At 45.4% G+C, this 71571-nt stretch overlaps 2 protein-coding genes and 1 non-coding gene across 3 annotated transcripts in view; all 3 read right to left on the bottom strand.

The window, feature by feature from the left end:
* HTR3A (5-hydroxytryptamine receptor 3A) overlaps positions 1-12751 on the bottom strand; it is a 14204-nt gene extending 1453 nt beyond the window's left edge. The window contains exons 1-8 of the mRNA XM_047752685.1: positions 12544-12751; positions 9874-10040; positions 8724-8768; positions 5856-5965; positions 4295-4464; positions 1844-2004; positions 1146-1356; positions 821-1042 (exon numbers count right to left, since the gene is read on the bottom strand). Of these exons, the coding sequence (XP_047608641.1) occupies positions 821-1042; positions 1146-1356; positions 1844-2004; positions 4295-4464; positions 5856-5965; positions 8724-8768; positions 9874-10040; positions 12544-12610 (1153 nt within the window). The 5' untranslated portion in view covers positions 12611-12751. The remainder of the gene's footprint in view (positions 1-820; positions 1043-1145; positions 1357-1843; positions 2005-4294; positions 4465-5855; positions 5966-8723; positions 8769-9873; positions 10041-12543) is intronic.
* A 21180-nt stretch (positions 12752-33931) lies between these two features.
* Positions 33932-69398, bottom strand: HTR3B (5-hydroxytryptamine receptor 3B). Its single transcript, XM_047754356.1, has 9 exons — positions 69387-69398; positions 67356-67529; positions 47350-47394; positions 46948-47057; positions 46352-46521; positions 45476-45633; positions 35475-35685; positions 35159-35341; positions 33932-34199 (listed from the first exon to the last, which is right to left on the bottom strand). Exons 1-9 carry the CDS (start codon positions 69396-69398, stop codon positions 33964-33966), a joined length of 1299 nt encoding a protein of 432 aa, XP_047610312.1. The 3' UTR covers positions 33932-33963.
* LOC125112238 (U6 spliceosomal RNA) lies at positions 34719-34822 on the bottom strand. Its single transcript, XR_007131046.1, has one exon. It is a non-coding gene; the product is annotated as a U6 spliceosomal RNA (small nuclear RNA).
* Positions 69399-71571: the final 2173 nt, after the last annotated feature.

The raw sequence follows: 71571 nt of genomic DNA, 5'->3' as shown, positions 1-71571 counted from the left end.
CATGAGCTCACTGGCTTGTGATGAGATGGTGTTAGATCAAACAAACATCTGTAAAAGGCCTGGCCCTAGCCAGGAGGGAGAAGGTAGAGGGTTTAAAATACCAGCTTAGCATCAGATGGGCCTGGGTTTAAGTTGGTTTCACCAGGTCCTGGCTCTGTGACACGGGGCAAGCTCTTTGGCTTCTCTACACTTCTGTTGGCTCGTTTGAAACTGAGACTGAGAATCCTATTGGGTAGCCATGAGAATCACTTGTGAGAATGCACAGCAAATGCTTTGCACACACCTGGTAAAGCACTCCAGACATAAACCAGCAAACCAACCATCACCAACAACAATGATGACATGTTCCTCAGGGGCAAGAGGACTTTTGTGTCCCTCAGTGCCTCGTAGGGGTTTGAAATTCCAAAGGGCCTGGTCTTTGGCCAATTGTAATGATTCCAGGATGCCGGTGGTGGCGTGAAGCATGTGAAGCTAGTTGTGCCATAAAATGCCTGAGGGGCATCCATTTGACCCACCTTGGGGTCCATCTCTGAAGAGGCCACCTCAGTGCAGAGGTCTCAGCTCCCGACATGCTCAGCTCTGGGATTCCTGCCCCTCTCTGTCCCACCCAGGTGGATGAGTGGATGCAAAGGTGAGAAAAGGGTCTGACTGATGCCTTTGGCTGAAGTGTATGGTGGGCTCTCGGTGCAGGATGGTACCCAGTTCCCCGGCCCCGGCCGGGCTCCCTGGCCCAGCACGCTCTCCATGGACTCTTCACTTCGTCCCCACACCCAGGCCAGACGGGCCCCTCCATGTGGGACTCTCCCGCTCCCTCTCTCACCTGAGCAGTCATCAGTCTTGGTGGCTTGGGAGGTGGCTGGGGGCCTCCGAGAGGTCGACTGCTCCCCTAAGCAGAGGAGCAGGGCGACCCTCTCGAGGACCAGGTGCCGCAGCCAGGCGGGCACGGGCTGCTGCAGGTCCTGCTTGTGCACCAGCCGCACGATGAAGATGGTCTCGGCCAAGCTGATCACCAGAAGGGCCATGCACACGACGAAGTAGACACCTGTGCACCCCGGGCGGGGCGGGAGTGGGGGACACACAGCAGGTAGGAGAGGACCGTTCCCCGGTTCCTTGGCCGCACTGAGCTCTCTGGGAGCGGGCCTTACCGATGAGAGGCGTGCCGATGGCCGTGGCCGGCAGCGTGTCTGACACGATGATCAGGAAGACCGAGTAGCCCAGGAGGAGCGTGATCTTGAAGGAGACCCTCTCCCCACTGTCCGGGGGGAGGTAGAAGCCAACGATGTCCATGACCATGAGGAAGATACTGGGCAGCAGCAGGCTGACCGCGTAAAATAGGGGCCGCCGGCGGATGACCACCTGGGATGGAGAGAGGAGCTCTCGGGGAGCCTGGGACAGCGGGCCCTGCACCCAGGAACCACCTCCCCTTCCCAGACCCCTTGCTTCCTGGAGCCTTCAGCCTGGATTGCTCCGAGAAGGAAATGGACAGACCCCCATCTTCTGCCTCTGGGTCCAGGCTTGTGGCTGTTCAGGAAAAGCAGGGGACTATTCAGTTGCATTTTCCCATCTATTTCCTTGAGGTTCCAGGGAATGAGGGTGATCCTGGAAAAGTACTATGGAGGTTCTCCCCGAATGCCTCCTTTCTTTTGGCCACACCCACAGCATGTGGAAGTTCCCCAGCCAGGGATCGAACGTGCGCCGTAGCAGCCACTCAAGCCAAAGAAGTGACAACACCAGACCCTTAACCTACTAGGCCACCAGGGAACTCCCCCCATATGCCTCCTTAAGTCTACTCGGGGGGGCTTTATTTGCCATTTCACCCACATCCGCTGCCTGTCCCACTCACATAGAACTTCATCTCTGCGTAAGAGCTGCTGCTTTCTATACTGAACTCCTGAAACTGGGTCAGCACCCCCAGGAGCTCCCACTCGCCCTGGTTCATGAAGACGCTCCTGTCGAACTTCACATTTTCCGGCAGGCGCAACAGCGAGATGTTAATGTCCTGGACTGAGAGAGGAGAAACCAAGCAGTTCCGGGGTCGAGGCCAGGAGGGTGCCGGCCCCTGTGATGGCGAGCCAGCACCCACGTGGTGCAGCTCAAGTCCCAGCTCTCAGTCTTCAGCTCAGTGTCCTCAGCTATGGGCTGAGGTATAGCGTACCCTCTACCTGTCTGTGCAGCGGGGCTGCAGCGAGGGAGGAGAAGTCTTGGGAGACACATAGCAAATTGCAAAGAACCAGGCAAACCAGAGGCTCCCTCCTCTCTGTCTGTCTGTCTGGTCTGTCTCTCTCTCTCATACACACACACACACACACACACACACACACACACACATCTTCAAGCACCCTTCTAGGGTTTCCTGTTAGAATTTCTCATTTAGGCAATGAACGAGCATCAGCTTTCTTCACCTTTGCCTGGAGAGAGCTGCCTGTCTTTAAAGGTGATTTAGGAAAATAAGCAAAATCCTCACTTAGAGGGCAGCAGTCATACTGCTGGATGTGTGCTAGAGAAACAGAAATACATGTGCGCAGAAGGACAGGACTAGCCATTGCAGCAAAATGTTGAGAAAGATGTAAATGACCATCTATCACGAAAAAGCTTCATAAAGTATTATGCAATCCAAATCATCAGCTATTCTACAGCAGTCAAAATTCATGAGCAAGAGCACCTGCACTCGCTACGGAAAATGTCCAAGACCTGTTGTTGAGTCAAAGATCTCAGGTGCCTGTATGTAACAGAGCATGAAATCTATTACATTTATGTAAAATAAAGCCCTGCACTCTCCAAAGATGGTTATACATGTGCATATATGAAAAGAATAGAGAAGGATCTGGAGGAATCCAGATCCTGTAAGAATTACATGAGGTTTACACTGATAAAAATTAAATCTTGATGTGCGAATTTGTTGCTAAGAGTTTGGGATTGAGAGTAGAAGTCAAAGGTCAAAGATTATCTCTAATCATGGGTTTTGTTCAAGAGAGTTACATATTACCTTTGTCATTTATAGTTTATTCAATAAAGTCAGGATAGAACTGGAGGATGCCTGGAGTTCCCACTGTGGCACAGTGGGTTAAGAATCTGACCACAGGGGCATGGGTTCAATCCCCAGCTTGGAGCAATAGGTTAAAACATCCTGCGTTGCTGTAGCTGTGGCTTGAATTTAATCACTGGCCTGTGGATTTCCATATGCCGTGGATGTGGCCATTAAAAAAAAAAGAACTGGAGGATGCCTTTTTGCAGGAGAGCAAGGCTCAATTCACTAGATCTTGGGCCTCAGAGGGCACCTAGCATTTGTCCACTCCATAAAAGTTTACCGAGCATCCTCCTTTGTGCCAGGCACTGCCCTGAGGATCTAACAGTAGCCAGAAATTATGTCACTGCTCTTTCTAAGTTTCTATCTGGCGATGGAGAAGTACACATTGAACAAGTCCTTACAAGTGAATGGAAGTGGGGTGGAAACGGGAGGCTATAAAGCTGGGCAATGGGGATGCTCATCTGGGGAAGGAGAGGGAGTTTCCCTGAGGACCTGATAGGGATGCTGTGATCAGCAGTGAGTAGAGGAGTCCGCCAAGCTAGGTGTCAGGGGACGGGAAGAGGAAAGGGGGAGGGAGAGATGGGTGAGGTGCCCTAGGAGAGGAAGTGGCCTATGAGTAGGGAAAGAACAAGCGGCTCTGGGGCCCATAAAGGTGAGCAGCAGGTCTGGGGAACCTGTACCAGGTGAGGCCCGGGTGGGGGCCGTGGGAGGGGCCAGACTTTGCAGGGGCCTGTCAGCCAGGTAAGGTTTGGACTGTGTCTCAGGAGCTCTGGGAAGCCATTGAGGGTTTTAAATATAGAGGGACCTGATCAGATTTGCATTTTAATAAGGTCTCCATGGCTGCTTTGAGGAGTGTGAATTGGTGGAGGGAGGCTTTGAGAATGAATGGGGGGTGGGGACCAGCTAGGAGGCTACTGCAGCAGTCTGGGCAGGACATGAGGGTGCCTGGCATAGGGGGCAGGGGCCTTCGGTGGAGAAGGGGGCAAATCTGCAAGACAATTCGTGCCAGATGCTATTTGGGATATTGGGAAAGAGTCGTCCCTGACTCACTTGACACTGTCTCATTCAACCCTTAGGACAACTGAGGGAGGTGACAAGGGCACCTCCCTCTGGAGGGTGAGGAAACAGAGGCTCAGCAGGACTAACCAATGAGCGGTGAGTGAGCTGGAGGGAGACTGCACATGCCCTAGCGTGGGCCCCTCTCGCAGGCATCCCCAAGGGGGGCCCCCAGCCTGTGCCCCCACTTCCCAAAGCCCACAGACTCACTGGTGTGCAGCCAGCTGGTGAAGGTCAGCGAGCAGTTCTGTACGTCGAAGGGGAAGTTGTAGATGTCGAGGCTGCAGGCGGTCACCACCTGGAGGGGCTTGTAGTTCTGGACCTCCCCGTGGTGCCGGACATACACATACGGGATACTGGGAGACTTCCCCACGTCCACACTGGCCAGGGAAGAGGGGTCGCTTTGGGGCTCAAGAAGCAGGTCAAGGCCTGGGGGTCTGAAGGTTTCTGAGCAACTCAGCAGGGAAAGAAACGCAGGGAGGGTCTAGGCAGCAGGACAACCTGGCAGCTTTTTCTAGCCTCCAGTTTTCCAAGCTTCTTATCTATCTTAAGCATCATTACCTGCCATTGCCAAGGCCACATTCCAAGCAGGAAAGGGCTTTTCTCCTTTATTCCCCTGGCAACCTAGCTGCAAAAGGCAGGCCAGGAGTCCATGGACTTCAAAGCCATGTGCTGTAAGGAGAAGGCCCAGCTGTCCCCACCTGCCACCCATCCGGGCTGGGCAATGCTCAGCTCCCTGGATTGTCAGCCCGGTAGCAACAGGCAGCCTTGGTAGGAGAGCAGAACCCTGGGCTCCATCCCTAGAAGTCCTGTGAAATGAGGACAATCATTTCTGGGAGGAAAAGGAACTAGAGAAATCATCGCGAGAAATCAGGGCAAGGCAGCAAAGTCCTGCAAGATTTCATCCCATTCTCTCGGGCTGACCCCAGGCTGGGCTCTCCCATGGGACCACAGTGGCTGGGAGCTGGGTTCTGAGCCTGCAGCCTTCTGTGGCATCAGGCCGAGAGATGAGAGGTCAAGAGCAAGGCTCCTTCACTGTTTAAACTGGAGATCCAGCTGGGAACTGGGATTCCTCAACCCCCTCCAGCCTGAGCTATGCAGGGCGTGGGGCTCTGGGTCAGCTGTCTCCCCGAATAACAACGTGAGTGCCCCCACCTCCGGAGTTGGGTGATGTGGGGCAACTGACCCCGCCCCCCACCTTCTCCTTCCACCCATCTCCCCAGCCATCTTCCCAGACCTTGGATTCAGAAGCCCAGGCAGTGGAGCTTGAAGGCTGGGGGGAAGGGATGTTGGCTGCTGGGGATAAAGGCTGCGGGCACCCACTTCATATTAGGGGTGCAATTTGTGGCCAGTTAGGCACACGCGTGACTTAAAAGTTTGAGTGTCTCCCGATCCCAAATCTCCTCCGTGACCAGGAGCGAAAACCACCGCTGGCACGTCATTCCTTTCAGTAACATTACTGCCCGTTTTAAAAACGCAGCTGTCCCTCATTAGACTATTATAACTCAGTGTGGATTCATTCGCTGGCCTCCTTTCCCCTGGAAGGGGGCTCTTGGATAGAGAAGTGCAGTTTCAACATAGAAAAAGAGGCGTTTTAAAAAAGAAAAGAAAGGAGAGGGAGACAGGCAAAGGGGAATTGGAGCCCAAGCCGACTTTACCTATAGCTCCGTAGGTCTGAGGGGACATCTCAAATGCAACAGCAGGGATTTGTCACCCGCCCCCTGCCCTCCCCAGTCCCCATGCCCCCTGGCTGCCAGGTCACAGGACTCACAACTCGTTGATGAGGATGTCCGGGACCCAGATGCTGTCTGTGGGGAGGGACAACTTGGTGATGTTGTCAAAGTCCTCAGGGTTCCACTGGAGAAACTCATCGGTCCAGTACTAGGGTAGGAGCAGCAACAGTCACAGGCAACCCTGTCCGTCTCAGAGGCGGTTGTCCTCAACTCAGGCCAACTTCAGCACTCAGAGCCCAGGCAACAGGTGGGCATTTTCTTAGGTGAGTCTGGCTATCAGTGGTACCCAGACCACTGAGTGGTACCTAAGAGTCCCCCACCTCTGTACCCACACACCCCTACACGTGAACGCAACATGGACACAGCCTCTCTGCAGGAAGGCATTCAGTCACTTCTAATGTTGTAGATCTGTCAGCCACCAACTCAGGGCTCTTAGACAAACAGCTTCTCTCCCCCCCACCCCCCTTATTAAGCCTGTACCTGCAGCAAAGGGAAGTTCCCAGGCTAGGGGTTGAATCGGAGCTATAGCTGCTGGCCTACACCACAGCCACAGCAATGTGGGATCAGAGCCATGTCCGCAACCTACACCATAGCTTACAGCAACGTCAGCTCCTTAACCACAGAGATCGAACCTGCATTCTCATGGATACTCTGTCAGGTTCTTAATCCGCTGAGCCACAGTGGGAACTCCACAGATAGCTTCTTGAGTCTTGATCTGCACATATGTAAGTGGGGAGAACAGCTGCCCCTCATAGGGCAGAGATGGTTATTGCTAAATTTTGATCAATGCTTCCTCCATTATCCTGCCAGAATAACTGATCTAAAATGTAAATTTCTTTTTTGTTTTGCTTTTTAGGGTTGAACCTGCAGCATATGGAGGTTCCCGGACTAGGGGCCAAATCAGAGCTGCAGCTGAGGTCTACACCACAGCCACAGCAACGTCTGATCTGAGCTGTATCTGTGACCTATGCTGCAACTTGCGGCAGCACTGGATACTTAAGCCACTGATCTGGGCCAGGGATGGATCAAACCCGCATCCTTGCGGACACAGTGTTGGGTTCTTAACCTGCTGAGCCACAACAGGAACTCCTAAAATGTAAATTTCATCATGTCATGCCTTGGTTACAATTCTTCCGTGGCGCCCCATTGCCATTAGGATAACGTTAAACCTTACGGGCCACAAAGCCTCATAATCCTGCCTCCACCCAGCTGTCTAGCCTCATTTTCTTGCCTTGGCACTCTGCGGAGAGTGCCCGCCAGCCACGTGGAGTTCAACCTTGTCTGAAACCTCTATGCTGCTGCCGACCCTGTCTGTTTCCTTCTCCAGGAAACTCTCATGACCCCCACCTCCCAGGCTGGGTCTTGTGCCTCCTCTGTGCCCTCACAGGGTGCACCTTGTTCACGTGTCTGTGGTCTCCACTGGTCTGTGAGCTCACTGTGGGCAGGGCCTGCATCTACTTGGTGTCTCTAATTCCAGTCCCTTAGGGCAGCTGCTGGTACACAGTTGACTGGCATCCCCTCATTGCTGGGGCAGACAAGTGACCCTAGAGATCCACAGGGGGGACTTAGGTCAGATGCTTGGGAAAGGAGCCCTAGGCTGCCCACTCCTTTTTCTTTGTGTATTGGCGGGGGGGGTATGCCCATAGCATTTGAAAGTTCCTGGGCCAAGGATCAAACTTGCACCACAGCAGTGACAGCAGTGACAGTACTGGATCCTTAACACACTGAGCCACCAGGGAACCCCCGGTCTTGCCTATTCTTGCTGGGTTCCCTCCCTTGAGGCAGACACGCTCTGTATGAAGGGATCTGTCTAAGGCAGAAAGGGAGCAGCGTGTCAGGAATCAGAAGCGATTGGGCTTCTTCCTCCACCCTCGCTGTGCCCCATAAGCTGGTGGTGGCAGTGGGATGTACCCTTGAGGAGCGGGGAGAGATTTAACAGAGACCCCCAGGGCCAGGTGGGTCCCCAGAGCCTCCCTGGAGTTTGACTTCTAGAACCTGTCCCCACCTTCTGTCACCCTCTCTTCAGCCACCTTGGTGACCCCTGCTGCTCTGCCATCTCCCCCAGAGTCTCAGGGGCTGCCAGAGCAGGACCAGCCTGTGGACTGCAGCCTCACCAGCCAGCTCCAAGCCAGAAATGCTGCCAAGACCTTGGAGTCCTCTGCATACCAGTGCCTGGGCGATGCCCATGGGAAGCTGGAAGGGTAGGGACGTGGCTGAGGATGGGAACACTGAGTGGATGGAATTGTCTTGTTTCAATCACGCAATTTGGTTGTTGTCCAATTTGGCCTCATAAAAGGAAGAACTTTATAGCAATTAGAACGCTTTGAAAGTAAAGTGGCTGCCTTCTGAGCTTGCTGGCACCAAGTTTTTGTTTGATCAACAGAGGAAGGACCAGCACTTGTTTAAGATGCTATGAAAAAGCCTCAGAGGAGTTCCCATTGTGGCTCGGGGGTTAAGAACCCAACTAGTATCCATGAGGATACCGGTTAGATCCCTGGCCTCGCTCAGTGGGTTTAGGATCTGGCATTGCCATGAGCTGTGGTGTAGGTCACAGATGCAGCTTGGATCCTGTGTTGCTGTGGCTGTGGTGTAGGCCAGCAGCTACAGCTCCAATTCAACCCCTAGCCTGGGAACTTCCATATGCCATGGGTGCAGTTGTAAAAAGAAGAAGGAAAAAAAGAGTCTCAGAAGCCAGACTGGGGGTTGAAGGATTTCTCCTCCACTAGTCCTTAAGCTGCCTTCATTCTCAGTCCTGAAGCTAGAGGAGGCCAGAGCCAGGAGACCCCAGATCTCGCGAGTTTGCCTCTTATCCCTCCTTTCCCCTCCCCTCCCCAAGGCCTCTGAGATTCCTGACTCCTCCGAGATGAAGTCTTCCCAGGGTGGTGGGTGGGTTCTGATCGGCTCACCTGCCGGTACCAGATGTAGGTGGTCAGGACCTGGTTCTTCTCATCCTGTGGAAGGAACGAGAGCTCGGCACAGGTGGGTCTACGGGCTGGGGGCCCACCTTGCAGATACCAGCCCCAACAGGAGCTACTGCTGTGTCCCTGTTTGCTTGGGAAGTGAGAGGGAGGAAATGGGGCGGAGAAAAGGGGCCAGCCAGGAAAAGCTGATCTTTTACTAGGACACACCTAGAAAGAAGTTCAGTGATTTCCTTGGACATCATACATGTATATGTACATACGCACACAGAGCTGTGTGTGTGTGTGTATACAACTGTAAGTGTGTGTATATATATATCTTCCTTTGTGTTGTATATATTTTACATATACATATATAAAAATAAAATAGAAGATAATACAAGCCATATATAACAAAATCATATCGATGTAATCTGTATGTTTATGTATGTATGGGTAGATGTATATATAGATATACATATAAACACCTCTGTATCTATATACATATGTTTATCTACACATCTATAGCTATCTTCTGCCCTAGTATGAAGTCAAGCTGTACAAAACCACACAGAGTAGAAAATTCATCACTCTCCCTCCCTTCCATCCAATTCCCAGTTTCCCTTCCTGAAAGAGCCACACTGAACTGCAGTAGAGATGTTGACATTGGTTCCGCCTACCCTGCCCCAAGATAGCGCCCCCGTCTCTGCAGTCACCCCCTTGTTTACCTCTGCCCCATGTCGGACTTCCTCTGCTGGGCAGTGCCCCCCACCCTAGTTCAGTAATAGATAATTGACTTATTTCTGATTAACTCTTCAACAATGATTTCGTGACCCCCACCATGTACCAGGGACACAAGGAAGACAGCAGGGGCCCAGATGACAGGACGCTGTGAACCGCCACACACAGGGGGTACAGGGTGTGAGGGACCCCAAGTGGTAAGTGACCCGCTGGCTGTGACCTCCTGGGATGCAGGAGAGGCAGCCACACAAATGACCCTAGTTTTCTGGCTCAGGCAGCTGTCCTAAGCTGTGATGTCAGAGCACAGGTCCTGGGGGCACCTGAACACCCACTGTGCTGCCCGGGGGTGACTTGGTCTCACATGATCTCCCACCCAAAAGGTCCACCTCTGAGCCGGGTGATGGGGCCAGGCGCTTACCACGCTGAGGATGGCGTAGACGATGACATCAATGGACACGGTGGTCGGCGTCCTCCAGTCCCGCACTGGCCGGACGCCCTTCTTGTAATTGGCCAGGAGGTGGTTGGACAGCCTCAGCATCGCAGGCCTGGATGTGTTCCTGGCCTGGGGATCCCTCCTGTGCATGACTGAGAAGGAGAGTGGTTCAAATCGGACAGCAGAGCCTAGTTGCCCCAGTTCTCTGGCCCTGATGTCAAAGCTAGTAAAAGAGATGGGTCCCCACCACTCCCAGATGCCCCCACAGACAGGCACTGCCATCACTAGAGCATTCGGTCTGCAGCGATTCCTGCCAAGATCCAGCAGTACTGTCTCCTAAGGGCAACCTAGGCACCCATTTACATGGGAAGGGAAGCTGGGCTCTAAGAGCAGGTGGAAGACAGGTGAGGTCTTAAGTAGGCCAAGGTCTGAGAGAGGTTCGGCCCTGGATGTGGGGCTCTGGGAGCTAAAGGGACATCGACCCCAGGGTGTGATACGAGAAGGCAGAGGCCACAAGAAAGTATGGCCCCAAGTGCATGGTGTCTAAGGCCAATGGTCTGCTGAGGGTTAGCCCAGCCAAGGCCAGATCGCAGCATCTGTGCTGCTCTTGGCGCCCTTGACCCCAGCCCGCAACTGACAGAGAGAGAGGGTGGGCATCCAGGGCAAATGGACTTTTCCTGTTGGGACACCCGCCCACCCCCAGAAGATCCCTACCCCTCACCCTAACTCCTGGGGGGAGCAAGGGGGAGGGCTGTCAAGCCTCCTTTTTTTTTTTTTTTGTCTTTTGTCTTTTTGTCTGTTGTTGTTGTTGTTGTTGCTATTTCTTGGGCCACTCCCGCGGCATATGGAGATTCCCAGGCTAGGGGTTGAATCGGAGCTGTAGCCACCGGCCTACGCCAGAGCCACAGCAACTCGGGATCCGAGCCGCGTCTGCGACCTACACCACAGCTCACGGCAACGCCGGATCCTTAACCCACTGAGCAAGGGCAGGGACCGAACCCACAACCTCATGGTTCCTAGTTGGATTCATTAACCACTGCGCCATGATGGGAACTCCCAAGGCTCCTTTTTAGGGCAGCAATACGGGGCCACGGGCTGGGGTTCAGAAGAGGGCCAGGGGGAGGAGGCGAGAGAAACCAAACTGTTCCCAGAACAGGAGGCCTGCAAGGATGAAAGAGCGACGGGACACCCCAACCCTAGGTCCTATGGGAGTTCACCGGCGCCTCAGTCATCCCTCTGGGAAACGGCAGAAGCCCTTCTGGAAGGGTGCCAGAAATACCAAGGTGAGAGACAGGGTGGGGAGGAGGGCGGGGGACAGGCTGCCAGGCCATGCAGGGCTGCAGGGTGAGACCAGGTCCTTCACAGGCCAGGGGCCCCGGGTCCAGCTGCCTCTTCTCCCATCCTGTCTACCGTGCATGAACCTGCACAGCAAATGGGTCCTGAAGATCCCCTTCCTGCCTCCCACCCACTGGTCCTTCAGAAACCTGCAGCTTCCCTCAGGAAGACGGAGAAGAGCAGAGAGAGAGAGGAAGATGAGAGGGCGTTTACTGAGTGTCTCTTCTGGAAAAATATCAATGAACATATTGCTTGTTTTGGTCTTAGCAGAGCCCACAGGGGAGGCTGTCACAATAGCCCATTTTACAGAAAAGGATCCCCAAGGCTCCGAAAGCTGAGTAGCCTGCCCGGCAAGGGGAGGAACTGAGATTCAAACCCGGGTCCCTGTGTGTCTTCCCTGCACTGGCAACAGCCCACATGCTATTATCTCAGACTCTGACCAGTTTGGAGAGAACCAGACTGGGTCCCCGAAGCCTCAGAGCAAAGGGCGGTGCTGGAAGGGACAGGGTGCCTCCTTAGCCAAGGACGCCCCTGACCACAGTCAGAACCTGCAGCCCGCCCTGCAAATGACAGCTCAGGGGGAGGAAAACCACCACCATGCCCATAAGCCCCTCAGATCTGTCCCATTCAGCACATCCTAACGAGCTTCAGCTCAGCTCTGGATAGAAAAGCTGCCCAAGTGGGGAAGAAATATTCTCTGCAGCAAAAGGAAAGGCATCCTTTTGTGCTGAAAACACCCGGTGTCCAGGGAGGAGAGAAGGGATGGGTGGGGGGAATGCAGAGAGAAGTTTGGTGTTGGAGTTTGGCCCCGAGTGGGAACTTTCGAAGGCAAAGGCCTGGAGAACCCGTGCAATTAAAGCAGGGAAGCTGGGGAAAGATGATGCTGTTAGTTCGGGTCTCTGCTCTACTGCTAGTGTGCTGTGTGACCTGGAGTGAATTCCTCACCCTCTCTGGACCACAGCATTTCCATTTGTACAAGAAAGGGTGGACCACATGAGCTCAGAGTTTCCATGCACAGCTGCCATTTGATGGGTTTGGGGGCAGGGCAAAGAGGAGAGGAACCCCTGTCCTGGCCAGCCCCGGCTAAGCATTTCTCGAACCCCTTTGCAAGCCCTGCTCACTTGGCGCTCAGCTCAACATCCCTAACTTTCTAGCTGGACCCCTTAAAATTCCCTCATGCTCAGAAGTGCTAAGATCCCTGGCTCTCCTGTAGCCTCACCCACGCCAAAACCCTCCTTCCCTCAACTTTTGGAGGAACTGGGCATCTCCTACCACACAGCTGCCAGCCAGGTCCTGCGTGCTTTCCCACGGTCTCCTTACCTTCTCCCTGTGCCAAGAATATGGGCAGAAGCAAGGCAAGCAGCGCCTGCCTCACCCACAGCAGCATGGCGAGACTCCTGCGGTGCTGGCTGCCTCCGAGTGGACTTCAGGGTGAGCTCGGCAGAGGAGCAGCCTACCCACGCTCTGCCAGCCTGATGTCCCAGCCAGCCTGCTTCTCCCAGCTGGCTCCTCCGGCACCTTCTGTGGCTGCAGCCTCACACTGCCTGGGCCACTAGGGCTGGGAAGCTGCCAAGTTTTCTTGCAATCAATCCTTCTGCAGGATCAGGTTTCAGGGTGGGAGGGCAAAGGAGGGAGCCAGTGAGAGGGGAGCCCTCCAGGCTGATGTCATGGGGCTCAGACCACCCATTCAGCCAGGTGGCCAGGCCAGGTTCCCCAAGGAATAACTGGGGGACAGGGGGCTGCAGGAGCCCCTGGAGCAAGGATGCAGTCTGTGGGCTGGAGGTGCTCCTGGCTGCTGCTTTCATTTATGTCCTTGAGCAGCTGTGGGCTGTGGCAGGATGGGGTGGGGGTGGAGAAGCTGGAGGGCCATCCTCTTATTCCACAGGTGACACAGGTGCCCCTAGCCAAGCGGGTGACAAGTTGTCTCTGCAGTGAGAGGAAGGAGACCTGGGGTCATCATATGTCTGCCTATATTTTCATATTTAAATGTTCAAGTAGTCTTATTAATGTATAAATACTATTTAATTTAATTTTTTTAATTAAAAAAATGTTTTGGGCCACACTGGAGTCATGCAGAAATTCCCAGGCCAGGGATCAAACCCGAACCACAGCAGTGACAACATCGAGTCCTCAACCACTAGGCCACCAGGGAACTCCTGCATATATACATTTATAAAATTATATAATATACATATGCATTTATGTATTTTGATATGATATTAAATATGTGTTCTAAAAATATATAATATGTGCTCAGTGTAGAAAAAAGTGAAGAAAAATTAAAATCATCCATGGGCTTACTGCCCAGAGACAGCTGCTATTAATATTTTTATGTACATTTAAAAATAATTCCTTTCTATAATAGGTATACAATGAAGTAAATATACCATAGATATCATTTTGTGCCCTGACCCATTTTTTTGCCTAGTATCATTTCAGGAGCATTTTCCATACTTTCCTTTAAATGTTGTTTCCTTAAAAGACATGTTTCTTTTTCTTTTCTTTTTTTTTTTTTTTGTCTTTTTGCCATTTCTTGGGCCGCTCCCGTGGCATATGGAGGTTCCCAGGCTAGGGGTCTTTTTCTTTTGTAAGTTACACTGGCAACTATCTATTCCCCAGATACGCAATTGCCTGGCACCGAATGGTCTGACAAAAGAACTGCCCAGATTTCTATTTGAAGGAATCCCACTCCCACTTCACCATTTGAGTCGATCTGGACTTTTTCACCTCCAAGGCATTAAGGCAAGATGCACCTGTATCTGTCACAGCAGCTTCTACAACAAATATTTCATTCCTTTTAATCCTCTTCCAGTTGAATTTAAGTGTGGAATAGGCTGAGGACACTGTAGGAAGGAAATTTCTGTTTGTAGTTAAGTTTAAAAAATCACCTTGGAGTTCCCATTGTGGTGCAGTGGAAATGAATCCAACTAGTATCCATGAGGATGAGGCCTTGCTCAGTGAGTTAAGGATCTGGCATTTCTGTGAGCTGTGGTGTAGGCTGTAGATTCGGCTCGGATCCTGTGTTGCTATGGCTGTGTTGTAGGCCAGCAGCTACAGTTCTGATTTGACCCCTAGCCTGGGAACTTCCATATGCCACAGGTGTGGCCCTAAAAACAAAACAAAACAAAACGAAACAAAAAAAAACAAAAAACAAACAAACAAACAAATAACCTTAATCGGGGTGAATCCTTTCTGTACTGTCTGAAATTTTCCTCTTACTCAAGTGCAGAATGGCTTCAGCCCACAGCATGACACCTTTCATAGAGGGCATGTGATGGAGTCCCGTCATAGGTCCGTTAGCCAGAGGCTGGCCCTAGAATGCTCAGTCAAGCTCAAGGAGGTTGAGGCATGCTTCTCTTAAAGCATGTGCTTCCTCATTGCACAATCCAGGAAATCAAGGAAAATCATTTCCATGAATTCCTTGTGGCAGGGTGGCGGGGGGGGGGGGGGGTGATGGTGGTGGTAATGAGGACAAGTTAGTGGTAAAATCAGAGAAAAGAGGTGACCTTGAACTTTTAGGGAATTTAAAGAGCCACACCCTCTACCCCAGAACAAATTACTGAGACTCCAGAGCAGGACAGAAGAGGCAGAAGAAGCAGGCTGCCCAGGGCTCCAGGCTGAGGTTTTGAAGGGGCCCAAGCTCAGGAGGGGCACTTGCAGATTCTGCCTGTATCCTCAAGGCCAACATGTAGAGTGAGAACAATGGTCAGGCTCCTGCTGCCTCTATTTGTGGCCGTTGCCTCTTAGAAACGTGCTACAGATTCCTAGAAAGATTTCTCCTCTGCTTATGTGCATGATGAAGTCCGCATATAACATTATACCACCTAGTAGAAATTGGCACAACATTGTAAATCAACTATACTTTAATAAAAAGAAAGACCAAAAAACATACATCACACCATCTATTAATGGGGTTCCTTCATATGGCCATTGGCCAGATTTTGGCTGTTAGAAGTAAGGAACCTGTTTGGGGTTTTCATTATGGTTGTTTTCCTCATTAAAGAGCAAATGCACATTTAACTGCTCTCCTCATACCACCCTCACCACTGCCCCCAAATGCCCCCTTCGGTATCCTTGGGGCTCCCCGTGTGTATCCATGAGGGCTCCCGGGCCCCGTCTCCTGCTCCAAACCCAAGCCGGTGTGGCCTGGTGCCCATTCCTTCCACAGAGTGAGCCCCCTGGAGACGAGAGCCAGGCAGACGCATCAGACCCTGAACGTGTACTAGAAGGGACAGAGCCACAGCAGGAAGAGAAAGGAGCAAAGGGAAGATAAAAAGAAACTGAAGCTAAAACTATAAAAAAGGGGATCTGGAGAAGGAGAAGGGGGAGAAGTCAGAGAAGAGAAGAAAAAATTGGTAGGAGCCAGAGGAGGAGGGAAATAGGGAAAAAGGCAAGTAGGGCAGAGGCAAAAAGAGGACAAGGGAGAGGAAAAGAAGTGTGGGAGTTCCAGTCATGCCTCAGCAGTAAGGAACCCGATTAGTATGCATGAGGACTGGGGTTCAATCCCTGGTGCAGGTCACAGATGGGGTTCGGAGCCCGTATTGCTGTGGCCGTGGTGCAGGTTGGCAGCTGCAGCTCTCATTTGACCCCTAGCCTGGGAACTTCCATATGCCAAACCTGTGGCTCTAAAAAGACCAAACAAACAAACAAAAAAAGAGGATAAGAAGTGAAAAAAGAGGAGAAGGGAGGATGAAGTGGAGACTGCAGGAAGGAGTGGAGCCAAGCCCGCAGTGGCCTGCATATGACCAACCCTCCTCAAATGGGACTCTGGGAAATGGGCTCTCCACACTGCAGTGGCCATCTCGGGGGCAGGGAGGAAGCCTGGAGACCCTGTCCCATGGGCCCCAAGCTTTCCTGTCTGCAGTGAGCTCCTGGGACCCTCTGGGACCGTCCAATTGTGTTAGGAGGGAAGAGGATGTCCTCTGCCCAGCGTGTGCATTAGTGAATTAGCTTCTTAGGTAACAGGATTAGAGCGAGCCGGGCAGGCCGCAGCCTCCAATGGAGATGTATTGCCCGCGTGCCTCTCTGATAGAGTGGCAATCAAGTTTTCCCTGAAGAAATTTCCTATTAATGGATGTGATGGCACGACAGACAAGGGGAGCTGGAGCCGTGGCCAGTGGCGGGGTGTAAATTGCCTTCGATGAAACTGTGGAGTCACTTTTGGCCCTTTCAAACAAGATAAGAATTAGTGCGAGGCCTTGATGAACTCTCCTTGGCCAGTGGGGATGAGGGAAAAGCAGAGGCCTGGCTAATTTGATTCCGGAGCTCTGCCTGCAGACGGCCAGGCTCCTCCCAGGGAGTGGAGGCAGACACGCAGATGGCAGCAAGCCAGCGTGGGTAGTGAAAAGCTCTGGGGCTGCAGGACCTGCAGGTCCGGGCCTTCCTTTGTGTTCCGATGCTCCCAGCACCTTGGGAAGGAGGGCTGGACTCAGCCCCTCACAGTGCTGCCCCAGGACATACCCCTTCTCACTTTTCTTGCTCCCATTTTCGAGGTTAAAACACAGAGGCCAGAGAGCCTCCAAGACTTGCCTCAATCCTCCAAGCTGGTTCTGGATGGAGCTCACACCCTCCAGACTCCTGGCTCCAGCCTTTCCCATGATGGCTGTGTTTCCCATCTTCTCCCGTAGATTTGCACTGGTCTGTAAAACTTTTACCACCAAAGAGCCTGATCTCTTCAAACCTATAAACCTGTAAAAAAAATTCTGCAACTGTAGTAACAGCTGGCCCCCCTAGAGGCCCATCTGCCAGAGCAGGGCTGGTGGAGGGGTGTGGTTTGTCATGAGGGTGTTAAATGGGAGCTCTAACCTCGTCCTCCCATCACCTCGGGGAGAGGGATTCATGAAGCCTCGGTGGCAGGACACTTGGCACTTGCTCACGGAGTCCCTTTGAGACCCTCCTCCCTCTGCTTTGCCGGTGGCCCAGGAAGGACAGACAGTTGAAGCCTTTCTACCGCCCAGTTCCAGGGACCTGACCCACCCTGGAGCAGAGCTTGTCTCCTCACAGGAGAATGGAAGCCAGAGGATGGAAGGATGCCTGACTCAGGTTTCCTAGTCCCTCTGCCCAAAGAGGTAGCAGTGGTCTTATAGGGAGGAGAGAAGAGAAGCGGTATCCTCAGATGCTGGAGGGTCTCTTCCCTCCTGTCCCATCTGGTTCCATCATGACCTGTTCTCCATCAAGACCCTGGTCCTTGGAATGGCCTGGGTCCACACCACTCCGCCCACAGTACCTGTGTGTATCAAGCATCCGATGTGCCGGGCGCTGTGTTAAGCTCTTTATCACATAGAATCTCTACTTCTGTGAAGAAGCTATTACTCCCATATTGCAGATGAGGAAATGGAGATGCAGAGAAGTTAAGCAACCGTACCTATAGCTGATAAGTGGAGAGTGTGGTTTTAAGTCCTAGAGACTTGAAAGCCTGGGCTTTCAGCCACCTCATTACACTGAGTTCCAGAGCACTGTATTTGATGTAGACCCAGGCTGATTGGACTCTGGCTCCAATCCCGGGAATGGATGGGGGTCCTCATTCTTGTCTTCACAGGTTTTGTTGAAAGGGCAGGCTCCTTGGGCTGGCCCTACCTGAGCCTGCTAATTAAAGATATTTTTATTGCCAAGTGTCTTAAGTAAGAATATATGATAACTTAATGGACTGTTAAGTGTACTATCTTCCCAGTACGAAGTGGATGCAGAAGTAGCATACTCTACCATCCCAGTCCCAGCAAAGCCCTTTTCTCCTGGTGTCAGGAATGAAGCTGCACGGTCAGTGTGGGATGGGTGACCTCTGCAGCCCCTCCTCATGGTATGGACGTGAGGCTAGAGTCTCGGGAGTCTGATATTATTCTGTAGATTCAGGGGCCCAGGGAGGAGCTACATTAGAAGGATGGCGTTATTTCCTGTGTCCTACCACCTGGGAAAGAGGCGTTTTCTAGCCCTTCCTGGAGATCCTGAAGGAAGTGACAGTGGACTTTTTCTCTCAATATGGACCCCAAGGTTACAATGACTAAGGGCTTGTTCCTAGGAGGTGGCCGCTTATATAGTCACCTTCCACATGCAGACAGGCAAGAAGTAGGAATGAAGAGACCTAGGCAGGGGGCCTGAGAAGTTGTGCTGCTCCTTTGCGACTCCCTGAAGCTACTCAGGAGGCAAGGTCAGGGTGACCAAGTGCCCTGGACCGGACGAGATGGACTGTCTCAGTCATCGTATTCTCCTTTGCTTACTTCCCTCGTCTCTTCCCTTAATACATATTCACGCAGTATTCCCCACCTTCATCATCCACGCTAAGGGGAGGAGGAGGAAGGGGACTTTGCTCTCCATTAGGCCAGTGTGGTGGCAGCAGCCATGGTCTGAGACAGAAGCGCCAAGCACAGTGAAATCCCAGGGACCACAATGGACAGCTTGGTCCCACTGCCCTGCCTGCTGGAGATCATCCTGCTGCTAAACTTTGGAGATCAGGGACTTATTTTACCATGGGAGCTGGCAATCCTTCACATGAGCCATGGGGGCATGGATGGGGTCGTGCGTGTGAGAAACAGCTGAGCAGGCAGGGTCCTTCTAGCACTGAAGGCTGGAGGTCTCCAGTGCTTGCAAGTATCGTAGAAGGGAAGGTCTCAGCCTCTTGAACACATCTCCCTCCTGAAGATGAAACTTGCCCCCTTTCTCTTTCCCCAAATCTCCATCAAATTCTAGCTTTTTTATTTCCTTAAGAAGGGATCTTGAAGGAGTTCCCACCGTGGCTCACTGGGTTAAGAACCCAACTAGTGTCCACGGAGATGAGGATTCAATCCCTGGCCTCGCTCAGTGGGTTAAGGATCCGGCATTGCTGTGAGCTGTGGTGCAGATCGCAGATGCAGCTTGGATCCTGTGTTGCTGTGGCTGTAGCGTAGGCTGGCAGCTGCAGCTCTGATTCGACCCCTAACCTGGGAACTTCCTATGCCACGGGTGTGGCCCAAGAGAAAGAAAGAAAAAAGAAAGAAATGAAGAAAGAAACAAAGAATCAAAGATGGGAGTTTTTTTGTGCCCCCTAAGCAGAGTTAATTCCAGGCTGGTCTCCAAGGACAGTGCATCTAGAATTTGCAGGCTGGTAGCAAAGGCCAGGGCTTCCTGGGGCTGGTGATGGGCACTGCAGAGCTGGACCTGGGGAAAGAAGGTGGTGTGGCTTAAATTTCTCTCTCATTTGAATTCTAATTCCTAGCAAGGAAGGTACTGGAGTGGCCTTTTTACCCATCCTCTTGCTTCTGGGAAGATTAGAGTTTTAATATGTGGTTATTGGTATTTTCTGAGAACTTTTCAAAGAAAGAAACCTCATAAGCCCCTTTGGGATTCCAAGACCAAGTTTCTTCTCATTTCTAACTTTAATTGCACTTGGTACAATTTGAATCATTTCCTCCCATCCTGTAGAAATGAGCCTGCTCTCCATCCATCTTCTCCATCATCTCTGAGAGGCGGTGAGAACGCAGTGGTCATTTCTGGGCTCTTCCAGAGAGAAGAAAGCAGAGGCGGAGAATAATTAACATTTACCAAACTTGGTGCTGCCATGCATGGCTAACAATGCATTTTCACGCGTGTTCGAGTTCCCTTGGGAATGCACTAAAGCACTGTGAGGTAGTGGACACTGTTCCCATTTTATAAATGTAAAACTACCACACCCAAACATTTAATGATTTGCCCAAAGTCACTCAGCTAATAGATGGCCAAGCCTGCTTGGGAAACATAAGCCAGGCTAGAGCAACACATGGAGAACGGATGCTGTTTCTACCTTTTCCACTGAGGTAAGAAGGAAACGGAGGAAACACAACACACTGTGAGAGCGTTGCCTCTAGAGGGCGTGGCATGTGGCTCTAGAAACAGGGCAGGCAAGGTGGGAAGGTAGATTTTTCTGGATCTATCCGTTATGCTTTTAAATTTTGTACCATGTTGGAGTTCCCGTCGTGGTGCAGGGGAAATGAATCCTACTAGGAACCATGAGGTTGCAGGTTTGATCCCTGGCCTCACTCAGTGGGTTAAGGATCCAGCATTGCTGTGAGCTGTGGTGTAGGTCGAAGACACGGCTTGAATCTGGTGCTGCTGTGGCTATGGCGTAGGCTGGTGGCTATAGCTTGGATTAGACCCCTAGCCTGGGAACCTCTATATGCCGGGGGTATGGCTCTAAAAGGACAAAAAAAACAACAAAAATAATTTTGTACCATGTCAAAATATATTACCTATTAAAAATTAAATGAATTTTTAAAAAGATGCTATAGGAAGAATGGAATAACAAGCCAATTCTAGTCATGGCCCCAGCATAAACTATCTGTACAACTGCATAAACCAACTAACCTATCTGTGACTCAGGAGTTCCCATTGTGGCTCAGCCATAACGAACCCAACTAGTATCCAAGAGGATGAGGGTTCGATCCCCGGCCTCACTCAATGGGTTAAGGATCCAGCATTGCCCTGAGCTGTGGTGTGGGTCAAAGACACAGCTCCGATCTGCCATTGCTGTGTCTGTGACGCAGGCTAGCAGCTGCAGCTCAAATTTGACCCCTACCCTGGGAGCTTCCATATGCCACAGGTGTGGCCCTAAAAACAACAACAATAACAACAAAAACAAACAAAAAAAGAAATTTACATTTTAGATGAGTCATTCTGGCAGGATAGTGGAGGAAGCATTGATCAAAATTTAGCAATAACCATCTCTGCCCTACAAGGGGCATGCTGTTCTCCCCACTTACATATGTGCAGATCAAGACTTTTTAGGGTCTGGCCCTAAAAAGACCAAAAATAAATAAATAAATAAATAAATAAGTAAATAAATAAATAAATAAATAAAATATATGGATAACTATCTATGGACAACTATGGATGAAAACTATCAATTCCATTGCCCATCAAGTAGGGATAAGGAATACTTGCCCTGACCACTACATTCACCGGTCTGCCAAATTCCCAGGACTTTTCTTGAGAATCATACAGTTCAATAACTGTTAATCTGGAATGGGAAAGGCGATATCAGCATCACCTGCATAAAATTATGCATCCCCCTCTCCCAGGTACTCTGATACCTTCTCCCTCTTCCCCACGACACAATTAGGAAAGCCATAACTCATGGTGTTATGAAAAAACCCACAGATTCTGAAGTCAGACTTAGCCTGAGCTCAAATCTCAGGTGCTCAGTTTACCAGTTGTGGGATCCTGGTCGAGATACCCAAAGTGGCCAACCTCATCTTTCTCACGTCTAAATCAGGCACAAATGTACTTATCCCCATAGGTCTTCATGAGGATTAAATTAAGTGGTAGATATAAAGCATAGTGCCCAGGACCCAGTCTATACTCAAAAGCTATAGAATTTCCTTCCATTACAAATAAAAAAGATCAATGGAATTAATAGTCGCCATCCATTCTCTTCTTTCTATGCGTTCAAACCTTTTTAAAAGAATTCTATATAAAAATGATACCACACAGTATTTATCTTTCTCTGCATGATGAGCTCACTGAGTATAATGCCCTCCAAGTTCATTCATGTTGTCACAAGTGGGAGGATTTCCTTTTTTATGAAAGAATGATAAATATTCCATGGTGTATACTTGCCACGTTTTCCTTACCCATTTATTAATCGACAGAGACTCATCTTGTTTCCGTATCTTGGCTATGAGACACAGAAGTGCAAAAATCTTTCACAGAGCCTGATTTCATTTCCTTTGAATATATAGCCAGAAGTGAGATTGCTGAATCTAACGGTAGTTCTGTTTTAATTTTTCAGAGAACCTCCATAATGTTTTCCATAGTGACTGTACTAATTTACATTCCCGCTAAACGTATACAAAGGTTTGCTTTCCTCTACATCTTCACCAACACTTTTTTGTCTTTTGATAATAGCCACCTTAACAGATGGGCTGTGAAGTGATATTTATTGTGGTTTTGTTTGCATTTCCCTCATGATTAGACATGTTGAGCACTTTTTTAATGTACTCGTTGGCTATTTGTATGTCTTCTTTAGAAAAATGTCTATTTAAGCCTTTGGCCCATTTTCAACAGATTGTTTGTTGTTGCTGCTATTAAGTTGTTTGAGTTTCTTACATATTTTAGCTATTACTCTCTTATCAGGTATGCGGTTTGCAAATATTTTCTCCCATTTCACAGGTTGCCTTTTTATTTTTTAATTGTTTCCTTTGCTATGCAAAAGATGTTAGTTTGATGTAGTCCCTCTTGTTTCTTTTTGCTTTTGTTGATTGTGCTTTAGGTGTCATATCCGAAAAAAGTCATTGCCAAGACCAATGTCAAGAAGCTTTTTCCCTGTGTTTTCTTCTAGGAATTTTTTGGTTTCAGATCATATATTTTAAGTACTTAATTCATTTTATGTTAATTTTGGTGAGTGGTGTAAGATAGAGTCCAATTTCATTCTTTTGCATGTGAAATATCCAGTTTCCCTGACACCATTTATTAAAGAGACGATTCTTTATGGTCAGGGATTTTTTAAAAAATCTGTTTTGTTGATTGTCAAATTCCAAGAGCCTCAAAGAGTACCTGTTATATAGCAGAGGCTCAATAAATATCTGTTGAGTGAAAGAACTGAGGGCATTAGCAGAAGAGAAGAAAAGTGGGGCTATCTGGCCAAATCTTCCTGTGCTCTAGAACTCTCCTGGCCTCCCTGTGGGCGGCTGGGGTGGGGGGGTAGAGGGTGTCAACGAAGGGAGGAGGATGCCATCAGCCCTGGAGCTGGGATGCTTGGCTGCCTCCTCTGGTTCTGGTGATGTACTGAGCAGACCGTTATGGGCCGACAGCCGCCATGACTCTGGACTCTCTCTCTTGGACAGTGACACATAGGACCCAGCTGGCTACTGGGTGGCTTGTACAATAACACATTTTCCTGGAGTAGGGAACACTGACCCCCTGAGCTGCCATTACCCGGAAAGAGAAAATACTCTGGGACACAGAGTCTGTAGCCCTGTGTGACAGATGGGACCATGGGAGAGGGCAGGCGTGGGAGAAACCCCAGCCTCCCTTCTTCCAAGGGAAGGCAGTGAGCCCACAAAGGAGGCTCAACTAAGGGGCATTATTCCCACACCACCCAGGGGAGAGGCAAAACCCACTGAGAAGCTCACGTGGCCCTCCTGCTTCAGGGGCCACTGTCTCATTCGCCTCAGCATTTGTGGGAGAGCAGTCTGTCCCTTAGTCCGGAGCAAGGCCCTCAACACATCCCTACAGACACAACTTGCCTTGGCAGCCACACCCTCCAGAGTGGCAGACAGCAGAGAAAACTCCCTCAGGTCTTAAAAACCACCCAGTTGAGCCTCCATCCAGCACCCAAATCTCTATGACATCTCCAGCAAATGACCTTCCAGCCTCTGCTTGCAGATGTCCAAGAAGACCTTTCCTGACAGCCCATCTCATTTTTGCAGACGTCTTTCTTATCTTGTTCCCCAGATCTGTTTCTCTAAAATTTCTACCCATTCAGTGCCATCCTTGGGGCTACTCAGAGGACGTCTAATTCCTTTTCAATATCGAAGTCCTTCCATCACCATGCCTTCCCATCTATCGGCCCCAGCCCTCAAGTCTTTTAGCACCGAGTGCAGAGCAGGAAGGACTCTGGTCCAGGAGGACAGAGCCTCCAGAAGGAACCGTCTGGCCCAAACACCTTGTCTTCAACCCAGTGAAACTGATTTTGGACTTCTGACCTCCAGAGCTGTGAAGAGAACACATCTGTGTTAAGCCACTAAATTTGTCGTGATTTGTTACAACAGTCATAGGAAACTAATACAGGCCATTCCACAGCCACAAGCACAAACCCCAGGTGTGTTTTCCTATGTCACACAAAACCAAAGACCCTTCCAGACTAATGTGGGGGTGGGAGAACCCTGCAATGTCTGGAGTGATCGCAGCCCTGATGGCCTCGTGTTCCTCCTCCAGAATTGTTCTGAGTTGAGCCACCCTCGTCCCCCTCCTCTGCAGCTTTCCAATGCTTTCCAAAGGGCTTGCTGGCCTGGAAGCTCCCCACAAAGGACTCTCTCAATGCTCCTCTCTACTTCCGAGTATTTAATTAGTCCCGAAGGAGGAGTCCTCCAAACGTGTCGGCACTGCATATCGGCCGACACAATCCCATTTGTACAGTTGCTGTTGCCACTGATTGTCACCCTTAAAACTTTCCTTCCCCTCTGGTTCCTGGGAAGGTGATTTCAGGGCCTCTGAGAGCAGAAGCACTTTCTAAAGCATATTCTCTCGCTCCCTGGGAACCTTCCATATTCTGTAGGTCAGTTTGTCATTCCATCAAACCAAGGGGGAACTGACCAGCCCCAGATGATCCCTGAATTCCCATATGAACACAGAGTGCCATGATGCAGGGTTGCCAGGCTTGGGCTTTTTGTATACTAGTCAGCAAGATAATTCTGAAAGGGAGAATTATTACTCCCTCTTTACTGATGAGGAAACCGAGGCCAAGATACTATTGACACAGCCAAGTGTGGTGATTAGAAACTGGATATGGTGACTAATAGTACTATGCCCCACATAGGCCACTTCTCCACTTCTCTGGGTTCTTGGAAAAATTGCACTTCCAGTCTTGTAGTGTCAAGTTCAGGGGGCAGGCAGAGTGGCTGGTAGCCAAAAGGTAAGAGGGCAGTGGGGGTGGGAGAGATGGGACAAATGGCCAGGAGGACCTTGGGGCTGTAGGGAGACTGAAGGGCCAGGAGTGCAGTCCAGAGCCACCTGCTGCAGCCCAGGAAGCAGTGCCCCATGAAGCCTAATGGCCCTTTGAAATATCTCTAGCTGGGGAAGGTGCAGGAGATGGAGAGAGCTTTTGTCCCTCCCCAGGACTGAGGCTGAGACTTTGTGGCAGGGAGAGCAGACCACTGGGCCACCTTGGGGGCCTGGATGGAGACACAGGGTCAGCTCCATGTGAGTGGTGCCTCCTCCCAGGTCAAGCACCTCTGGAGGCAGAGGACTGAGTGGTGACAGCTGTATGGGACACCTTGTCACCTGGGGTTCTTCCTCTCTCCACCCCCAACACCCAGCGTTTTGGTCCCACATGGCATCAAGTGCAGCACTTGAGCCATTGCAGCCTGGCCAGCTGCCTTCCGAGAAACCAAAGTGCATATTCCTTCCGGCAGAACTCCAGTGCCAGTGCTCTGTCTGGGCCCACGCTGCAAGCCGGAGCTATAAGAACGGTCCCTGCAGTCTCAGGTCTACCTCCGCCTGATGCTCTGATGTGCCAAGCTCTGGGGAGCAGCTAGGTTTTGGATGAACAAATGCGCTACATCTGTCAGAGGCCAGTCTGTTGAAGGAAGCCCCTCCCTCAAGGGGAGGGATCCAAACAGTGGAGGTCCACGAAGATACAGTGGCCGCGACCTGGTCCCCAGTGGGGTTCTGAAGTTTGCTGCATTGAGTTTCCCTGGCAGCGAGTGGGCTCTGGGCAAAAGGGGTGCCTGATGCCTGGTGCTGGCCGCCTAGTTCTCCAAAAAAGAGGGTGTCTGCTGTCAGAGGAAGGAGGGCAGTGGAAGGGGCCTTCCTCTCCCTCCTCACACAGAGCCATCTCCGCCATCTGCCCGAAGCCTATAATTCAGCCACCAGCTGCACTGAGTGCTTGGCTGCTCTGATTGTGGGGAGGGCAGATTACCGCGTGGAGCGCAGTGATGGGCAGGTGCCCAGGGGCCCAGCTGCCCTGGTAGCAGAGGCAGGCGCCACGTGATGCTCCCAGGCCTCCTATGCAGGCCTGTCCAGAACAGACTGTCCCCCTTTCCCTTCATCATTCTTTAGATCCACACTTCTCCACCCGTCATGTGCAAGTGAATCATCTGGGATCTGGTTGAAATTCAGATTCCAATTTAGAGCCCAACTTTCTATGTTTCTAACCAGTTCCCCGTGGTGCTGATGCTACTGATCCAGGGACCACAGTTTGAGGAGGAAATCTTTAGCATTTACCCAGCTTTTTCATGTATATCATCTCTTAGCTCTTGTAACAGCCCTGGGGAAAGATGGTGAAAAATAATAATAATCACTGTCATTCTCGATGACTCCAATGCAGAGTACTGAGCTCCCCACTTCATAAATCCTATCTCAACCCTCAGAGCACCTTTGCAAAAGAGCTCTTTCTCAGAATTTACAGATGAGGAGAAAAAAAAATGTTCTGAGATAACTCAGTAACTTGCCCAAGGTCATGAACCCAGTGAGTGATGGAGTTGGAATTCTGTCTTTTTTTAAGGCCACACTTGAGGCATATGGAGGTTTCCAGGCTAGGGGTCGAATCAGAACTGTAGCCACCAGCCTATGCCACAGCCACAGCAACACCAGATCCGAGCCACATCTGTGACCTACACCACAGTTCATGGCAATGCTGGATCCCTTAACCCACTGCTCGAGGTCAGGGATCGAACCTGTGTCCTCATGGATACTAGTCAGATTCTTTTCTGCTGAGCCACGATGGGAACTCCTGGCCTTGGAATTCTAACTTCCATCTTCTAACACTGGTCCCTCCTCTATTTACATATAAGCTTCTTGTAATGATCAAGGGTGCAAGCTCTGGAGTCAGAGTGTGCCTGAGGTTGGCAGAGAGCTCAAGAGTCTGGACCCAGACTGCTTAGATTTGAATCCTAGCTTTGTTACTTGCTGGCTTAGTGATTTGGGGCAATTTACTTAATCTCTCTGTGCCTCAGTTTCTTTAACTGTGAAATGGGAATGATAACACAAGGGTTATTATGAGGATTATACATTCAGTCCTCTGATCTGTGGGTGTGGAATCTGCAGATATGGAGGGCCGAGGATTTACAGATTTTGGTGTCCTCAGAGGGTCCTGGAACCAGTCCCCCTCAGATATTGAGGGACAACTGTATATATTATGAAATCTTATTATGTGCGCACATCTCCTAATATATATAAGCCTTATAGTATTATTTATGTATCTGTGTGTATGTATCTACATATCTATGTATCTATATAGCTATGTATCTATGTATCTATCTATCATTGACCATAAACTAAGAGTTACTTCTTGGTAGTAATGGGTTTATCGGGATCAGCAAAGAATTGCAATTTGGGATCTGCAATTTGCGATCCTGCAACAAGGAGAGGAGAAATTGTTTATAGAGGATAAAAGGAATCTGGGAGGATGGCAGTAAACAAAGGTCCATTGGAGGAATTGAGAGTTAGAAGTAGAGTGGCTTTTCATTGGCTGAGCTCTTGCTAGGCTAGAAGGGAAGATTATCCTTTTTCCAGTTGGGCTTTGCTATCGCTAAGGTGTGAGAACTCCCCTGACTTCCCAACTTAATTTTAATTGAGGTTTCTGTTTATTAACTTGTATGTTTTATATCTAATGAGATTATATAGAGGGAGCACCTAGAGAAGAGTCTGGCACAGATATAAGTGATATTGATTACTTATGAAATGGGGATATTGACACTAAGGATAAAAACTATCATTTAATCAAGTACTTAGCACGTGTCAGACAATTTTCTAGGCATTTTACATGTAACACCTAATTCTCATGTCTATAAGCTAAGATTTTTAATTTAAAAAAATTTTTTTTTTTTTTTGCTATTTCTTGGGCCGCTCCCGCGGCATATGGAGGTTCCCAGGCTAGGGGTCCAATCGGAGCTGTAGCCACCGGCCTATGCCAGAGCCACAGCAACTCGGGATCCGAGCCGCGCCTGCAGTCTACACCACAGCTCACGGCAACGCCGGATCGTTAACCCACTGAGCAAGGGCAGGGACCGAACCCGCAACCTCATGGTTCCTAGTCGGATTCATTAACCACTGCGCCACGACGGGAACTCCCAAGCTAAGGTTTTTTTAAAAAGTAATCTAGTGCTTCCTTCCTTCTTCCCTCCCTTCCTCCCTTTCTTCCTTCTTTTCTTCCTTCCTTCCTCCTTCCCTCCCTCTTTCTTTCCCTCTTCCTTCCTTTCTTCCTCCCTCCTTCTTTCCTTCTTTCTTCCTTCCTTCCTCCCTCCTTCCCTCCATCCCTCTCTCTCTTTCTTTCTGGCCATTCCAAGCCAGGTATCAAACCTGCATCACTGCAGCAACCCAAGCTGCTGCAGTGACAGTGCTGGATCCTTAAGTTGCTGCACCACAAGAGAACCCCTATAAGCTATGTTTAATATCAATAACACTGTATAGATGAGGAAACAGAGGCATAGCTAATAAGTAATGGAGCTGGAATTTGAACCCAGTGTGGTTCATGCAACACATATTGACTGTTTACTGTGTGTCAGGCACTGTCATAGGCACTGCAAATACAGCAGCGAAACAAGAGATGTCCCACTCTCCCAGGGCTGACAGTCTAGGGATCCTAGAATAATACCTCCTATGCACTCAGCACAATGCTTGGCACATGGCAAAACCCTCCGTAAATGTCAGCTCTCCTCTTACCCTTCTCTTGCCTGTGGCAGACATCACTGATCACAGCATTCTTTCCCCCAGAGTCAGCCTGTGACCCCCAAATGAATCTCAAAACAGCACTCTAGGCAGCCTCTGCTTAAGCTTCAGGTTTGCATTGAGACCAGACCTCTGAGTAACTGTGCTCTAGTGGAACAAACGACTGTTTCTGACCTCAAAGCCTGTGGTAGCAGCACCTAGGAGGAGGCAGATGGGATGGAGATAAGAGAGGGAAGCTCATATGGGGAAGAGCTGAGAAGATTGACCAGGAATGGGGAAGAAAATGAGCTGCTAACAGCCCCTCAACTTCCTTGCTCTCAGCCTGGATGAGCAAACTAACAAGGAGTGAGGTCCCATCCAGGGCTGGCCATCAACTTGCAAGTGTGTCCCTAGTGACACCAATTAGGGCTGATGATCCCACTAGGCCTGCCTGGACCCCAGGTCTTTGGAGCCTGGCCCTAGGCTCAGGGAGAGGTAGAGAAGGTGAGGTAAGGGATAAGCAAGGACCTCCCCACCCCCCCCCAGATCTGCAATCAGTTTTCTATCACAGAACACGCCCCCTGCCCAGCAGTCCCTTCCTGCCCCAGCAGAAAGCCTTGCCGCAATTCCCACTTAATGGTCTCTGCCAAATGAAGCACAAACTTAACTACATCACCCCCCCGACAGGACAGGAGGGGCTGGGGTGGCATGCTGGGCTGCTTCATCCCCTAATCGAATCACTGGCGTAGGCTGTTTCAATTCCATACTGGAGTGTGCTGGGGGCGTGGCAGCTCATAAACTCCTCCATGCTGGCGCTCAGCTAATTGTGAAGCTCTTACTGTCTCAGCAGGTGAATAGCTCAGGACTGAGAGCTTCTGGCTGCTGAGAAGGAGCTGGGGAACAGGACAGGGAGATGCCTGAGCTGGGCCCCAGGCACAGATGGGGTGGCAGGGAGGGAGGCACAGCCTTCCCAGAGGGAATGTAGGACCTGGAGTCTCCTCCCTGGGGCGACCATCCCCCATCTGGGAGTTAGTGGAGGAACTCCTTACCTGAAAACCCAGACCTGAAGTTATCAGGAACCTCAGAGCCACAGGGTAGGGCAAAAATTTAAGCACCGCCTCCTTTTCCCAACCTTGCCTTTAGATGTACAGTTAGATCCGTGACAAGTCAGAGGGCCCTGGAGCCCTCAGGGCTTCAGGACCAGCCTCATGCTGACTACCTGTGGGGTGGCTCCTTGGTTGGCTTCTGAGTCTGACCCATCCAGGCTTAAAGCTGGACCCCCAGAGGCTGGAGGGTTATGGAGGAGTGAGAGGTGAGGAGCTCAGCTTCCTTAACCACATGGCTCCTCTCCTCTAGGACAACTGGAGAGGGAGGTGGGGACATCCAGCAGGAGAGTGAGACCTCCAGCCCCCCCCCCCAGATTACTGGTCATAAAAAAGGCTTCAGAGGCTGTGGGAGATGCTAGCAGCAGCACTTGGAAGTTATTCTGAGATGTGATGACAGACAGAGGGCTGCCTGTCTAGCCAGGGGCTGTGCTTAACTCACTCATTATTCTAGATGTCAGTGAAATCCTCAGAACTGGAGCTGCAATTTCTTGGTGAGTGCCGAAAACCACCTTCAATTCTGGGATGGCAGGTGGTGGGAGCACTCACAGCTGGGAAAATCCCACTTCGCTCCGTTCCTCAGTTTCCTTCCTCTATGAAGGAGGAATCATGACATCTACAAAATGTGCAGAGGCTGTGCTAAGGTTGCTCTGGAAATAAGGGCTGCTGGCACCCTGCCTTCCTCCCACTGCAGAGGAACACTCTTCTGAAGGAGGACTCTGGTGCCACTTGTTAACAGTGGCTTTGCTTCAGGATGCAGATCTGGCCCAGGGCTTAGAATGAGCCCTGGCTGCCATGTTGGAACTTGGACAGAGGAGACCCAGGCTGCGCTGCCAGGCTTCACTCCTGAAGGGCTACTTCTTAGGGGCCCCCGAAGAGATCCTGGGAGATATTCCCTAGGAAGGAAACCAAGGTGAGCTGCATAGGGTGTGAAGTGGGGAGTCCCTGGGCAGCTCCACCCCACCGGAATCCTGACAAAGGGGTACGTGATGGCTTCAGCCCTTGGATCCTGGATCCTACCTGAAATAAAGGCATTTCTGGGTAGAGCCAGAGTCCACAACTGGCTTGTGCTAGAGATAGCTGGAAGAGAACCTCACACCAAAGACTGGAATCCTTTTGTTGATAGCCAGCAGGTCTTTTTATTTCATGACGTATTATTGCTTTTTCAATGCTGTTAAAGGCATTTCCTCACTCTGATGGGTAGAATAAGGATAAGCAGCCCCATGCCAAAAAGGCTAAGCTTAAGCTCTGACCCACTGGCTACGTAGTGATGGAGCCAGGAGGGAAAGTCAGGTGTTTTCTCCAAGACATGGTGGGAAAGGAAGGAAACTCGGTAGTGGGGAGTTCGTTGCAGGCCTTTTCCTCCTCCAAGAACCGAGGAAGTGAAGAGAGATTTTGGAAGCAATTTAGAGGAGGTCGAGGCAGAGGAGGCCAGTGGCAGAAAGGAGGAAGTGAGGAGGGAAACAGGAGGAGGTTTGCATGGACACTTCCTGTTCACAAACTTCTTATGTTCCTCATTTCATTAACAGCAGCAGTGGAATTTCATGGACAATTGGCGTTGAGCACTAACTGGGAGGTAATGAGAGAGGGAGGATGCAGGTAGAGGCTGTTTGAATTTAAATTCTTTTTCTTCAGGGGGGTTGGGGGGCAGACTTTTTAGACGGCAATTTTAGGGCTGGAAAAAGTTCCTAGCAAACTGCAGTCCTCTGTAAACAGTGTTAGGCGTGCTGCCGGTCACTCAGCCCAGCGTGTTCTTCCAGCCACCAGCTCCCAATGGCGGCCCTACGTGTGGGATGCTGCGGGACCGCATGTCTGACCCCGGGCAGATTCAGTCCCTTCAACTTGGGGAAACACACTAGAAATGTGTCCCCCACCAGCGGTGAGCTAGAATGAGCTTCTCTGCAATAGTTAAGATAGAATCACCACGAGGAAACTCTGTACGGACCAGGGCAGAGATGTGGATGAACTAGGATTTCTGTCCTAAGCATGTGTGATCTATTTGACAGGTGCTGCACGCATGCACATGGGCACATGGACACACACAGCCACGAAACACTCAAAGGGGTAGGAGATGGTGTTATGTCTGAAGTGAGAGGAGAGGGGGCAGAGTCCCAGAGTGACCAGGTGGAAAAGGTGCTGGAAGAAGGCTGCTTTGAGCAGAGTCCTCAGACAGTGACACACAGATGGGTGACAGAGTAGGGTGACTACAACCAGAGGCTTTGATGGAAGGAAAACTGTTCCTGAGGAGGATGGCAGGCAGGCTGGCTTGGATAGATTGAAGACTCTGCAATTAGAAACAAGGAAAAAATGAAAAAAGTCAACTGTAAGAGGAGGAAGTTTGTGGAAGGCTTAATTCTCATTTTAGAATTAAAGTTATGAGGCCACATGATCTGTCATAAGTGAGGATACTCAGGACAGAATTGGCTACTGAGGAGTATGAACCAGAAGCTGATAATTACCCAAGTGCAAAGTGATCAGGGCTCTTCTGTCTGGACGAGTGGCTGTGGCAGAGATGGGAAGCCAAGGGGCCATCAGGACTCTGATGGATAATTTTATGTGTCAGCTTGGCTGGGCCACGTCCCCAAACATTTATTCAAACATTATTCTTGATGTTTCTGTGGAAGTATTTCTTAGATGAGATGAACGTCTCAATCAGTCACCTTTGAGCAAGACAGACTATCCTCCAGAAGGGGGTTGGGCTTCATCCAATCATCTGAAGGCCTTAGTGGAAAAAGACCAACTTTCCCAAAGAAGAGAAATTTCTGCAGCAGACCACCTTTGGACTTGAATTGCAATTCTTTCCCGGGCCTCTAGCCTGACAGAATATCCTACAGATTGTGGATCTGCCAAAAGCCGCCACAGTCACGTGAGTGTTATGGGCTGAATTATGCCCTCCCCACTCCCCACTACCAATTCATATGTTGAAGTAAAAAAAAAAGAAAAAAGAATATTAAAAAAAAGGAGTTCTCATTGAGGCTCCACAGGTTAAGAAAGTGCCATAGTATCCATGAGGATGTAGGTTCAATCCCTGGCCTCCCTCAGAGGATTAAAGCTCTGCAAGGTGTGGTGTAGGTTGCAGGTGCAGCTCGGATCTGGTGTTGCTGTGGCTGTGGCTATGGTGTAGGCCAGCAGTTGCAGCTCCCATCTGACCCCTAGCCCGGGAACTTCCGTATACTATGGGTGCGACCATAAAAATAAAACAACCAACCAAAAAAAAGAACCTATGTTGAAGTCCTAACCACCAGCACCTCACAATGGGACTGTATTTAGAAAGAGAGGCTTTAAAGAAGTAGTTAGGGTTACATGAATTCACTGGGGTGGGCCTTCATCCGCTCTGCCTTGTGTCCTTCTAAGAAGAGGAATTTCAGACACACGTGCACACACACAGAAGAAAGATCATGTGAGGACATACGGAGAAGGCAGCCACCCACAAGCCAAGGAGAGAGGCTTCAGAAGAAACCAACCCTGCCAACACCTTGATCTTGGACTTCCAACCTCCAGCACTGGGAGGTAATCTCTGTTTAAGCCGCCTCGTCTGTGGTATTTTGTTATGGCAGCCCGAGCAGACGGATACAAGGATAGCAGATTATAAATTCCTGGAACCCAAGGGCCATGCATTACGCCTTTGCTGCAGCTCAGGGCCTCACACATTATGTGTGTTTATGTGATAGATTGGGCCTAGAAGCCTTAACATCAGGGTCCCCTCCAATAGTGATGCACTGCTGATAAGGCACAGAGAGAGACAGATTCATCTGGGATACTGGGAATAAGGGCTTCAAGAAACAGATAGGATGGGATTTCTGTGTTCCAGGTAGAACAAGGGTCCACCAGATTGAAGTCAAATGAAGAATGATCTGAAACTGACTTCTTCTGTATTCTCTGCCGTGCTTAACATAATGACTAGGACTTAAGCGCCACTCAATAAAAGTTTTGTTGAATGACTAAGTGATCAAGACAGATGCAGATATCTTAAACACCTTTCAAAAAAACCGTTTAAACATTCCTGTATGCTTGTACGTGCCTAGAAATTTTATGAAAGAGATGGCTAAAGGTGGTGACTTCCGGGGCAGGGACAGGGTAAGAAGGCAGGCTTACTTTCACTGCATAGTTAGTAAGATTTCTGCATTTTCATGGGAATGATTTACCCCTGGGTGTTTCAGTAACTCACTAGATGATGTGCATCCCTGGGCTGAATGAACAGAGGCAACAGGGGCTGGAGAACTTTTTAACCCACCGCTCCATGCCCCCAGTATCCCCACAAACATTCTTCAGCTTTCCCTGAGTACCGTGGAGCACATGGACGGCGACCAGCAAACACAGGTCTTCACAGGTGACTCCATGACGCCCAGAGGGAGCACAGGGTGACAGTGTAGAGTCCCAGCACAACGAGATAGCTTTGGAAGAGCAGTCGGTCAAAGCGTCCCAGGAGGGCCAGCCATCCAGCCTCCTGTTGGTGTTCCTGGTCTTGGGTTTGGAGGTAGCTGCTGATGGATTGAAGCTGGGACCACACTTCCTTCAGGGCCCCAGACCGGGCCTGGTGCTCTTGACAGATAGGGGGCTCTGCAGGAGAGGAAGACACTCTAGGTGAATCAGGGGCTGCCGAGGCTCCTGTGCCTTTCTTGTGCCTTCCAGGAAGGTTGGGGGCAAAATGAGGAGTGGGTTGGGTTAGGATTGAGGACTCTGCCAGCCTGCTGAGAGGAGGCAAAGGTACTGAAGGAACCCCCAGAGAACATGGCAAGTAGGGTGTTGTGTAAGCATTGTGTTATGCAAGTAGGGTGTTGTGTGAGTAGGGTGTCTAGGTTACATCTATCCTGGAGATTTTCTGAGCTAGCAGCCAGCTCACATTGATTTAAGAGCTTTAGCTGCTGGAATGGTTCTTTTTTAAAAAAGTTAAAATATAATCGACATATAACATTATATTAGTTTCAAGTGTACAATATAACGATTCAATATTTGTATAGATTATGAAAAGATCACAACAAGCCTCGGTAACAACCATTACCACACACAGTGGAAATTTTTGTTCTTGTGGTGAGAACTTTTAAAATATACTCTCTTGGCAACTTTTAAGGATACAATAAAAATCTGGAATGCTTCATGAATTTTGTCCATCATCCTTGCATGGGGGCCGTGATAACCTCTGTATCGTCCCAGTTTTCGTATAAGTGCTGCCAAGGGAGCACGGGCATGGTTGGGACACTTTTTTGCATCAAGCAACTAAAACCCAAGTATATAGAAACGTGTATGTGTGTGAGCGCGCGCGTGCACACTCTACTATTCTGGAGTCAGTGGCTCCAACTGGAAAATAAAACAAGGTAAGGGGGCACAGGGCCTGATTGCTAGGCTAAAACGAGGCTTTCTGGAAAGCCCGCAGAAGATATAATGTAAAATGCAGGGCAGAGGCTTAGGAAGTCCATTTTTTCACACGGCCGACTCACAGCCTGCCACTCCACCCATGAGATCTAGGGCTGAGGGTGATAAAGCAAGACAGGGCAGGGACCTCAAGGCTTCTCACAAACCTGTGACCCCAGCACGCTGGGCCCTGGGATCCATTCCTGGCCCATCAGCATCAGCGTCCCCTCGAAAACACAAGAGGGTCTGCTCCTGCTGGCTGCACCGCTCATCGTGGAGGAACTTGACTGACAGGATGGACTTGGATAAGCTGAGAACCAAGAAGGCCATGCAGACTGTGAAGAAGACCTCTGAGGGCGGAGCCAGAGGAGGTGGAGTTAGGAGAAGTCTCTGGGCCCCCACCTTCCCCCAAAGAAAGGCAGCATCCAATCTTGGGCAGAGGTGAGGTAAGACTGGTGTCTGGGGGGCCCTGGGGCTGCTTACCTATCAGAGGGGTGCTCACTGTGCTCCTTGGCACCTCATCAGACATGTTGACCCTGAAGACGGTGTAGCCCACCAGCACGCTGGACTTGAACACAATCCTGGCGCGGCAGGTAGGCGGGAGGTAGAAACTCCCCAGGTCCACAAGCATTAGGAAGATGCTGGGAATCAACAGGCTCACAACATAGGCCAGTGGGCGCCTGCGAATCACCACCTGGATGTGGACAAGGAATCTGTTGAAAAGAGGGTCTTGACCAAACCCCCAGCCAAGAACACTTTCTGCAGTCCTGACATTTTTACATAATATGAAAAACCTATGCAATTTATAAATGGGAGATTACTCTGTGATTTAGAAAATATAGGAAAAAATCCTTAGAGTTCCCTGGTGGCCTAGCGGTTAAAGGATCTGGCATGGTCACTGCTGTGGCTCTGGTCATTGTTGTGGCATGGATTCAATCCCTGGCCCAGAAATTTCCACATGCCATGGGCGTGGCCAAAAATCCTTTAAGCTTTTGCATAGAATAATATTAATATTATTAATACTTAGAAGAAGAAGCTGGAGTTCCCGTCGTGGCTCAGTGGTTAACGAATCTGACTAGGAACGATGAGGTTGCAGGTTCGATCCCTGGCCTCACTCAGCGGGTTAAGGATCCAGCATTGCTGTGAGCTGTGGTGTAGGTTGCAGAAGCGGCTCAGATCCTGCGTTGCTGTGGTGGTGTAGGACAGTGGCTATAGCTCTGATTAGACACCTAGCCTGGGAACCTCCACATGCCGCAGGAGTGTCCCAAGAAATGGCAAAAAGAAAAAACAAAAAAAGAAGAAGAAACTACCATTTATTTAGCACTTGCTGTATGCCAGGCACTGGGCTATTGCATATGCTTTGTCTTATTTAATCCTCACAACTCTGACAGCTGGGTATTATCTCCATTTTACAAAGCTAGAAACTCAGGTTCCTAAAGATGTAATTATGGTCCAAATTCACACAGCAGGTGAATGAGAAACTGTTTTAGAACCAGGTCTTACACCAAAACCTTTCTTCTTAAACCACTTAGTACGTAACATATTGTTTGGTTTTGGGTTTAGTCTCTCTTCTTACTTGGCATGCAAACACCTCAGCTCCTGTGTGTCTGCCAGAGTCTGGGCAAGAACAAAGAGCATAATAAAGTTGGGAAAATTGAGGAGGGCTTGAAAAGGTGTGAGAAGGACATAAAGAACCCCCAAGGAGGAGGGCAGTGCCCAGGGGATCGAGACTGGGTGAGCTGTTCCTACCCTTAGGCTGCAGGGGCCAAAGGCAGGGATATTATTGGAACCTGAGGGGAAAGAAAGCTGGGTGGGCTTGTGGTTCCTCTCAGGAGCACAGCCACCCTGGCAGAGACTCCACACGGAGAGAAATGCAGAGATAAACATCCCATGCTCTCTCCCTGTCCCTCCAATCTCTTGCCATTGCTCCCCCTGCCTGCCACTGGCCCTGCCACTGGGGATTTCACCTTTGTGGGCCCCAACCCGGGAGCAAAAGTAGATGTGAGTGGGGGCAAGAGAAGATATTCTGCAGGGCCTGCAGCATGACTGGGTAGAGAGCTGCTGAGCAGGTTCTACAGCTAGGAATTTGTCTTACAAAATTACCATGATGGCTGTTGCCTTTTTGGGGGGCTGGGGGTGGCAAACCTGCAGCTTAAGGAAGTTCCCAGGCTAGGGATGGAATCAGAGTTCCAGCTGCCGGCCTATACCCAGTCACAGCAACGTGGGATCCTTAACCCACTGAGCGAGGCCAGGGATTGAACCTGCATCCTCATGGATGCTAGTCAGGTTCATTTCCGCTGAGCTACAATGGGAATTCCCTGGTCCCATTTTTTTTAGACCTCGCTGCTCTGGGATGGTGATGGCAAGTGTCTGTAATTAACACAAAATCTATTTTCATCCTTCCTGGAGAGTAATCAGGATACAACCAGGGACTGAACATACACCACAGCAATGACAATGCTGGATCCTTAACTGCTGGGCCACAAGGGAGCTCCAGAGGATAGCATTTTTTAAAATCCCTCATGGAGCCAAAAATAATATCTTAGAGTGGATATTGGATAAATATTTACTAAACAAAGGCATGTTCTTGGCCCTCTGCTGTTAGATTTGGAAAAAAATAATGTCTGAAAGCTCCCATTTCTCTGACTCACCAAACAACTTAGAAATCAAAGGGATGTTGTTTATTTAATCCTGTGAGTTTGTTAGCAGGTAATAATAGCAACCTCAATTAACAGATTTTTCTTTTTTTCTTTTTTTTTGGCCACACCCAAGGCATGTGGAAGTTCCCAGGCCTGGGATTGAACCTGTGCCATAGTGGCAGCCCAAGCCACTGCCATGACACCAGATCCTTAACCCTGCTGTGCCACAGGGAACTGCAATAATTTGAAAAAAAAAAAAAACAAAAACAAACAACTCATCCCCTGAAGTGAGCTGAGTAAGTGGCAGAGCTGGGGTGTGCCCCGTCTTCTGCTTCCAAGCCCTGTGCTCTTTCCCATGTGGCATGCTCATGGTCTGATCAGACCTCTGAGCTGAGTGCAAGTTCCTCTCCCTCACCTCTGTCTCTCTTTCTCTGGAAGAGAATCACATAGAAATGAGGCAAGGCAGAGGCCAGGGCTGGAGCAGCAGGAGGCAGAAGAAAGGCCTAGCTGGGTGAGACTAGATGTCACCTTGCTGGTAATAGTGGGGTGGGGTGGGGGTGGGCTCCCCAGCTTTTGGGTCTGGAAGTAGATCCCGGCTCTGTGGAGATCAGCAGACTACAGTCATTCAGCAGATTGCAGTCTGGCTGTTGTCTTTCACTTTAAACATAACTGGCTACAAATATCTAAACCAGTGCAATACACACTGCTTTGCAATCATGTGGTTAAAATACATTTTTACCAAAGTGCAGTCAACAAGAAAAGCCCTGAGTTGTCATCAACTGGCACTTCTCTACTCCCTTTGTCGTGCTGTGATAGCCATGGCTGTGGGCAGGTGGGGCAGGGAGAAGGGGTCAAGGGGTCTGAGGCCACCGGGTACTGCGTTGCGGCCCCACCAGGGCTGTTGGTGTTCTGGCCATATGGGGAGGTGAGGGCGACCAAGCCTGCTGTCTTTGTAAGGTAGACGCGCAAAAGACCTACAGAGGCCTAAGGGTGAATGTTACATAAAGGAGATGGAAAGTATAAGAACACCACCCTCAAGAAAAGTATAAGGAGGTATGATAGCTAAGCAGAAAGAGCTTAGACTTACAGCCCCTCAATTCTCTATGCTGTTTGAAGTGATCCTGAGCAGTAATGGACTTCTTCATGCCTTGATTTCCAACCCACCCTTTTTTTTGGCTGCACCCGGAGGCATGTAGAAATTCCCCGGGCCAGGGATCGAATCTGCACCACAGCTGTAACCAGAACCACAGCAGTGCAATACCTGATCCTTAACCTGCTGAGCCACCAGGGAACTCTGATTTTACCCTTTTTTCAAAAGCAGTTTACTTTTGCCTTGCCAAGCATCTTGGGTACAATTGAGATTAGCTGTTGTACTCTTTAAATAAAGTTCCCATGTAAATGGCACATGCTGAGATGATTCCTCTCTTTACCCAGAGGCTGATGCGGAGACTGAATGGAAATCTGGGTCAGAACCAAAGATAAGCAGGGTGGCACATTAGGGTCCCTGGTTTCCAAGGAAGTGCGGTTTCACCAAACATGTTCCCCAAGGTGCCAGGGGAGAGGTATAGCAGGGGCTAAGAGGTTGACAGATGGGCTGGCTTCATGCAGTAACAAGGAGCCTTGCACTTAGAAGGGCCCCATGCTGCAGGAGACCTAAATAGACATTTCTCCAAAGAAGAAACACAGATGGCCTATAGGCACATGAAAAAACGCTCGACATGGCTAATTATTAGAGAAATGCAAATCAGAACTACAATGAGAAAACAAACTTATGGTTACCAGAGGGGAAGAGTTGGGGGAGGGATGAGTTGGGGGTTTGGGATTGGCATATGCATACTATTGTTCATGGAATGAATAGTCAATGGGTACCTGCTGTAGAGCACTGAGAAATCTACTCAATATTCTGTGATGACCTACATGGGAATGGATACATGTATATGTATAACTGAATCACTTCGCTGTGCAGCAGAAATTAACACAACATTGTAAATCAACTATACTTCAATAAAATTTTTTTAAAACTACAGTGAGGTACCACCATTGCTCTTTATTCCCATGTTTAAGAAACATTAATTGAGCATGAACAGTGTGTCAGACACTAGAGTTAGAACTGGTGACAGGACAGATCCCTATTCTTGCCCTCTGACCCCCCCCCCCTCATGTCTTATGGGATTAGGAACCAGATTCTGATGGGTAGATATTTCACAGGACTGCAGATAGAAGTCTGCCCTAGAATGGACCATACTCAGGGTCTATACTTGATTTGATGAGGAGGTTTGAGATTTTCTGAGTTTATGTTTAGGTGACATTTGATCTTAGAATCGGTCCTGGAATGGGTTAAGAACTTTGAGGATGTTGGGATAGGATGACTCTATTTTGCACTTGGGACAAATATGAATTTGAGGGAGTCAGAGGGTGGCAGATTGCACTGGATTGAATAATGCCCCCCCACCCCAATTCATGTCCTTCCAGAAGCTCCGAATGTGACCTTGTCTGGAAATGGGATCGTTGCAGATAAAATCAGTTAAGATGTCTTACTGGAATAAGATGGGTCCTTAAATTAATATGGCTGATGTCCTTATAAGAAAGAGAAAAGAGGATAATGTCACATGAAGATGGAGGCAGGTATTAGAGTGATACATCTCCAAGCCGAAGAAAGCCAAAGATCACCTGCAACCACCGAAAGCTAAGACAGAGGTGGGAACAGATTCTACCTCAGCGTGTTCGGCCCAACCTCCCAACACCTCCATTTCAGATGTCTGACCTCCAGAACTATGAAAGGATAAATTTCCAGTGTTTTCAAGGAGTATTTTGTGACGGCAACCCTAAGAAACTAATACAGGTGACCTGTCCCGTAACTCACAGTGGAAAGATGACAGAGAATGGACTGGAATAGACTGCTTATCTTTAGCCGTGTGTCATCATTATGCAGGACCAGACATGTGGTTTCTGGAGTTAAGTCTAGGCTCCACTGGTCACCTGGTAAGCTTGGTTAAGAAACTTAGCTTCTCTGCACCTCAATTCAACCACTTGTAAAAATGTGGCTACTTGGAGTCCCCGTTTAATGGAGACGTGAGGATTATGTGTACACACTTTTAAAACGTGGTGATGTGGCGTAAATGCTGGGTTTGATGGTTACTGTTATCCTGTCTCCCTGGGCAGATTTTGAGGCCCATGTAGGAACCAAGAGTCTTGTGTTATTCACACTTGTATCCTTAGTGCTTATCATTGAACTTGGCACTTGATAAAAGCTCAAAAGATGTTCATTGGGTTGCATTAGTCTGTGCATTATGCTTGTTTTTGTTCCAAATGGTGGGGGAGTGGAGTGAGCCCAAATGGGGGGCTCTCCCATTAAGGTCAGTTTTCTGAGGGCTACCTCTCTGCAGGTTGTGTCAGAGGCAGCAACCCCTCTACACCCGGGGAACAGTTAAGTTACCAGCTCCGTGAGACGCTCTTCTCTGCAGAACTGCCCCTACCTAAAGCCCATCATTTCTAATGGACTAAAGGAGCTGGTGCCTTTAAATTCCACAGAAAAGGAAGAAAAAGCACTTTAGTTTCAGCCCGTGTTCTCCATTAGACACCCTTCAGGTGTTAGCAATATTATGCCACAATTTCATTATCCATTAAAGCCAGGTAATAATAAGTACACAAAGGTATTTGGAGCCTATTGATGTTAATGAAAGAGATCAATCTAATTCAGAATGTGTGTGTGGAGAGCTCCTTGGAGATGGAATAGGCCCCAAGGTTAGCCTCTAATTGCCTCCTTGATGGTAGACCCTACCAGTACTCAATTTTGCATGACCGTCTTTATGACATAGTTGGAATTTTGACGCCCAGACTCACGCTTCATACAGAAGCCCATTTGCCTCCTCTCCGAAGCCCCTCCCAACATTCCCAATTCAGAAAGAATGGGAAAGTTGCTCTCATTTACATAAGATCCTTGCACAAGAGTGAGAATTTCTTAGATCTAGATCATGGGTCAGGGTGATTAGCAGAAAGTCTGTGATTCCAGGGTTGCTTGAGTGACCCTAGAAGAGTCTCTAGGGATCTAGGGTCTCTGTGTCTCTGTCTCTATCTCTGGAGTGACGTGGAGGAGCTTAGAGGGATCTTCTATCAAGTTTATGAGCTGCATTCAATAGATATCTCAACAAAATTAATCTACCTTGATCTAGGAAAGAAAACTGCATCTGAAAAGGAGGATTCATGAGGCCCCTTTTTTTCTCAAATGCCCCTCTGTATTCTTCTAGGAGTCTCCTGTGGACCCCCAGCTCCTACCAGAATGAGCATTTACTTAGTGAGAGTACATTTGTGGTTGGGCTCGCTTTCGTTCCCACCAACTGTCTACCTTTTCTATCCAATGCGAGTTCTCAAGTTTTACTTCTACCCTTATTCTTTAAAAAGATAAAAAGAAACAAAACACTGCCATATAGACATGGAAAGCTCACCCCACTGTTTCTGGGGACCAGCATCTCCAAAGATGTCTTAAAGGAAACCTCCCCTCCCACGGCTGTTGGACCAGGTGCCAGGCTGCATATGGACATGCCTGCAGGCAGAAGTGTCTGTGCCCTGGGCCCCCTGTGGCCTGCAGCCTGACTCCAGAGTATCAGCAGTGCCCTCTGATAAACAATATGCATCCCCAAGCCGGCAGATGTGACTGCACATTAGCTGGAAGGAAGTGGCCACTCGGACGGACCATTTGATTCAGTATCAGTGGAAGTGCGTATATCAGGCCCAGAGCGATGATATATTTAGAATAAATCTTTGCTCCTCCTGCCTGCCCCACCTGTCCCCAGCTCCCTGCTGGCAGCCTGGACTGGGACTCAGAGGGTGATTAGATTAAGTGGGAGCTGGTCCTTTGCTGTCAGGACCCTGGCAGCATGGAACTGGGCTCTGAATTTTACATCATTGGCTAAAGATCGTTGAACAGGGTGATTTGATGGCTAAATTGAAAGTAGGATGTCTGGTGCAGAGTAAGAAAACATTAGCCAACCGTGCTGCACATGTGGGAATGGGAGGTAGGGAGGCTGAGAGAGGTCAGTGGGGACAAAGAACTGAACTGGAGAGTCACTGGATCTACTGTGTCTTCCAGGGAGTTCCCTGGTGGTCTAGCGATTAGGACTCAGTGCTTTCACGGGTGCAATCTCTGGTCTGGAAACTGAGATCCCATATCAAGCTGCTGCATGCCATGGCCAAAACCAAAAACAAATGAACAAAAAAAAAAAAACCCTTTTGTATTCTGAAGTTGCATGCAGAACTGCTCCTGAGTCTGGCTCCCTGTCCTACAAGACAGGATCTGTGAATCTGGATTCTCTCCCCATTCCATTTTGGAGGGCCAGGGTGGAAGGCAGCCCTGCTAAATAGGCCACCTTTAACCCCCAGGGCAAAGGAACTGGGGGAAAAGCTCCAAGAGCAGGAAATCATATCAATGCCCCCTCCAGCCTACCTCAATGTCAACACGGAATGGAGGAGAAGCAGGGCAGTGAAGACGGCAAAGCAACAGGACCGTCGTTCCCAGGGTCCAGGGAAGCCTCTCCTTCCTTTGACCATCTTTCATGCCTCCGTTCATCATATTTAAAATGGAGCTAGGACATAGAGAACCCTTTGCCGCTATTGAGAAGACAATATTTAGGCTAGAGGGTGACATGTAAGTACAAATAATGGCTGCTCTCTGGAGAGCGTGAGTGTGTGGGGGTGGGGGCTCGCGTGCTCTCCTATTTACCTGCCCATCTCTCGTCTTTGTTTGTCTCCTCTGTGCAGCGCAGGTAATGGTGTGTGCAGCTCTCCGGAGTGCTTGGTGGGTGACTGTGTTCCACCTTGCACGTGCTCCTCCCTCACATTCCCTTTAATGCTCTCCATTATTCGGGCTGCATTAATAATGTTTGGGAGCTGATATCTTTAAAATTAATGAGGTGTTTACTCTTAGCCAAGATACTCGTTGAAATTAAAAAAGCTTTCTTTTTCTCCTCTCCCTTTGCCTCGATTAAAAAAAAAAAAAAGTGGACAAATAAGTCACAATGCAAACTTGGCTAAAAACTGAGCAGAACAGGCAAAAACCCAAGCCCTAAACACAAGGAAGGCATGAGTTGAGATTAGCTGGTTCCCAGTGTTTTATATGAGTCAGGTTCAAATCACAGCTGTTTCTAAGAGGTCTTGGTTTAACAAGCACTTTGCTAGAAAGTGCCTCCTTACCTTTTGACCAAAGGAGGGTTTCTGCCCTAGATAATTGCTTATTTCACCACCACCACTGCCTTTAGCATATAGTTATCCATTGTAACCACAGCACCTTAGTCTAGTCTGAATTTTCCTTCTCGCTCTCTTTCTCTCTTTTTGTTGTTGTTGTTGTTGTTGCACCCATGGCATGCAGAAGTTCCCGGGTCAGGGATCGAACTCGTGCCACAGCAGCAACCTGAGCCACAGCAGTGACAATATTGGATCCTTAACCTGCTGTGTCACCAGAGAACTCCTGAATTTTCTTTCTTATTCAAAAGGTTTGTTTCCAGGAGAATCTGTGTGCAGTCCTGACCTGTCTGTAGTCTCTATTTTTCAATCCAATGACCTGGTGTGAAGGACCCTCCCAGCCTCCGACTACCACCGCCACCAGCTGGCTTTGTGCAGAAAAGCAGATGCTGAATACTAACAATGAGTCCACTAGCTGCAGGAGCTTTCGGCCAACCACATGTCAGGACCGGCTGCCAGGAGGGAAGGGAGAAAGGTACCCCTGAACTACAAAGCAGCAGGCTTTGCTGTCTTCCTCCTCCCTGCCCCCTAGGCACCTGCTGGACAAATTTCCCAAGAACCATGCAGTCAAGTGCATTCCTGGTGGCACATCTCATCAAGTCCTTTTAGAGCAATTGTTTTCTCTGATCTGGAAACCAATGCAGGTCTCTGCAGAACCTGCGGGGATTTGTTAGCTAATCCCTCAAAATACTCAAGTGAATAATAAAACAATTTTGTGCATTTGCATCTGGAATTAATTAATAATTTACTCAATTGCAAACAAGGCATTAATGTTAAAGTGACACTCATGTGTGAATTTCCTTTTTTTTTTCCTTCTCAATAACAATTAAAAGTGAGGATGTTAGGAGTTCCCACTGTGGTGCAGTGGGTTAAGAATCCAGGTGCAGTGGCTCAGGTCACAGCAGAGGCTTGGGTTTGATGCCCAGCCCAGTGCAGAGGGTTAAAGGATCTGGCATTGCTGCAGCTGCAGCATAGATCAAAGCTGCAGCTACATTTGAATCCCTGGTCCAGGTACTTCCATATGCCATGGATGCAGCCATAAAATTAAAAAAAAAAAAAAAGAGTTCTCATTGTGGCTCAGCCAGTTAAGAACCCGACATAGTGTCCATAAGGATGAGAATTCAATCCCTGGCCTCACTCAATGTGTTAAGGATCCAGCATTGCCATGAGCAGGTTGCAGATGCAGCTTGGATGCCAAGTTGCAGTGGCTGTGGTGGAAGCCGACAGCTGCAGCTCCGATTTGAACCCTAGCCTGGGAACTTCCATATGCCTCAGGTAGGGCCATAAAATAAAAAAAAAAATAGTGAGGATATTACATATATTGAAAGACTTGAGGATTCCTGCTGCAGTGGCTGGTTCAAGTCTGTGTCTGAAAACCACTCCCTATATTCACATATGGAATAGCTACAGCAGGAGTTTGGGATCTGGGACTGGACCCCCGGTCTCTGAAATGCCAAAATGCAAGTAGATGTCCAGAGTCATCCGAATCAGCTGTTCTTGGGCAATAAGGAATGAGAAGATGCAAGACAGCAGAGACTTCTCAACCTAATAGAGAAGGCCGAAGACGGCAGAGATGCGGACAGAGGGACAGGAATGGGGAGGACCTACATTAAACTGAATCTGTGCAAAATCTCCAGCGCTGCTCTGCAGGATGTTGTATGTTGAGGACACAGAAAGAAGTTCCCACTCGCTGTCATTCAAAAATGCCTTTTGGTTATGCATAATGTCTTCTCTGCTCCTCAGGAAGGCCAGGTCTACATCTTCCACTGAAAACAACAGAAACAGTTGACACTTCCCCACAGAGAGAGGCACTGATGTCAACCCACTTTTCCAACACCCAACTCAAATCCTTCCTTTTTACTCCTGCCCCAACATGTACAGTCTTACTGAGATGTGGTTCAATATACCACTTTGAATTAGGCATAGGGATGTGGGATAAAAACTTTCTGGTTGTGAAAAAAAGTAACTATGAGTTTAAGGTTTGTATTCCATTATCTGTAGAAGGATGGAGCTGGTGCCGTAACTTCTATAACATTTTTTTTCTTTTCTTTTTTATCTTTTTCTTTGTTTTTTTTTTTTTCCCCCTTTTTGCTTTTCTGTTCCTTTTTCAGCCTCCCCCTCGACACACGGAAGTTCACAGGCCAGGGATGGAATCCAAGCCAGAGCTGTGACTTACACCACAGCTGCAGCAACGCTGCATCCTCAACCCACAGAATCCCCCTACAACCATCTTCATGGCAGTGGAGGCCTAATGTATACCCATACTAACAGCAGCAAAGGGCTATATCTCCGGGCACAACACAGTACTTAGTCTGAATTACAGCAGGAGCCAAATAATTGCAAGAAGGGATTTAAATGTACAAAAAGTTAATTACATGTGAGAATAAAATATGCTGAAGGACAGCATAATACAATTTCACCTAGGTGTGCTCAGTCAGCACAAGTGTATTTGCCCACTAGCAGACTACGCCTCTCATGGTTTACCTGTGTGCAGAACGCTACTGAAGGTTAGGCTGCAATTCTGGATGTCAAATGGAAAAGCGTATGTCTCTAAACTGCATGCAGAGACCATCTGGATGGGCTTAGAGTGCTTAATGGTCCCAGATGAGTTCACATAAACATAAGGAAGGTCAGGGGATCTTTCAATGTCCACACTATATGAAACACAAGAGAACTTGTTGACACAAAGAAGGCTTTAGTCCTTTCAATACAAAACCAGAACTGATTACAAGATGGTAGTGCCACCCAAGACTAACCTAGAAGTGCAAAGACAGAATCACATTTTCCATGAGCTCTTCACCCTGGCAAAGACAGGTTCAGCAATGACAGCCCCGTATGTCAACTTACTTGCTGCTGCTAAAACACAGACATAACCCATGTGCAACATCAAGCATTAGCGATCAAAACCTGTATCTTAAATGATGTTGACTCAGGGTACCTCTAACCTGAATATTCCCACCAATATGTTCCTCTTCAAGTTGAGAAACAAAAAAATAGTGACAATGATTGAAAGGAAGCAGAAACTGTCCTGAATATTCTAAGCATCTAAACCCCACGGAAATACACCCCAGCACACTTACAACTCATTAATGATGATGTCAGGGGCCCAGACGGCACTTAGAGGTAGGGAGATCTCTCGAATCTCATCAAACATGCTGGAATTCCAAGATAAAAACTCATCATTCCAAACCTGTAGCCAAACAGGAAACATCACAAATGGGCAACGTCAGCCTCCACAAAGAACAGAAGCAGGATTTGGGTAAATAACTCAAATGATCAGCCTGTTGGTACTATCTATCAGAGCGGAGGTTTTTCCAACCAACTCCCGAAGATGGTTGCTCCAACCATGTATCTCATACAGATTCTAATAAATCGGGTCTGCTGCAGATATAAGGAACAATAAACACAAAGATAATAATTATATCTTGCAACAGATTGAGTTCAGGAGTCCAGCATGCATGGAAGCAAACTTAAACACTTACCTCACAGTACCATACACTTGTCTTTATTTTTTGATTCTGGGCATCCTACGAAACAAAAAGAAAATCCACACCAAACCTTAGTGTGTCAGTAAATCAAAGCCTAATTCAACAGCATGACAATCCAGAGGAGGAAAATCAAATCCAACTAAATAATGCTGGTTTTCTTTTTTCTTTTTTTCTTTTGTCTTTTGGCTTTTTAGGGCTGCACCCGCGGTATATGGAGGTCCCCAGGCTAGGGGTTGAATCAGAGCTACAGCTGCCGGCCTATGCCAGAGCCACAACAACGCCAGATTTGAGCCATCTCTGCAACCTACACCACAGCTCATGGCAATGCCAGATCCTTAACCCACTGAGCGAGGCCAGGGATCAAACCCGCAACCTCATGGTTCCTAGTGGAATTCGTTTCTACTGCGCCACAATGGGAACTCCTGGTTTTCTTTTTTTAATTAATTTATTTTTTTGTTCATTAGGGCCACGCCCATGGCACATGGAAGTTCCCAGGCTATGCCACAGCCACAGCAACCCCAGATCCGAGTGGAGTCTGGGACCTACACGACGGCTCACGGCAACTCCGGATCTTTAACTCACTGAGCAAGGCCAGGGATCAAACCTGAATCCTCATGGATATTAGTTTGGTTTGTTACTGCTGAGCCACAGTGAGAACTCCAAAATAATGCTCATTTTAAAAACATTACCTCAATGCTTCAAGAACTGACTATTCTCAGTTCTTATTTACTACGCACACCTGTCACTACGAGCTTTACTATTATTATCTATGACAAAATGACACTTTAACTGCACTTGACATCTTAAATGATTTTGCTAATCTCTTTCCTACCTTAATTAGTTACTCTGCCATTAATCAGACTAAAAGATGATATACAGTCATAGCCAATTCTGGACTAAAAAGATGAGACCAAGCTTTAATTTGTAATCAAGATGTTATTCAGAATCTTTCAATGTGCATTATCTCAACTGCCATTGGCAGCCATTCCTACTGTTACCTTATGTTTGGATTTCTCTCCTTATAGAACAGACAGAAAAAGCTTAATCTGAATGACGTATATTTTTAGTAACAGAAATAGATGTGATTTCCCATGGCTGCAATGAGTCAGTGATAAAAAAAAAATCCTACAAACAAACAAACAAACAAACAAACCCTCTTTACTAATTTTTTATATTGAATCCAGTAAAAAAAAAAAAAGTTTTTTTTTCTAAAGTTACTACGTTCTTAGGGATTAAAAGGAAAGGAATAGCTCACACCACATACAAACATTAACTCAAAACGGATCATAAAACTAAATATAAGAGCTAAAACTATAAAGCTCTTAGACGAGAACATGAGTAAATCTTCATGACTTTGAATTAGGCAATAATGTCTTAGGAAACCACAAACACAAGCAACAAAAGAAAAAATAAAAAGGATTTCATCAAAATTTAAAACTTTTGTGTTTTAAAGAACACCATCAGGAAGTCAAACAACTACCCACAGTATGGGAGAAAATATCTGCAAATCACACATCAAGTAAGGGGCTTGTATCTGGAATATAAAAAGAACTCCTACAAATCAACCATTAAAAGATAAATGGCCCAACTTAAAAATAAGTACCAAAGGACACAATCAACAGAGTGAGAAGGCAATTCACGGAATGGGAGAAAGTATTTGTAGATTATGTATCTGATATCTAATATACGGGTTAATATCTCAAATATTAGAGAACTTCTACAACTCAAAACAAAACAAAAATCCCTATTAAAAATAGACAAGAGATTTGAATAGACATTTGTCCAAAGCAGATATACAAATGGCCAATAAACCCATGAAAATATGCTCGACATCACTGCTATGGACCAAATTGTGTTCTTCCAAAATTCATATGTGACTATTGGAGATAGGACTTATAGAAGATAATTAAGGTGCAAGGATGGGGGCCCTCATCTAATAGTAGTGGTGGCCTTAGAAAAGGAGGAAGAAAGAATGATCTCTCTTTCTCCTCCACATGAGGATATAGTGAGAAAGTAGCCATCTGCACGCTGGGAAGAGAGCTCCTACCAAGAACCAAACTGGCTGGAACTTTGATCTTGAATTTCCCAGCCTCCAGAACTGCGAGAAATAAATTTCTGTTGTTTAAGCTACCCAGTCTATGGTATTTGTTAAGGCAGTTAGAGCTGGATGACACAACCTCTAATCATGAGGGAAATACAAATCAAACCCACAATGAAGTATCATTTCACTCTCATTAGGATGGCTACAGTTTTTTTAAAAAGCAGAAAATAAGTGTCAATGAGGAAAACTGGAATTGGAATTCTTGTGCACTATTTGTAAGAAGATAAAATGGCTGTGGAAACAGTGCAGCTACTCCTAAAAACTTAAAAATAGAATTACTATATGGTCCAGCAATTCCACTCCTCAGCATTTACCCAAAAGAATGAAAAGCAGGGGCTTGGACAGATATTTGTACATCTATGTTCATAGTAGCATTATTCACAATAGCCAAGTGACCATCAATGGATGAACGGATGAACAAAATGTGATATATACATAGACTGCAATATTATTCAGCCTTTAAAAGGAAGAAAATTCTGGAGTTCCCGTCATGGCTCAGTGGTTAACGAATCCAACTAAGAACCATGAGGTTGTGGGTTTGATCCCTGGCCTTGCTCAGTGGGTTGGGGATCTGGCGTTGCCGTGAGCTGTGGTGTAGGCCAGCAGCTACAGCTCCGATTCAACCCCTAGTCTGGGAACCTCCATGTGCCGTGGGAGCGGCCCAAGAAATGGCAAAAAGACAAAAAAAGGAAAATAAAATAAAATAAATAAATAAAAGGAAGAAAATTCTGACACATGCTACAACATGAATGAGCCTAGAAGACACCATGCTAAGTCACAAATAAGCCAGTCATAAAAGGACAAATACGATTTGATTCCACCATATACAGTCTGGGTACCTAGACAAGTCAAATTCATTGAGAGAGAAAGTAGATGATGGTTGTCAGCTGGGAATAGGAAATGTGGAGTTTGTGTTTAATGGATACAGAGTTTCAGTTTTGGAAGATGAAGAGTTCTGGAGATGGGCAGTGGTGATGACTGCACAACAACAAGCATATACTTAATGCTACTGAACTGAAAACTTAAAAAGGTTAAGATGGCAATTGTTATGTGCATTTTACCACAAGAAAAAATGGTAATTTTAAAATGAGCAAAGGACTTGAATAGATATTTCTCCAAAGGAGATATACAAATGTGACCAATTAGCACTTGAAAAGATGCTCAACATCATTTGTTACTAGGGAAATGCAAATTAGAGCCACAATGAGATACCACTTCACTCCATTAGGACAGATAAAATTAAAAAGACAGAAAATAGCAAGTGTTGAGAGGGATGCAGAAAAACTGGAGCCCTCATACATTGTTAGGAGGATTATAAAATGGTGCAGCCACTTTGCAAAACAGCATGGTAGTTCCTTAAAATTTTAAATATAAAGTTACCATATGACCTAGCAATTCCACTTCTAAGTGAATAATCAAGAGACTTGAAAACCTAAGTCCACACACACACACACACACACACACACACAAACCCTGTACAGGAAAAAATAAAAAAAAAACCTGTACAGGAATGTTCCTAGCGGCCTTACTGATGATGTCAAAAGCAGAAATAACCCAAAATCTATCAACTGATGAATCAATAAAATGCGGTATTATATAACCATTCAATAGAATATTTTTTAGCATACAACAGTAATGAAATAAGATATATGCTACAACATGGAACCTTGAAAACATTATGCTAAATGGAAGAATTCAGTCACAAAAGGCCATTTATTGTATGATATGTTTATATGAAATGTCTAGAGTAGACAAATTTATAGAGATCAAAAGTGTTTGCCTAGGGTTGGTGGGGGTGAGATGCAGGAGGCGACTGCTAACGGTATGAGCGCTCTTTCTGAAGTGAGGAAATGTTCTGAAATTAGATAGCAACGTTGGTTGCACAACTCTGTGCATACACTAAAGCCACCGAGCATATACTTTTTAAAAACAAATTTTATGGCCACACCTGCGGCCAGGGATTCTTAACCTACTGTGCCATAGCTGTTAACTCCTGAAGTGTATTTTAAATGGATGAATTTTGTGGTTAGTTATATCTCAATAAAGCTGCCATTTAAAAAAATGTATTAATAATGAGGAATTCCTGTTGTGGCTCAGCGGATTAAGGACACGAAATTGTCTCCATGAGGATGCAAGTTTGATCCATGGCCTTGCTCAGTGGGTTAGGGATCTGGTGTTGCCACAAGCTGCTCCATAGGTTGCAGATGCGGCTTTCTCAGCTGCAGCTCTGATTCGACCCCTGGACCAGGAACTTCCATATGCAGCATGTGTGACCATAAAAAGAGAAAAAAAAAAGATGAAAAAGGTATTAATAAAGGAAAAGGAAACCATTTTCGAAGACATTTCCAGGGAATTTATAAGAAGTGTATACAAATACTGATAAAACCATTCCTTTCCATGTATAATCCATCATTAAAAAATTACATTATTTGAACAGAATAGGAGGCAAGGAAAATCCAAGACAAAAACATGTTAAATAAAATGGGTAGGAATTCTCTGGTGGCTCAGCAGGTTAATGTTCTGGCATTGTCACCGCTGTGGCTGAGGTTTGATACTTGGCCCAGGAATTTCCGCATGCCATGGCATAGCCAAAATAAATAAATTTAAATAAAATGTGTAAAACATTTCACCTGCTGATTTTGGTTCAAACCCAAGGGGTCATTTAAATAACCTTTGTATTTCTATAGTATTTAGTATAATACCAATTTCAGTAAAATAACAGAGTTGGGTAATTACGCCATGGATGCAAATAGCAGCTCCATTTTCCTCCCCATAACAAGGTATATTAAATTAATTATCCAGTCAATTTTCCAAACATATCAAAAATATATAATTTTTGTGCACAGGGTCAAGACCATCACTCTCTTCAATCCAGGCTGGGGGTGGGGGTGGGCAGGGAGGCGCCATTGATCAGTACTCTTTGTGAGGGGTGCACCCGGAATGCAGCACTCAGACTGTATAGGCATACTCAGGGTGGCACCATTTGAAAGAGAAACAACAAACTTTTTAAAGTCCCCCCCCCCACTTTGCAATCAAGAAAGCAAGTTCTACTGGATAAAGAACTCTAGGTACCTGGAGAAAGAAGGGACTCTGTGCAGATACAGTGACCCTGCTTTAGAGGTTCAACAAAAGCTAGTCTGAGTGAACTTGCTCTACAGGTTTTTTTTTTCTTTTTCTTTTTTTTGTCTTTGTGCCATTTCCCGGGCCACTCCCATGGCATATGGAGGTTCCCAGGCTAGGGGTCTAATCGGAGCTGTAGCCACCGGCCTAGGCCAGAGCCACGGCAACATGGGATCCGAGCTGCATCTGCAACCTACACCACAGCTCACGGCAACGCCGGATCCTTAACCCACTGAGCAAGGGCAGGGACCGAACCCGCAACCTCATGGTTCCTAGTCAGATTTGTTAACCACTGCGCCACAACGGGAACCCCTCTACAGATTTTTAAGAACTTCAAATCGATCCTTGGGAAAGGCAGGTTTTAAAGTCCCTTAGTCTCCTCGAGCGATTGGTTCCAGAATTCCCTTGGATACCAAAATCCATAGATTCTCAAGTCTCTTATATACAAAATGGAGAAGTATTTGCATATAACCTGTACATATCCTCCCATATACTTTAAATCATCTCTAGATTATTCATATACCCAAAACAATGCAAATGTAAACAGTTGTTGGTGCGTGCCGGGGGGAGGGGGCAGGGAATGGTTGGGGGTTTATAGATGCAAACTGTTACATTTAGAATGGAAAACAATAAAGTCCTACTGTGTAGCACAGAAGGCTATACCTAATCTAGAATGATCATGATGGAGAGTAATATATTAAAAAAAAAAAGAACGTATATGTTAAAAAAAAAGTTGGTGCACGACAAACTCAAGTTTTGCTTTTTGGAACTTTCTGGAATTTTTAAAAATATATATATTTTTGATGCACAGTTGGTTCAATCTGCAAATGCGGAGGCCAAGGAAATGGAGGACTGACTGTACAAAGCGAAAACACTGAATTCACAAGTATTTGCCCAAGGAACAGCTTGGAGGAGATACAGAGGGGACTCCCAGCCAAGATCGTTCTGCAGGACTCATAGCAGTTAAAAAAAGACCTCTACTGGAGTTCCCTGGTGGTTCAGCAGGTTAAGGATCTGGCATTTTTGCTGCTGTGGCTCAGGTTTGATGCCTGGCCTCAGAACCTCTGCATGCCACAGGCATGGCCAAAACAAAACAAGACAAAAACCACCACTACTGAGAGCTCAAGGTCACGTGACACCATTTTCTTCCAAGTTTACTGGCTGAGAGAGCATGAAATAGATCATGTCTCACCCACAAAAGCAGGAAAAGCTCAGTTCTATGCTTAGTTGCCATTAATGAAGGTTCCCCAATAATAGGGGGAAAAAGTCCAAAATGCAGTTTCTATCACAGGGAAATAGAACTTTTAATTGCTCTTTCATAACAAACATACTTTTATATATATGAATTGTCCCAACCTTTCTTTGTCACTGTCACACCAAGTTGTGAATGTATCATGTGGCTGGGAAGGAAAGTCTGTCTGTCTTAGTGTTTCATTGTCACTGTCATTTTACCTGGTTGGTTCCTTTTCACTGCCGTGTTGATGCCTTAGCTTGTTTTTCTCTTCCTGCCCAGTCCTTTGTCATGTTACATGTAACAATAATGTTAAGAATTTTTTTCCCTAACATCTTATGGGGGTGTCTGAGAGGATTCGTCATTCAGCCCTAAAGAACACAATGTCAAAAAAGAAGTTTGAGGCTAAAACTGAAATCTTTTTTTGTCAAGAGAAACAAGTTTCTCAATGCCAGCTGGTGAACATAATTGGTTCTCTGGTGGCATTATTCACAGCTTTTCCCTCTGTGTATATCTCTCTCTTTTTTCTTTAGATACCTTCCATCTTGCTTGTTAAAAGCAAAGGATATTTTAGAGAATTGGAATTCATTAGTCTTCCTAACAGAGGGAGTCTATTTAGATCTAAATTGGTGGTTAGCAAATATACAGATAATTCCCGCACATTCTTATTTATCTTTCCCAGTTCCAAAGACTATAGAAACAGATGCCTCAACGTCTGGCTGGGAGGCTCTAGTCAATGGACTGGAATACAAAGGTATCTGGGATTCAGAATTGACAAAACTCAATAGAAACAAATTGAAACTCTTCACTGTTGAGTAGATTATCTCTATAATCAGATTTCCCTAAGGTACTCATAATACCCAGAAATTCTAAGGCAGGACTGTAGTCTTTCATGTAAACAAAACAGGAGGCAAAACATTATAATGGAAGCGAGGTGATGAAAGCTGGGCTGAAAGCTCTTCACTCCAAACAAAAGTTGCCAGCAGTTCAGCTGCTGGCAGATGCAACCAACAAATTATCTATTCACATTGGGAGTGTCCTTGTCTGAGCTGAATCTGTGAGTGATTTTATCAAGTCCTTCAAATCAGCCCTTACCTCTAGAAGGAACTTTAGGATTAGCCCACTTGAATGTAATAGAGACATTTGCAAAGCATATTAGACTAAGTCATTTATAAAGATGATCCTAGAATTGTACTCATATATCTTAATTGGTTAGAGAAATATCTACCCATATCTTTGAAATAAGATATACTGTTCTGCATATTGAGGGAAATACGAACATGAGTTAAAATAATCCTTCCTTCAAGTAGCTATTAATAAACTAGGGAATGCGACTTTTAACAGATAATTACATGCATTAAGAAGTATACATACTTCATTAGATTTAAAAGAGGAAGACATTGCTCTCAGTTTGGAGAACTGAGAAGAATTTCTTTTAGGGGCTGAGATTTAAGGGCTATGTTATTTTACAGATGGAGAATGAAAAGGAAGACATTCAGTGGAGGAAATAATAGAATGAATAGCAATAGAGGCAAGAGCAAGAAGGAATCCAGGTCCATTGTAGCACTGAGTACATGTAGAAGATAAAGTTAAGACTATAGATGAGGATAAAACTAGAGGGATGGAATATAGGATTTTTCCATATTTCTGAAAGCAAATTTTTCATGTCCAATAAAATGTCTAACACATTCTTATAAAAAATTACATATTCCACAACAATGAACAAAGGCATATTTTAAAAAAATAACAGTATTCTCCTTACCTACCATAACGAGTATGATTTTTTTTTCTTTTACTGCGGTAGGAAAGAAGAGTTACATTAAAAATTATATATACATATATATATACACACACACATATATATGTATGACTGGGTCAATTTACGGTACAGTAGAAATTGGCAAACACTGTAAATCAACAATACTTGAATACAAAAATTTTCAATTTGATATAGTCATTCCAAGGGAAAACATTAATATAAAGACTTTACTCCTTTTCCTTATCTCCAAATAAGCCTCTAATGCAAAGTCTAAGCAATTTTACTTTTTTTTTATAGTTGATTTACAATGTTCTGTTCATTTCTGCTATACAGCAAAATGACCCAGTCATACATATATACATTCTTTTCCTCACATTATCTTCTCTCATGTTCCATCACAAGTGACTAAATATAGTTTCCTGTGCTATACAGCAGGATCTCATTGCTTATCCACTCCAAATGCAATAGTTTGCATCTACTAACCCCAAACTCCCAGTCCATCCCACTCACTCCCCCTTTCCCTTGGTAACCACAAGTCTGTTCTCCATGTCCATGAGTTTGTTTCTTTTCTGTAGTTAGGTTCATTTGTGCCATATATTAGAATCCAGGAGTTCCCGTCGTGGCGCAGTGGTTAACGAATCCGACTAGGAACCATGAGGTTGCGGGTTCGGTCCCTGCCCTTGCTCAGTGGGTTAAGGATCCGGCGTTGCCGTGAGCTGTGGTGTAGGTTGCAGATGCAGCTCGGATCCCATGTTGCTGTGGCTCTGGCCTAGGCCGGTGGCTACAGCTCCGATTTGACCCCTAGCCTGGGAACCTCCATATGCCTCGGGAGCGGCCCAAGAAATAGCAACAACAACAACAACAAAAAAGACAAAAGACAAAAAAAAAAAAGAATCCAGATACAACTGATATCATATGGTATTTGTTTCTCTCTTTCTGACTTACTTCACTTAGTATGAGAATCTCTAGTTGCATCCATGTCGCTACAAACAGCATTATTTCGTTCTTTTTACGGTTGAGTAGTAGTCCATTGTGTATATATACCACATCTTCTTAATCCATTCATCTGTGTGGACATTTAGGTTGTTCCCATGTCTTGGCTATTGTGAATAGTGCTGCAATAACATAGGGGTGCATGTATCTTTTTCAATGAAAGTTTTGTCCAGATATATGCCCAGGAGTGACATTGCTGGGCAGTAGTTTCTGCAGTATCTCCATACTGTTTTCCATAGTGGTTTTACCAATTTACCTTCCCACCAACAATGAAGGAGGGTACCCTTTTCTTCACACCCTCTCCAGCGTCTGCTATTTAATTTTACTTTATCTTAATAAATATGAAGTCAGATAGCAGAAGGATGGAGACAGACCCAGAAATATGTCTTCATCTCTTACTCAAGGTGGATTATATCTCTGCCCTGGAGTTTCATATAACATGGTTCACGTTGCGTCTTTATTCAAATCATGCTTTTCTTATTGCACAATGTCTAATAAACAACATAGACATAATAACCCACCGACCACTAAATAGCAAGGACTAATATCTCCTAAGTAGGTTAAGATACAGCTCCAGAAAATTGCCTCCAAAATTCTAGCTCAATATTCAAATAGAAAAGAGGAGTTTCCACTGTGGCATAACAGGATCAGTAGCATCTTGGGAGGACTGGAATGCAGGTTCAATCCCCAGCCTGGCACAGTGAGTTAAGGACCTGGTATTGACACAGCTGAGGCTTAGGTTGCAACTACGGCTCGGATCTCATCCCAGGCCAAGAAACTCCATGTGCCGTGGGGCATCCAAAAAAAAAAAGGAAAGAAAGAAAAATAAATAAAATTAGAAAAGAGATTTAAAGGAGTTGTCTAATGGAGCTTTGTGTAAGACTAGGTTTTTCGAAGTGTAAGGGTGGGCACATTCTGGCAATGAATTAAACAATATTTTCTAGGACCTTAGATATAGTACTTTTACTAGTGTGAGTGGGAAAACAAAGCTGAGAAACATGAAATTGTTTGCTAAAAGGGGGATTTTTCTGTGTTCCATTTAAATATATCTGCTTATGATGAAATGAGTAGGGGGTTTATCTAAGCTAGAGGAAAAGTATGCTAAAATATCTTGCATGAGAGAAAAAACAGCAATTAAACCCTGTTATAACAGAAAAATTAAACTTTTAGTTTCAAAGTATTTTTCATCAATTTCAATACTTGATTCTCAAAAAATCAGAGCCTATGATTCGTAATGCAGCACTAAGATATTAACATAGAAAAACACCTCCATTAAAATAAACTAAAGAGAAATTATTAAATTATTTTAACAAAGTACATTAAAATAATAGAATTGTATTGTAGGGCACATTACGTATGTAAATGTAAGGGGAACAGGTAAATGGAATTTTACTATTATAAGATCTGTATATTTTATAAGAAGTATAACAACATTAATTCTAAGTACATTGTATTTAAGTTAATGATGGGTATGGAAATTCCTAAAATAATATCCAAAAATAATGCACAGAGGGACTGTACAAAAGCCAATTTGATTTTAGAGGAACTAAAATCAAATATTAAAAAATATTTAATTTCCCAATATAAGGCAGGATAAGAAAAGCAGAAAACAGATGAGATAACTAAAAAACAAATAGCAAAATGGTACTGGTAAAAGGACAAAAGACTTCAGTTAAAATGCATAGATTGACAGGTTAAAGTAGCACTATCCTGAAATACTACTCGGCAACAAAAAGGAGTGAACTATTGATACACATAACAACTTGGATGAACATAAAGGGATTTATACTGAAAGAAAGAGGCCATCCTGAAAGGTAACATAGTATATGGTTCCATTTACATAATATTCTTGAAATAACACAATTATAAAGATGGGGAAGAGATTTATTAGTTGCCAGGGGTTAGGGATTATTAAGAAGAAAGGACTATAGTTATAAAGAAAGAACCAGGGAGCCCTAGTGATGATGATTGCATAGGTGATGTAGTAGTAGTGGTGGTTACACAAAGCAGCACATATGATACAATTACAGAGAAGTGCACATACACACACAAAAATGAGCACATGTAAAACAGAAGAAATCTGTGTATTGCACCAATATTAATTTTCTAGTATTGCTATTTATGCAAGACGTTGACACTGGGGGGCATTGGGCAAAGGGTACACAGAACCTCTCTAGAAATTTATTTGCCGCTTCCCGTAAATTTATAATTATTTCAAAATAAAAAGTTGGAATAGGAGTTCCCGTTGTGGCGCAGTGGTTAATGAATCCAACTAGGAACCAGGAGGTTGTGGGTTCGGTCCCTGCCCTTGCTCAGTGGGTTAACGATCCGGCGTTGCCTCGAGCTGTGGTGTAGGTTGCAGACGCGGCTCGGATCCCGCGTTGCTGTGGCTCTGGTGTAGGCCGGTGGCTACAGCTCCGATTCAACCCCTAGCCAGGGAACCTCCATATGCCGAGGGAGCGGCCCAAAGAAATAGCAAAAAGACAAAAGACAAAAAAAAAAAAGTTGGAATAAAGAAGCACAAGACCAAACTACAGGTTCTTTCTAAGAAATGACTTTGAATACAATGTCACAGAAGTTGAAAATTAAAATAAAATAAAATAAAATAATAAAATTTAAAAAATTTTTAAAAAGGATGGCAAAATATATACCATGTAAAAAGTAAGTGTGAGAAGTTTCCGTCGTGGTGCAGTGGTTAACGAATCCGACTAGGAACCATGAGGTTGCGGGTTCGATCCCTGCCCTTGCTCAGTGGGTCGGGGTTCTGGCGTTGCCCTGAGCTGTGGTGTAGGTCGCAGACGCGGCTCTGATCCCGCGTTGCTGTGGCTCTAGCGTAGGCTGGAGACTACAGCTCCGATTAGACCCCTAGCCTGGGAACCTCCATATGCCGCAGGAGGGGTCCAAGAAATGGCAAAAAGACAAAAAGACAAAAAAAAAAAAGTAAGCGTGAGGAGTTTCTGTCATGGCTCAGTGGTTAATGAATCTAACTAGCATCCATTACGACGCAGGTTCGAATCCCTGGCCTTGCTCAGCAGGTTAAGGATCTGGCATTGCCATGAGCTGTGGTGTAGGTCGCAGATGCGGCTTGGATCCTGTGTTGCTGTGGTTGTGGCGTGGACCGGCAGCTATAGCTCTGATTCAACCCTTAGTCTGGGAACATCCACATGCCACTGGTGCAGCCCTGAAAAGCAAAAAAAAAACCCCAAACAATCAAAAAAAAAAAAAAAAAAGAAAGAAAAAACAAAACTTCAAGGAAAAGAATAGTACCAGAGATAAAGAAGAGTATTTCGTAATGGTAAAGGGTTCTGTTTATCAGGAAAACATACAATCTTAACTGTGTATGCATCTAATAACAGCAGAAAAATAGCCAAACCACAGCTATAGTTGGGGATTTTAATATATCTCTCTCTGAAATTATTAGAACAACTGCAAAAGATTTAGGTCACAGAAGATTTAAACAATACTATAAACACATTTATTGAATTGATATTTATATAACAGTGCACCCTTCTATTCAACATTGTACAAGTTTGAGCCAGTGAAATAGGCAATAAAAGGAAAGAAAAGACACAAAAAATCTAAGTCTACAAAAAAGACTCCCAAATTAATGAGATAGCAGGGTCACAGGATTCAAGGCCAATATGTACAAATCAGTTGTATTTTTGTATGATAGCAACAAACATAAACCCAAACCTAGAACACCATTTATAATAGCATAAAAATGTGAAATACCTAGGGATAAATTTAACCAGATACAGGTAAAACAGCGAAAATACTGAACATTATGAGAAGGAATTAGTGAACTAGACAAATGGAGAGATACACTGTAATCAGGGATTGGAAGCCTATTGTTAAGACCTTGATTCTCAAATTGTTCTATAGATTTAAAGCAACCTCAACAAAAAAATTTGGCAGTTTTTAAAATAGAACTTGATGAATTGATTCTTAAACTGATATGGAAATGCAAAGTACCTAGAAGAGTCAAAACAATTTAATTTAATTTAATTTATTTATTTATTTATTTATTTATTTATTGCTTTCTTTTAGGGCCATACTCATGGCATATGGAAGTTCCCAGGCTAGGGGTCAAGTCAGAGCTGTCCAGATCCAAGCCAAGTCTGCAACCTACACCACAGCTCACAACAACGCTGGATCCTTAATCCACTGAGTGAGGCCAGGGATCAAACCAGCGTCCTCATGAATGCTAGTCATATTGGTTTCCAGAGCCACGACAGGAACTCCCCAAAACAATTTTAAAACAAAAGAATAAGGTCGTAAGACTCATATTATCTGATTTCAAGACTTCTATAATGCACAGTAACTGACACCATGTATTGGTATAAGGAGAAATATATTCATTAGTTGGACATAATAGAATCTAGAAATAGATCAAAACTATACAAAGAATGCTTGCAACCCAATAAGATAATAACAAACCCTATGTTTTAAGAAGTAGAAGATTTGAGCAACTATTTTATTTAAAAAGATGTAGTTGGCAAATAAGCACAAGGAAAGATGTTCAATATCATTAGTCTTCAGGGAAATAAAAGTTTAAAACCACATTGAGATACCACCACAAATTTACTAGAATGGTTAAAACTGAAAGAGATTGACTATCAAGTGCTGGTGATCTCATATATTGCACTTTGTGGAATGTAAAATGATACAGCTACTTTGGAAAACAGTTTATCAGCTTCCTATAAAGTTAAATATAGATTTATAAAACTCAGCAATCCCACACTTAAGTATTTATTCAATAGAAGTGAAAACATATGAAGATTTCTGCAGTGAATTTATTCATAGTTGCCCCAATTTAGAAATAACCCACATCACATGTGCAACAACTGGTAAACAGATGAACAAACTGCAGTACATCTGTACAGTGGAATACTAATACTGATACATGCAACAACACAACACAGATGGATCTCAATGGCATTATTCTAAGTGAAGGAAGCCAAAAACAAACAGTTAAAAAAACAAAAAGTGGGGGGGAAAAAAAGCCAGAGTTCACATGTGGCTCAGAGGGTTAAGTATCTGGTGTTGTCACTGAAGAGGCTTGGGTTGTGCTATGGCATGGATTTAATCCCTCACCTGGGAACTTCTGCCAAAAATCCCCAAAACGAAGAGTACAATATAATATGATTCCATTTATATGGCATTTAGAAAAGCAAAACTATAGGGAGAAAAATAAAATTTGTGGTTAGCAGAGATGGGGCTATGGGGAAGGGTTATATATAATTTATATTTTGAATTTTAAAATGCATCAAAATTTCATAAGATGCAGTTAAATTAGTGCTCAGCGGGAAGTTGATAACTTTAGATGCTCGCATTGGAAAAGAAAAGAGGTTTGAAATCAATGATACAACTTTCCACTTTAAGAAACTAGATAAAGGACAAATCAAATGCACAGTAAGTAGGAGAAAGAAACTAAAGATAAGAGCAGATATCAGTGAAACAGAAAACAATAAAAAAAGACAAAGCCAATATTTGGTTCCATAAAGAAATAAATTGATAAACAGCGGGCAATATTGGTCAAAGGAAAGTAAGAGAAAACACAAATTACTAATATGAGAAATGAAAGAGGCAGTATCACTGGAGAGCCTTTGGACATTAAAATAATTAAAAGGGACTATTATGAACAAATATATTTGATACTTTAGTGAAATAGACAAATTCCATGAAAAATGCAAAGTACCAAACTAACACAGGAAGAAATAGAAAATTTGAACATTCCTATACATGTTAATGAAATTGAATTTATATTTAAACACCTTTCCAAACAATTTATATTTAAATACCTTTAAATTTTTTTTTTTTCCGTCTTTTCAGGGCCACATATGGAGGTTCCCAGGCTAGGGGTCTAATCGGAGCTGTAGCCTCTGGGCTACACCACAGCCACAGCAACTCGGGATCCGAGCCGTGTCTTCAACCTAGACCACAACTCATAGCAATGCCGGCTCCTTAGCCCACTGAGCAAGGCCAGGGATGGAACCTGCAACCTCATGGTTCCTAGTCAGATTTGTTTCTGCTGTGCCACAACGGGAACTCCTATTTAAATACCTTTAAAGAAAACTCCAGTCCCAAATAGTTTTACTGGTGAATTCTATCAAACATTAGGGAAGGAAATTATCCATTTACACAGCTCTTTTAGAAAATAGAGGAGGGAACATTGTTCAACTAGTTTTATAAAGCCACCATAACCCTGATACCAAAATAAGACAAATACATTACAAGAAATGAAACTATAGGAGTTCCTGTCGTGGCGCAGTAGTGTAACGAATCCAACCAGGAACGATGGGGTTGCGGGTTCGGTCCCTGGCCTTGCTCAGTGGGTTGATGATCCGGCGTTGCCATGAGCTGTGGTGTAGGTTGCACGTGTGGCTCGGATCCTGAGTTGCTGTGGTTCTGGTGTGGGCCGGAGGCTACAGCTCCGATTGGACCCCTAGCCTGGGAACCTCCATATGCCGCAGGAGCGGCCCTAGAAAAGGCAAAAAGACAAAAAAAAAAAGAAAAGAAATGAAACTATAGCCTAATACTCCTCATTAGTACAAATGCAATCTATAGTAAGTAGGGATTCAAATACAGAAATATATAAAAAGGATATCAAGATCAAGTGGGGTTTATTCTAGCAATGCAGGGTTGGTTTAGCATTTGAAAATCAATAAAAAATTATTTACCATATTTACTGCATAAAACAGAAAAATCGTATGATCATTCAAATTGACTGAGGAAAAATATCTGATATAATTCAATATCATTCATGATTTTTAAAATATCTATCAGCATACAAGAAGAGGGGATTTTCTTCAACCTGATAAAGATTATCTATGAAAAATCTATTGCTAGCATCATACTTAATGGTGAAGGAATTTTCCCTGAGAATGGGAACATATGAGGATGTCTGCTCTCACCACGTCCATTAACATTGTAGTAGAGATCTTAGGCAATGCAATAAGACAAGATAAGAAAAATAAAGGGCACATAGATTAGAAAGGAAGAAGTAAAACTATTAGCAGATGACACGACTGTATATGTAGAAAATAATCTACAAAAAAATACTAGAATTAGTAAGTGAATTTTGCAAGGCCACAGGACACAAAGTCAACATATAAAACCCTATTTCTTTATAATGACAATGAATAACGAGAACATTTTAAATATTAAGTAATATTTACAGCAGCATCAAAAATAACTTGGGATAAGTTTAATAGGAATATGTATAAAATCTCTACATTGAACATTATAAAACACTGCTGAAGACCCAAATAAGTGAAAAGATACACAATATTCAAATATTGGAAAATTCAATATTGTTAAAATGCCAATTCTCCCCTAAATTTCTCTGTGGATCCCACTTTCTAAACAAACTGCCAGCAGGTTTTCTTAAAAAAATGAAAATTGAGGAATTCCCATTGTGGTGCAGCAGAAATGAACCCGACTAGTATCCTACAGTTTGATCCCTGGCGTCACTCAGTGGGTCAGGGATCCAGTATTGCCGAGAGCTGTGGTGTAGGTCAAAAACACGGCTCAGAATCCACGTTTCTGCTGTGAGCCACACGAGATCCTGCTGAGTAGCATCGAGAACTATGTCTAGATACTTATATTGCAACAGAACAAAGGGTGGGAAAAAAAATGTATACATGTAAGAGTAACTTGGTCCCCATGCTGTACAGCGGGGGAAAAAAAAAAGATTGCACTATCAGTATCAGTTACTATTGTGTACTAACATAATAAATATCGACTTATCAAATTAAAAAAAAAAAAAGAATCCACGTTTCTGTGGCTGTGCTGTAGACTGGCAGCTGTAGCTCTGACTTGACCCCTAGCCTGGGAACCTCCATATGCTGTGTGTGGCCCTACAAAGCAAAAAAAGAAAGAAAAAGAAAATTGACAAGCTCATTATATAATTTATGTAGAAGAGGTCCTAAAAAGCCAAGCTATATTTTTTTTATTTAATGATTTTTATTTTTTCTATTATAGCTGGTTTACATTAAACTATCTTTAAAATGAAGCATAAAGTTCAAGGATTTACACTATTTGATTTCAAGAAAAATAGTCTGACACTTATCAGTTTACTTAATTTTCAACTAAGATACCAAAACAATTCAAAGGGGAAGGAAAAGTCTTTTCAAAAAATAGTGCAGAAATGGAGTTTCCATTGTGGCTCAAGGGTTAATGAACTTGACTAGCATTCATGAGGATGCAGGTTTAATTCCTGGCCTCGCTCAGTGGGTTAAGGATCTGGCATTGCTGTGGCTGTGGTGTAGGCCAGCAGCTACAGCTCTGATTCGACCCCTAGCCTGGGAACCTCCATATGCCACCAGTGCAGTCCTAAAAGACAAAAAAAAAAAAAAAAAAAAGTATGGAACAAATCCTTTCTAAATGCAAAAACAAACCAACAAATAAAAAAACCCCACAAAACAACAGCAAAACTCTTGACCTATAACTCACACCATTACAAAAATTAATTCTCAATAAATCATAGTACTAAATCTAAGGAGCTAAACTGTAACTCTTCTGAAAGAAAATACAAGAAAATGCTTTGGAGTTCCCGTCGTGGCGCAGTGGTTAAGGAATCCGACTAGGAACCATGAGGTTGCGGGTTCGGTCCCTGCCCTTGCTCAGTGGGTTAAGGATCCAGCGTTGCCATGAGCTGTGGTGTAGGTTGCAGACACGGCTAGGATCTCGGGTTGCTGTGGCTCTGGTGTAGGCCACTGGCTACATCTCCGATTGGACCCCTAGCCTGGGAACTCTATATGCCATGAGAGCGGCCCAAGAAAATGGCAAAAAGACAAAAAAAAAAAAAAGAGAGAGAGAGACACATGTTAGTGAGGATGTGGAAACACTGGAACACTTGTACACTGCCAGTGGGAACACAAAATGGTGCATTTGCTATGCAGGAACATAGATAGTATGGAGGTTCCTCAAAAAAAAAAAAAATGCTTTGGTGAACCTAGAGTAGTAAAGATTTCTTAGAGAGTAGTAGGAAAACACTAAACATAAATAAAGAATTGTTTTTTAAAAATGGACTTCATTAAAATTTAAAACTTCTGTTCATCATAAGACCCGTTAGGAAAATGAGTAGGCAAGCCACAGACTGAGACCAAACATTCGCAATACATAGGTGACAAAGGATCTGTGACCAGAATATGTAAGCAGTTCCTATAAATCTATAATAAAAAGGCAACCAACACAATAAAAAAATAGGAAAAGACTTAAACAGATTCTCCACAAAGGAAGATAATAAGTGGGCAATAAGTACATAAAAAAGAGCCCCTAATTCTTAGCCATAGGAAATATAAAGAAAAACCACAATGAAATACCGCTACACCCTTAGCAGAATGGCTAAAATAAAAAGATGATAACACCTAATACTGGTGAAGATGTGGGTAAATGGGAACTCTCATAGCTGATGGGTGAGAGTGTAGAATGTATAATCACTTTGTAAATCAGTCTGGCAGTTTCTAATTTAATGTTCATCTATCCTATAAGAAGTAGCAGTTATTTCACGTCCAGGTTTTACCTAAGAGAAATAAAAACATGTGTACACTAAAAGACTTCTACAGAAATTTCATAGCAGCTTTATTCATAATATCCTAACACTAGAAACAACCCAAATGCTTATCAACAGAAGAATGGATAAACACATCATGGTACAGACATAACCAAATACTACTTTTCAGTAAAAAAGAAAAACTACTGATAGGCATAACAACACGAATGAACCTCAAAAACTTTATGCTGAGTAAAAAATCCAGACCCAATAGAGCACACACAACAAATTTTCATTCATATGAAGTTCTAGAACAGGCAAAAATAATCTATGATGAAGGGAATCAAACAGGGGTTATCTCTGTGGATGGAGGGGATGGTGGCTGACTGGAAAGGAAATGGGGGGATCTCTCTGAGGTGATGGAAAGGTGAGATGGATTGACAGGGTTATGGATTATATGGGTGCATACAATCATCAAAACTCATTGGACTGTACCTTAAGATCTGTGCATTTCAATATCTGCCTATTATACCTCAATTAGAAAACAATTTTGAGAAGCAAATTGAAAAACAATTGGGGGTCACTTTAACAAAATAAGCTCGGTAAAGTCTGCTTTTAAAAGAAATCAAAGTCAATCTGGTATCTATTGATATTGAAGACTTTGAAATTAAGAAAAAGTAGAAAAAAGAAGCAGAGATAATTACATGGGCCAGCATCTACTAAGGGCTTAGTAGAGTCTTCTGCTAGCTGCTTTACATGCATTTTCTCATTGAATTCCCACAACAATCCTTTTTTCAGACATAGTAGGAAAGACGTGCTTTAATAAACAAATCTTCCTATCATCTTTAGCAAATACCTGAGGTATAAAGTTTCTTTAAAGCCCAGGATGCCAAGGCGCATTTTTCTCATTGTAAGTGGCAATAAGTGGCAGATGTTTCATAAACCTACTATTATCACTGAGAAATGTGAACCGTAGAAAATAACACCTATTACCACTTTTGGTTTCAACAATAACTCATAAAATGTGTATTGTCATCTATGACCACAATTCTTAAAACATTTTCTCCTGTGAAATTCATATATTTAGATTATCTAACCCTCACAATGTAAACTGGGGACTAGAAAGCATGATTTGCCTAGCAAATATTTACCCCAGATTCACTGCTAAGATGAGCCTAGAACAACTTCTCTATCAGCACAATGAGGGTCTCAAGACTTCTAGACCCCTGCGTAAATAGCAGGTAGTTTTACAAAAGAAAATGAGAAGACTAAGAGACACTAAAGGATGGTCTGTCCTTACCACATCCAACACAGCGTGGACAAACACATCCAGGTATACAGTGGTGGCCTGCGTCCAGTTGTGAACTGGCCTCACCTCCTTGTGATATTTTTGTAACAGCTGCTTGGTGAGCTGATGTAGAGTAGAACTCCTGGGATGAGGGTAATCTATGGCCAGGATTCCTGGAAAAGAAAACTGTTATCATGAGGATAAAAGGAAGAGAAATGTAGCATCCTTAGGAGACTTCAGACTGCTCAGGACTTGGTGGCTACTAGCAGAATATAGTTTTCAGTGCACCCTGATCTGCTTAAGTTCATAGCCAGTTGGTAGGCTTTTCAGCAGACACTTATTTAAAGTAAGCTGGGAGGAGTTCCCACTGTGGCACAGGGGTTAAAGGATCCAGCATAGGTTGCAGCTATGGCTTGGATTCAATCCCTGGCCTGGGAACTTCCATATGCCATGGGTGTGGCCACAAAAAATAAATAAAATAAAGTAAGCTGGGTGTTCCCTGGTGGCACTTCAGGTTAAGGATCCAGAGCTATCACTGCTATGGCTTGGGTCCCTGCTGTTGCGCAGGTTCAGTCCCTGGCCTGGGAGCTTCCTCGTGCCCAGGCGAGACCAAAAAGAAAAAAATAATAATAAAGTATAAACTGATAACATAGAACATAAACATGGTTACTGAACAGGAAAGGGAGGAGGAGGGATAAATTAGGAGTTTGGGATTAACGGATACACACTATTATACATAAAATAGATAAACAACAAGGACCTAACTGTATAGCACAGGGAACTATATTCAATATCTTGTAATAACCTATAATGGAAAAGAATTTGAAAAAGAATATATATGTATAACTGAATCATTTTTGTGTATACCTGAAACACTGTAAATAAACCATACTTCAATTAAAACTGTTTTTTAAAAATAAAGTAAGCTGATGGCCCAAGTGCCCAATGGAGAAATCCCATTGTAAAGAAAAATAAATCAACCCCATCTCAGAGGAAGCAAACTGCACCTACATTTCTATTTTTGCAGCAATCTTACATTTGGAGACAACATCCTTTCTTTATTCCTGTATCACCCCCGCCTGGTACATAGGAGGAAACTTCCAATGTACTTAGCCAAAACTTAACTTTATCTTTGAATTTTTCTTTTGATTTTCCATTTGTAATCCAAAATTACCTAGGAAAACTGGAGCAGAAACATGGTCAAAACCGTGAACCCAAATATCTGTGTGGATTTCTAAATAATGGGATTCCAGTTCATACTTTCTCCTCTAAAATATATCCATTTTGTCCCTCTGTCCGTTTTAAAATGCACTTGTCAGAATTTGCCCCTCTGTCTGTCTTAAAATGCACTTGTCAGAAAATGAGATCTTATTTGGGCAAAATTCTCTGTGGTTCCAGGGAGCCATTTCCTACAATTCAGGAATCTTGATTGGTGTTGAGGCTGGGGGAGGCCAGGGGAAAGGAAGCAAGAGAAATGAGCACCAGCAATTGGAAGTGACAAATCTGTGAGGGCTTTCTCGGAATTGCAAAAAGATATTTTGTTCACCAGCTTCGCTGGCCCCTGGGGAATTCAAAGCTTCGCTAAGTCATTGGACTGAAGCAAATTGCACACCTCCTGCCACATGGCATGAGTGAAATCTAACTGGAGCGTCCTGCACGGGAATTCACCTCAGCTCTCAGCGGTTTTGATGGTTATTTTGATGAGCTGCTGACAGTACGAGGGATCCAGCAGGTAACTGTAAATGAGATATCTTCTCCCCATGCGATGATCCTGTTGATACCCATTTCTTTATGAATGATGCTGTGTCACTTGCCGCCACAGGCAGCAATTTCTATGATTTATCAATGTCAGTGTGACCAAAATGCTAACGATGGTGCTGGAGGTGCAATTCCAGACTCATTGTGGGCAGTGGAATATTCACTCATTACCATCCGAGCTGGGAATCTAATGACCTTTCACCTCCCTAACTATTCAGTCCACAAAACGCTGGAAGTGGCAGCCGCTATTCAGGCGTGCAGGACTAAGGTGGGGGCCTCGCTCACATCAGGCCTCATCTTCAGTTTTTTGTGAACTGTGATTGTCAAAAAAGGTGCTGCGAATCTCTCTACCTGAGGTTGTTTCTTGCTGGCAAACCCCAGAGGAGAGAAATCTGGAGCCCAAAGTAAAGCGGGTGACCTCGGCTTTGGGCAGCTTCACGTTTACGTTGCTTGGACGCTCGCAATCCAAGCCCCAGTCGGGGAAACACTGAAATATGCGTGTTTCAACACAGGAAACGACCTGAGTCAGAGTTAAGGTATAATTCTGAGACATGAATGTGTGCTCCCTGCACCCTCTGCTCCCAGAAACTCAAATTCCCCTCTGATTCCTTTGCTAGGAAACAACCCATAGGTCCCCTGTGGATGAACACCTATTTTCTAGAGTGTGCCAAAGTCTTTGGGTAAAAAGAGAATGTTCTGGAAGCTGGAAATAGGAACAAAAGAGAAACAGGCAGTGATGGGAGAAAAATAGGGAGCACATGGAAGTGTGCTTAAATCAACTACGGGGGAAAGAGTTCTTTGTGTAAAATGGGAAGAAATAATAAATTACATTTCTACTATGAATGCAAATTTGCCTGAGGAGAAAGATCAATTACAGGAGAGAGATTAAGGATTTAAGTGACCATTAATTAACGGTAAATTATGCCCCTTGAAAGCTAATGTGACATTCACACAAGCACTAAATGACTCACAGTTCAGTGATGTTTCAACAGACACTGATGGAAGCTATCAACAGACCCAGGAAAGATTCCTCACCAGTACTGCCTCCTTGAATGCTAATAATCAGCTTCGAATAATTCACTTGTAAGATTTCTGGAAACTGAAATGTTTTAGGAACTGAGCTGTGAAGCACTTTTAGGTGAAGAGAGATTTTTAGAAGATAAGAATACAGTAGAACAATTCCTTTGTTTTCCTTGTTTCCATGAAATACACATACCTACCTATCTTAAAGTGTTCTGGGCACTTTGATGAAAAGAACTATTTTTGCTTTCATGAGCATATCATCTTTAGGATTATAACAGAGTCATACATTTATCTGAGAGGTTACAAGGAAAGAGAGACTTAGGTTGTGGTACTGTTGAATATCTAATCCTGATTAAATAACGTGCTGTATGCTAGGTGCTGGGCCAAGAGCCCTTTACATGAATTATCTCATTTAACTTCTGCAGGAGCTTGATGAGAGAAGCACTCTACAGCCCTATGTGGAGCCACTTACAGGTGTGCGACTATAGGCTTGGTGAGGTTAGTACTGCGGAAGATCACACAGCTTGCAAGAGAAGAGCCTGGAATTGAAACAAGACTGATCTGGACCCAAAGGCCAAGCTTTTACAGTGACTGTTCCTGAGAATATTAGCCCATTGTTATTTTCTGTGTCTGTATATTTTCAGGTTGATGATATCTTACATTTGCCTTGCACATTACAATTTCATAGTGTGATCTTATTTGGTCTTCATGTATATACAAAACAGTTAACTTCCAGGGAAACAGAATCTCTAAGAGGTTAATTGACTTGCCCAGGGTCACAAGGCTGATGAGTCATGTGGGAGGAACTAAATGGTTTTAATCCAGGCCTCCTACCCCAGCAAACTGCCTCCTGAGTGCTTCTGTGAATTGGTGGTGGGTTAAGAGCTCCTATATTTACAAATTATCTTTGTATGAACCCAGTAAAAATTCCAAAGCATGAATTTTTCTGCAACAAATGTTCTCATTATGATTTATGGTCAAGCACTGATTATGAGACACTATTAAAACACTTTCTCTGCCACACTTAGAACAAAAATCAAGCGTAATACAAAACATTAGAAAGAGAAATCATTAAGAAGGATTTCTTCTGTTTTCTAACCTTCATTTTTCTATTTTATCTTACTTAGTTTAATGTTCACAATTATTTTCTGCGAAGAAACCCATTTGGCATTTAATGAAATTTCCTCTGTTTTCATTTTTATAATTAAGATATGCTTTTATCCTTTAAATTCAACATTCAGGATTTTTATACTTTAATGATAAGTGGCTATTTTTCTTCTCTACCCAATAAAAAAATCATTTCCAGCTGCTTGGCTACCAAATTCCTTCCTCATCTCAATGATTGACTCATTCCACTTCCAGTTATATTTTAAAACATGGAAATTCAGATACAAGTTCTAGGAGAATCCTCCAGAAAATGGAGTGTTGGGAAACACCAGCATAAATA

The sequence above is a fragment of the Phacochoerus africanus genome, chromosome 11 (assembly GCF_016906955.1).
Source record: "Phacochoerus africanus isolate WHEZ1 chromosome 11, ROS_Pafr_v1, whole genome shotgun sequence".
Classification (NCBI taxonomy): Eukaryota; Metazoa; Chordata; class Mammalia; order Artiodactyla; family Suidae; genus Phacochoerus; species Phacochoerus africanus.
The sequence above is the reverse complement of the archived record's forward strand: the minus strand, read 5'-3'. Positions and strand labels throughout refer to the sequence as shown.

Bases quoted from the DNA above. Each gene is read 5' to 3' on its own strand.
- HTR3B (XM_047754356.1), bottom strand. The intron at 47,395-67,355 runs GTAAGGACAGAC...TTTGTTTCGTAG, and splicing joins TCCACGCTGTGTTGGATGTG to GATGCCCAGAATCAAAAAAT. The intron at 46,522-46,947 runs GTAAGTGTGCTG...TGTTTCATATAG, and splicing joins GACATCATCATTAATGAGTT to TGTGGACATTGAAAGATCCC.